This window comes from Rosa chinensis, chromosome 7, assembly GCF_002994745.2.
Source record: "Rosa chinensis cultivar Old Blush chromosome 7, RchiOBHm-V2, whole genome shotgun sequence".
Classification (NCBI taxonomy): Eukaryota; Viridiplantae; Streptophyta; class Magnoliopsida; order Rosales; family Rosaceae; genus Rosa; species Rosa chinensis.
In genome coordinates, this window is record NC_037094.1 from 8127818 (window position 1) to 8197843 (window position 70026).

The 70026-nt window shown below is 38.0% G+C and overlaps 8 protein-coding genes and 1 pseudogene across 11 annotated transcripts in view; 5 read left to right on the top strand and 4 right to left on the bottom strand.

Annotated features, from left to right (window-relative positions):
• LOC112175329 (protein MEI2-like 1) overlaps nt 1–1105 on the bottom strand; it is an 8540-nt gene extending 7435 nt beyond the window's left edge. The window contains 1 exon segment of the mRNA XM_024313001.2: nt 584–1105. The gene's annotated coding sequence lies outside the window, so the exon portion shown is untranslated.
• An 8374-nt stretch (nt 1106–9479) lies between these two features.
• On the bottom strand, nt 9480–11459 carry LOC112180462 (protein MHF1 homolog). Of its 2 annotated transcripts, XM_024319027.2 has the most exons (4): nt 11161–11396; nt 10987–11058; nt 9996–10076; nt 9480–9847 (listed from the first exon to the last, which is right to left on the bottom strand). In XM_024319027.2, the coding sequence occupies exons 1-4, from the start codon at nt 11243–11245 to the stop codon at nt 9699–9701; spliced, it is 387 nt and encodes a 128-aa protein (XP_024174795.1). In that variant the 5' UTR covers nt 11246–11396; the 3' UTR covers nt 9480–9698. The 2 variants fall into 2 exon arrangements, with proteins under 2 accessions (XP_024174795.1, XP_040367828.1); XM_040511894.1 differs by lacking the exon at nt 10987–11058 and having other exon boundaries at nt 11161–11459.
• A 1461-nt stretch (nt 11460–12920) lies between these two features.
• Nucleotides 12921–14092, top strand: LOC112180343 (trihelix transcription factor ASR3). Its single transcript, XM_040511303.1, has 2 exons — nt 12921–13686; nt 13800–14092. The coding sequence occupies exons 1-2, from the start codon at nt 12921–12923 to the stop codon at nt 14090–14092; spliced, it is 1059 nt and encodes a 352-aa protein (XP_040367237.1).
• A 304-nt stretch (nt 14093–14396) lies between these two features.
• On the bottom strand, nt 14397–15711 carry LOC112180342 (magnesium protoporphyrin IX methyltransferase, chloroplastic). Its single transcript, XM_024318875.2, has 2 exons — nt 15100–15711; nt 14397–14990 (listed from the first exon to the last, which is right to left on the bottom strand). The coding sequence occupies exons 1-2, from the start codon at nt 15649–15651 to the stop codon at nt 14595–14597; spliced, it is 948 nt and encodes a 315-aa protein (XP_024174643.1). The 5' UTR covers nt 15652–15711; the 3' UTR covers nt 14397–14594.
• Nucleotides 15712–19446: 3735 nt separating this feature from the next.
• Nucleotides 19447–26513, top strand: LOC112177197 (probable alpha-mannosidase At5g13980). Its single transcript, XM_024315436.2, has 29 exons — nt 19447–20048; nt 20136–20219; nt 20325–20413; nt 20581–20755; nt 20847–20966; nt 21113–21199; nt 21301–21372; nt 21528–21641; nt 21746–21846; nt 21935–22028; nt 22138–22305; nt 22393–22479; nt 22595–22660; nt 22758–22814; nt 22902–23121; nt 23216–23358; nt 23530–23607; nt 23745–23804; nt 23891–23962; nt 24126–24173; nt 24278–24397; nt 24545–24610; nt 24715–24827; nt 24975–25059; nt 25150–25260; nt 25338–25433; nt 25657–25704; nt 25814–25882; nt 25967–26513. Exons 1-29 carry the CDS (start codon nt 19845–19847, stop codon nt 26159–26161), a joined length of 3042 nt encoding a protein of 1013 aa, XP_024171204.1. The 5' UTR covers nt 19447–19844; the 3' UTR covers nt 26162–26513.
• Nucleotides 26514–32991: 6478 nt separating this feature from the next.
• Nucleotides 32992–39976, top strand: LOC112177196 (annotated as a pseudogene).
• Nucleotides 39977–40346: 370 nt separating this feature from the next.
• On the top strand, nt 40347–45754 carry LOC112179769 (signal recognition particle subunit SRP68). Of its 3 annotated transcripts, none has more exons than XM_024318249.2 (14): nt 40347–40501; nt 40608–40711; nt 40824–40890; nt 41056–41166; nt 41435–41630; nt 41775–41860; nt 42394–42589; nt 42700–42811; nt 43373–43500; nt 43612–43818; nt 43915–44024; nt 44223–44352; nt 44608–44760; nt 45251–45754. In XM_024318249.2, exons 2-14 carry the CDS (start codon nt 40618–40620, stop codon nt 45467–45469), a joined length of 1809 nt encoding a protein of 602 aa, XP_024174017.1. In that variant the 5' UTR covers nt 40347–40501; nt 40608–40617; the 3' UTR covers nt 45470–45754. The 3 variants fall into 3 exon arrangements, with proteins under 3 accessions (XP_024174017.1, XP_024174016.1, XP_024174018.1); XM_024318248.2 differs by having other exon boundaries at nt 40348–40505; XM_024318250.2 differs by having other exon boundaries at nt 40378–40711; nt 44611–44760.
• Nucleotides 45755–59724: 13970 nt separating this feature from the next.
• LOC112180562 (ADP-ribosylation factor GTPase-activating protein AGD1-like) lies at nt 59725–68687 on the top strand. Its single transcript, XM_024319118.2, is given in 20 exon segments — nt 59725–59953; nt 60458–60534; nt 60659–60759; nt 61333–61403; nt 61898–61960; nt 62642–62686; nt 63387–63452; nt 63548–63595; nt 63689–63784; nt 63956–63997; nt 64214–64429; nt 64569–64700; nt 64822–65034; nt 65141–65227; nt 65313–65648; nt 66295–66440; nt 66525–66624; nt 67268–67494; nt 67496–67759; nt 68278–68687. Coding segments are annotated over 20 exon segments (2490 nt in total). The 5' UTR covers nt 59725–59908; the 3' UTR covers nt 68393–68687.
• A 354-nt stretch (nt 68688–69041) lies between these two features.
• LOC112176944 (pentatricopeptide repeat-containing protein At5g61990, mitochondrial) overlaps nt 69042–70026 on the bottom strand; it is a 3911-nt gene continuing 2926 nt past the window's right edge. The window contains exons 1-2 of the mRNA XM_024315087.2: nt 69575–70026; nt 69042–69438 (exon numbers count right to left, since the gene is read on the bottom strand). The exon at nt 69575–70026 is cut by the window's right edge and continues 2926 nt beyond it. Coding sequence (XP_024170855.1) covers nt 69772–70026 — 255 coding nt within the window. The 3' untranslated portion in view covers nt 69042–69438; nt 69575–69771. The remainder of the gene's footprint in view (nt 69439–69574) is intronic.

Below are 70026 nucleotides of genomic sequence, written 5' to 3' on the forward strand. Positions count from 1 at the left end.
ACAAAACTAAATTAATGAACGAAGACGATACACCTCAGATGCCACAACCATAACATTCCAAATCAAAGCAGGGAGAACTGCATTTTGTAAAATTCCAAAACCGAAAACCCAAATCAAGTAATTCAAACTCATCAGGCAGTTCTACCAACTCGAAAAGGTTGAAGATTCTTTTCCTCTTTCGGGGGTCTCTGTGTGAGAGAGAGAGCCCGAGAATTAGAAGAAAAAAAATGGGATGATAGTAAAACAAAATGTTAAGTAAGAAGCGCTGAAAATGTTTGCTTACCTACCAAAAACCAAACCATACTTAACCCCGTTTGGTTGCTCAGAAAAACAAAAAATTATAAAAAAAAATAAAAAAAAGGTAGGAAAGCAAAATCAAAACTTAAATCCTTTTTAAGCTTTCCTTAATTCCTGAGCAACCTAAAACGAACCAAATTGCCGCAGAAAATCTCTAAATTAAGTGAAAAACCAGCAAAGATCGAGAATTCAACCGTTGAAAATTTTCACCCTTCAAAATTCACACAGCTTAAAAACCCCCCAAAAAAATTCAGAAGCAAACAAAAAGAGTGAAACAGAGTCTGACCTAGTCCAGAAGAAGCCGCATCAGCAGAATTGATCTCCATGACCAAAATTCAGCTCAAAAAAATGGAAAAACTCGCAAAAATCCAAAAAGAATAAATCAAAAGCTATAATACAGCAATGGATCTCATCTCATCTCATCCACCACTCGCAGCATTGCAGCTCTCTCACTCACTTTTCCACAACAAACTAAGCTCGCTTCTGCTCCTACACAGGCATACTCTGCTTCCAACAAAAACCGGTCAAAATTAACCGAATCGGAGCTCGGAGCCGGAACACATCTCGATTCCGGTGAGATAAAACCGCCGGTGGCCGAGGAAGGGGAGAGAAAAGGAATAAATACACAGGGAGCTGGGTTTCTGATTTGTTTAATCCCCAAGAGCGTCAGAGAAAGACAGAGAGAGAGAAGAGAAAAAGGGTGGTTGGGTTTTGAAATATAAAAAGAGTAAACAAGGAAAAAATGAGGAGGAGGAGGAAGAAGAAGAAGACAAAGGAGGAGAGAGAGAGAGAGAGAGAGAGAGATGGGCGCGGGGTTTTCTTTGGGTGTGAGAGAGTGGATAGAATCAGAGAACAGAAAATGGAAACTATTAAAAAAAAAAAAAAAAAGGAAGAAGGAGGGGGGGCTTTATACACGGCGGACAAAACCAGTCAGTCAGTCACGCTCTTTCTTCTTCTTTTTCTTTCTTCTTCTTCCTTGGGAATCTTGGTTTTTTTTAACCTTTCAGTTCATGACCCGACCCCCTTTTGGCGGTTTTTACTTTTCTTCCTTTTTCTGTTGTTTTTTTATTCTTTGTTTGTAATTATGGGAAGAGCGACCAAATATTTCTTCTGATGGAAAATTGCCTAATTAGATGGATAAGATTTGTTCATGTCATGACTTAGCTAGCTAATAAATTTTGTTCCCCAATATATTCTTATCCGTACACTTCGTATATATATATGATGAGATTCTCGATATTTAACGTAAAATGTGCGATCAATTCTTAATACGTTATGTCTTGCAGAGACACTTATTTCTTTTAGTAGCTACCGCACGGGTGTCAGATGACAGTGTTCAGACTCACGTACGTGGCATCTGTTCAAACTCTGTGAGGTCTAAAACTTTGAATGAATTCGGTTAATACTGTTATACCTCCTTCTACTATTGACATGTCGTTTAATTCAGTTAGTTTGAACATTTATTAGACCTCGTTTGTCAAGCATGCATAGTTTTAAAAACTTTTGTCTCGTACATAACCAAAGGTTCGTGCGTTTGTGCTTAACTACATAAGGTAATAACACCAATAATTATGAGATTTTGTCAAAAGACTTAAAAACCAACTTTAGTGAGAAATAATAAGCAAATATTAAACCTCACCGATTTAGCATATATGCAAAATTACCTTACCAATAATATAAAGCGGAGTCATTTTTGCAAACTTACACATTCGATACTTGTTTGGTAATTAATTTAAATTTTTTTCGTTGTCTTACATACCTAGCCATTTTCTCTTTCTTTAATATGTTTTATTTTCTTATCTTTTTTATTTTTCTTAATAAAAATCTTATTAGTTCATGATTTATTAATCTTTCACGCACACCCTTAAGAAAAACAAGAGGGTAGAGCTTAAAACTGGTATAACTTTAATCCAAAACTTGTCGACAACGACCTCTATCGATCACCTATATACTAAATTTTTATAGACACGCATGGACAGACAAAAAAAAAAAAAAAATAGGTTGTTTGCAAGGTCGTTAAACTGCATGAGAAGATTGGATCGATTGGTTTGTTCATATAGTTGGGAATAATTCATTTTACAAGAAATGCATTCCGGATAAGTCGAGGTGAGTGTCGTATACGAAATGTTTTGGATTTGAGAATAAATTAACTAAAACGGAAGCTCCCCTAATAAGACTGTCATCCTGCAATTTTCATGCAACAAATATAGGAGAAGATCCTACCTCTTGTCTTCGCCAAGAACAATAAGTTTAGGACTCGATCCCCTTTTTTAGTAAATTTGTTGAAGCTTCTTTGCCCTTTATGGATTATGGCCTTGTCTACAAGTACTGATTAGCTGCCAAATTAGTGTTAGATCAATTCTATTCGACATATGCCAAATCACATGACCAACCATTTATTCCGTGGTGATATGTTGCTCTTCTTTTATGATCATCTTATTTGAGCGTGGCAAGAGAGCTAGCTAGTGATTTAGGGTTTGGCAGTGCTGGGAAAGGATTGTACTGCGTGGAAGTAGTTATAGTTGTCATTTGATCGATCTACGTCAACAAATCTCGTTCGATCACAAATTAGTGCTTACGGCTAGTTTCAGTTATGTACTTGATAACGATGATTGTATACATGCGCAAATTAATGTTTGCAAGTGATTTAAATCTATTTCTTTTTAGTAACCTAGTTGTTGGAAACAAGCATGGAGTTTTCTACTTCAAGGCCCTAATGTGATTTTCACTCCTGGTATCCAATTGATTTTCTTTGAAAGGATAATCACCAGATCAGAACTTTTAATCATAATCAACACTGGAATTATGCCCTCATCCACCCAGCTAATAAAATACATTATCTGCTACTACAATTGTTTTAAAATAATGACAGGGTGTCCAATAATAATGTCATTTAATAATTTCAATACTTATATATATATATGAGAGAGAGAGAGATCTATTCCATCATCTTATATAATTAAGTCAATTTTTGAATGAATTGTTAAATTTTTGAACTATCATATATACCCTCACATAATATAGATATTAATAAATAAATTATTTTTATATGAGGATAAGATAGTCAATTGACTACATCATATTTCAAAATATTACAATACTTCTCATGAAAAAATGAGAAATTTCCTCAAAATGAGGAGAGAAACTGTTGTAACTTTTTTTAATTTAAAAAAATTAAAATAAAAACCAATTCGCACATGTTAAGGGGCTAGTATTACATAATGCAAAAATTTATGAGGAACAAATTAAAGAGTATTGTTTAAAAATGAGCAGACCACCTGAAGAATTATCCTAAGAATCAACAATTTACTCTATTTTTACAAAATATGTATTAGGAGGATAATATTCCGCCTATAGTTATTTGGTCTAGCGAGAGTGAAATGTCACGAATGCAACTCCAAAAAATAAATACTTTCTGTTCACGAACCTCTAACCAAAATTTTGGTTTGGAAGACGGACATTAATACAGCCCATATTAGTTATTAGAAACTAAAACCTGTAAAGTCTTATCTCATTATTCTTACTTTCATTAGGTAGTATACAGCTAGATTGAAGAACGTGGACAAGTCCTGCATAAAATATATAAGACCATAAATAACAATTAAAAGGTGTCTGTGTGGTACAAGAAAACGAATCAAAGTCGTATTCCATTGACGATACTGGTGTTTGAAAAGCTTTTTAGAATATCAAGGTGTCACGTCTTCAACCATAGTTTGGAAAAGTACCATCATCCATATATTGGCCTACCTTGCCTGTGCGTTACAAACGATTTTCGATAAGATGTATGCGTTACAAACGTTACATAATGGCCTCCATATTAGGATAATTACTAAACACGAGTTTAGTACGTACGTGCTTGTATAATTCTTCATTTCATACCATGAGAGTCACCATACTTGAACTATAACGAGTCTGGTTATTAGCGTAATTATGGTTCAAATGTGTATTTATTTAAGTATGAATAAGCTCAAATTTGTTGAATAATTTTCATTTCATATTTAGAGAGGTGATAACAGATTTAGTTTAAACATGTTAGTTAACATATCCATAACACAAATGTTTATATTTGTTTGAATGTAATATACCTAAATTTTTTGTTATTATAAAATTAACCTGAACATCGTAGCGTAGATTAAATTTCTTACGATTACAACAGATCATTACATCTCATGCCCTTACTTTTTTTTTTTTTTTTTTCCCGCCTAGGCGATGGCTCTTAATAGGTTTTATTTTTATTTTTTGTGGCGTGATTAATTTTTGCTATATTTATCGACTTGAAAGAGAAGCTTTTACAGACACGTGGATAACGTCTAAACGAATAGCCACAAATGCTGGGGGCGGGTCCCACAGGGAGAGCACATGCATAATCATAATGTACACGACAAGCCATATCTGGATAAAGTGACAAATTGAACCAATCAAGGACAGGATCACTTGTTCTTTATCTCATACTATGTCTCAGCAGGATATATTACTCTGTAATAAGTCACAAAAAAAGAGAGAGAGGTAAATCCTCTAGTCACTTTGCGAACGTCGCACGGTAAAAAAAAAAAAAAAAAAAAAGTGTTATCACACAATGTCTACAATCTGTCTTCTCAAAATAAAATAGGTTGAGTAGAGGTGTTAAATTACTCCCATTTCCAATGCATGCATGATCGGGAGAAAAATCTACGGTAACCCGCCATTAGAGTTTGGTATTTCGATCATGTCAAATTTAACCGTTACATTTGCTGTACCATAACGCAAATTACATTTTCATTCGTAGATAACCACCAACATGTATTCACATTTTTCTGTCAACAATTAATTGATCCGCACATATGTGTAATGAGTCTAATGCACCTCCCAAGAGGCAATCCCTTGTTCCTGGGTAACTGTTTGTGACCTTGTGCTTCAGTTTTAGACATTAATTAATGTCCAACTTGAACATGCACAAAATGTTCGGCAGAATTTAAGGGGCGGTTGAAGTCCAAACCCTTAGTTTGAGAATCCAATTGACTTTCATTAATCAATTTTACCACCCAGCCCCCCCCCCCCCCCCCCCCCCCCCCCCCCCATTTCCCCATTGGTCCTACATCTCGGTCCATAGTGAATTATTTACAGCTTTGCCATTCGGCCGTTACAAGCCAGAGGAAGAAGGTCTGACGCAGCTTCCTCCCAGCAAGCTTCCGGCAAATCGGACGGTTGTTACGAAAGCGAAAGCGAAAACGGTTAGAAGCCAACACGGTTCACGTGGGTTCGCGGCCGTTGGATCTCAACGCCACCCTGTCCGGACGCCACGTGGAGGATCAAAGGTGTTGCTTGTACGTACGTTGCTTTTTTGGGAGGGAGTTATGATTAAGCATGGGGTTCCATCATCACTCAGAAGAAGCCGAGCTGCTTTCACATTTTGTGCGTGCGAACTGCGCCCGAAGGAAGCAGAAGAAGCGGGAAGAAGCAGAAGAAGCGGGAGTAGAAGAAAAGGAGAGGGAAGTGCTTAGGACCACAGCACGAGAAGGGCTGTGGCTGTGGCTGTGGCGGAAAATACCAAGTGCTTTTAATTTCCGCTGGCTTTTTGTGTATATAGGAGTGTGTTTGGAGTTAGTAATTTGTTAGTGTGGTTGGGAAAAGGAGTCCGGAGTCGTGGTAATTGCTCCCTGCAAATGCTGCGTCTCTCTTTTCTCATACTAAATGCATGAACAGCCGATGACTCGTTGGTTATGTCACATTGCCAGGACGATGGGATCAAAATAATTTATGTGTGCAAGTTTTTTCAAAATGAAATTGCCACTTTGTCATGTTGGTCTAAGCATGTAATAACAACACACCGGGCTAAGGTTGTACTCGGTGTTCTTCTCAAAAAAAAAAAAAAAAAAGTTGTATTCGGTGCATTCAATTAAGTTTTTTTTTTGCTAAAATTAGCCGTCAAGTTGGTTACTAGTTCCGATAATATTTGGTATTGTCATTTTTACTAGGTTTTTTGAGGTTTTTTTTTTCTTTCTTTCAATAATGCCAATGGAGCAGGTTGCAATGAATATTCAAAATATTAAGTTGCAAAGGTCTGATACATTAAGTTTTTTTTAAGTAGTCTAAGAATATCTTTAGCAATGCTAGCTCTTTTTTAGTCAAATTTTAGCCAAAGTATCTAAAAAGTCATTTTGGCTAGCCACTTTAGAAATACTTCTGCATTAGTGCTCTCTATTATAGTGAGTTTTGAATTTATATTATTTTTTAAAGGAAGGATAAATAGTTTAAATGTATTTTAAAATTATATAAAATAACTCAAAAGGAATGTTATAAATTATAGAGAGCCTCATCCTACTCTCTATATTTAGGAGTGAGATAGCTAAAATTTATAATAGAGAGCCACTTAGGAGTTTGGTGCAGCTGCTAAAATATATAAAAAGCTAAACATGCTCTCTAAAATAGCTAAGGAGCCAAAATAGAGAGTTTGTTAAAGATGCTCTAAACGTTTTTTGAAAAAAGAAGAAGTCCAAACGTTGATCGAACTACATCAAAATTAACACTGCAATTCATAGCAGTTTGGGGCCATCGAGTGCGACTTCAATTTTTTAGTGCTAAAAGTCCACTCTTAAGTTGAAATATAAACTTTGATAAATGCACTTTACGATTTAACTAATCTCATCAGTCGATTATAGTGAGTTTTGAATTTATATTATTTTTTAAAGGAAGAATAAATAGTTTAAATGTATTTTAAAATTACATAAAATAACTAAAAAGGAATGTTATAAATTATAGAGAGCCTCGTCATGCTCTCTAATGGCTCTCTATATTTAGGAGTGAGATAACTAAAAGTGATAATGAAGAGCCACTTAGGAGTTTGGTGCAGTTGCTAAAATATATAAAAAGCTAAACATGCTCTCTAAAATAGTTAAGAAGCCAAAGTAGAGAGTTTGCTAAAGATGCTCTAAACGTCTTTTGAAAAAAGAAGAAGTCTAAACGTTGATCGAACTACATCAAAATTAACACTGCAATTCATAGCAGTTTGGGGCCATCGAGTGCGACTTCAATTTTTTAGTGCTAAAAGTCCACTCTTAAGTTGAAATATAAACTTTGATAAATGCACTTTACGATTTAACTAATCTTATCAGTCGAGTCTAATACTAATTAGGCAGATGTGATAAAAGTTCTCATAATAGTATGTTACATCTCCATCCTTTCAAAAATAAATTATAATAAATGCACTAAATAATATAATCAATCTTATCAAAATAATGAAATATCACAATTGAGAATAATACTAACGAGACAGACGTGAAAAAGGTTCTCATGTTTAGTGTGTTACATCCCCATCCTTTATAACACATTTACACCGAAAAAGAAAATGAAAAAAACTCCCTAGTCTCTGTCGTTGCACTAAACTCATTACAGGTTAGGCTTTCATGAGGATAGAGCTTGTCTTGTTATGCACAATAGAGTGGCCATAACATCTTTTCACAGCTGAAAGCACTTCCGAACAAGAAACACAGAAATGGTTCACCTGCACGATTGATTGTCACCCAAAGTCGAATACATTGGGGAGGAGGAAGAAGAAAGGTCCCAAAAAATCCACAAAAATAAAAAGAAGCTGCTGGATGCAGTTGATATGGTCCATCAGGGGGCCATGTGAATTGTAAGTGGTTAGTGGCGATGTTACAATGGCCTAAGAGGAGGACGATAAGATTGGAAATTCCCCACCTGGGACCCTCGACGTAAACAAGACAAATACAAAACTAATTATAGTAATCAAACCTGCTCACACACGCATTATAGATTAGCCCACTGGTCATTTAGGTACTGGATGCTCTCATTACTAAAAAGCCTGCTGAGGTTTTGTCATTATGATTATTATTACTGCTCTGACAACTAATCCTAAATAATTCTACCATTTTATTATCAAAATTGAGTTGAGAAAATCGTTATATTATAAATTATGTTATATCTAATGAGCTAATCTAATAATTTTAAAATTTGAAATTTCAATATACTCTAGAACACTAAAAACACTGTAAACAATCAGCTAAAGCTCTTAGTCAGACTTTTGGTTAATGTGGGTAGAGAGAAAAAAGATTAAAAGAGGTAAGTTTTATCAAGGTGTGTGTTGGCTTGTGCAGGAAGAGAAAGGAATCGGACAAAGGCTTTTAAGGGAACTGAAACTGAAACTGAATCCTCCCCCTTTTTCTTTCATCACTCTCACTTTATTATTTCCAGGTTGACTGGACCTGACTTGTTCTCCTTTGGCTTTAAGCTCAAGAAAAATATCTCTCTGACAAAAGGTAAAATCAATTTCGTCATCCCTTCCTCCACACCACAACGCATGACCAAACAAAACCAAGGAATCTAAGCTATCTCTCTCTAATAATTTTTCTGGGTCTCAATCTTCACGGCCAAAAAAAAGAAAAATAATAATAATAATTTCTAGGGTTTGGACTTGAACCAAGTCGCACACAAAATTGAACAGGCTCCCGGCTTTCCTATTTTTGTTCAATTTACATTTTCCATGCCTAACTAGGCTGACGGCATTGCTTGCTACTTGCAGCAACTAAATTGAAAACTGGTTCAATTTTCAATGGACTATCCTATAATTGAGATCTTGGACATGTACTATGATTACCAGTAGATAAGTAGAAACATAAAGTCCACTTCCCTCATGAAAAGAAAGATAAAAGTCACTAGGTGTGGGTAAGTAGGCTCCAGCGAGACAGTAAAAAAGTACCTAAAATTCAGATTGGCTGGCCCACGATCAAACATACTTGGGCCAAAGGGGCCTAGTATGGGGTCACAACTTATACCAAGGATCCCAAAACTGATACTCTTCCTACTTTCCTAGTATCAATAATTCAAAGATTTACCTGTTTAGTTGTTTTTAACCTTTAGACAAACTTGTTCCTGTAGGGCAGGCAAGTGGAGATTGTTTCCACTGTTAGAATTGGTATATATGCCATACGGATTAGTATGAGATTACTATAATAAAAGGGCTCTACATGCATATAATCAGTCTCGTTCTTCTTCAAAGAGAAGCAGAAACACGAGTAATGTGATCTGATGCTAATGATGAACCAATTAAGGGAGACCACTCAATAGTCGATATTCATGATTTCTGTACTGTAATTACCAGGCTGATATGGTTATTATTCTGCTATTTGCCAACCTAATGGTACAGACTACAGAGTTAAACAAGAGAAAATATGAGAGACGAATAGTTTCAGTACTGTAATCTGAACTGGATTTGATCTTTCACATGCATGTACTCGAACTTTATCAGCAAGTCAATACAATGCAGACTATTTACTAAAAGATCAGAAAGGTGCAGCTTGCTTACACAACATGAATTGCAAGACCTCGACTAATGTGTAATGTCCCATGTGAGTCCTTTAGCCTTTAGTCATCAAATTACGACAGAGTCACATAGACATATTGAGCTAGATATCTGGAACATGGACTATATCTTCAGGTGCTCTGTCATCCTTCTTTGATGCTTTCTTCCTCTTCCTGTCAGACTGAGGTTCTTTAGCTTTCAGATCATCACGGTAGGACCTCAACAAGGCAGCCAGATGTTCATTTCTATGTGCTGAAACCATTGTTTCCAAAGAAGCATATATATTTAAATAAAAGTGGAACAGAAGAACTAGGTTCATACGAACTTGTGGCAAATTTACTATAACATTCAATTTTTATGAAGCCAGTACTTTTGAATCTATAAGGCTTGAAAAACTCACCACAAAGTATGACATCTTCCATATTTGCAGATTTACGACCAGCGTGTTGAGTAAATAACTCCAGGTCCTTTGCCAATTGTTCTGGTTTCAAGACAGGAAGTTTCTTTCAGTTTTAGAACAGTTTTTCTTAATGATGATTAGAGTCGATGAATCACATATATCATGCCCAATATAGTACGACTTTAGAATGTTGGACTGAACAACTAAATGTAAGTTATGACATAAAACTTGTTCGGGTAAATAATATTTAAGCAACACCACAATTCTTATTTCCATGAGCCTCACTTCTGAATTAGACTTGGTGCCTAAACAAGACAAGTATTTGTCACAATTCTTAGCAACATTCATACACCGCAAATTATTCAAGACCAACTAAACTCCAAAAGTATTCTCTGTCAACTTGTGGAGTTAATTACCTTATGAAATCATTAAACAAAGTCTACAGAACCCCTCTAGTGGAAAGAATCTGATCCAGCACCACACCAAGTCTCAACAACCGTTGATAAGCAATATTCTCAGTCTCACTTCTAAACTAGCACCATTTGACTTGGTGCTTTAAATTAGATGTTCAGATACATGTTCATAGATCACAAGTATACAAGGACCAGCTAAATCCCCTAAAAATACTATCTCTATCAATTCATGAAATCATCCAACAAAGTCTCAACAACCCTCCAATTAACAACAATCTGCTTCATTTCACTCGATCGAGATGAGTTTTATCCACTAATTGGATCCAATTCCTAACCAGTAATCACACAGTTATTTTAGCATCAAACAACAACCAAAAAAAAACAAAAAGTACTCAAAGAAAAAACCCCAATCAAAAGAGGCATTCCATTTCCAGTTGGAGTCTTAATCACACAAACACAATAACCTAATCATTCAGTAAATTCCAGTGCTATGCGCCGTAAGAATCGTAAAAATTTATCACAAAATTACTTGCGATTCTCAATTTCAAACCAAACCAGCAAAGCTTCAAGTAAAATACCAGTAAATTTGAAGGCCAAGTCGGAAATGCAAGCCACCACGGGTTCCGATATCTCCATGCCGCTTCTCTTCGCTGCTCGGAGAACGACAATTGAAAAACACTGAGAAAAAAAAAAAAAAACCAGAAACGAAATCGAAAGCCGTCGAATTGGTGAGAGTGTGAAGATTTTAGTACCTTCGGCTTCGGCGATAGAGATGGTGGAGAGTCTGAATCGATCTCTGAGAACCTCGCTCACCGAGTCGTCTTCTTCTCTCTCCATTTTCCTCTCTTTCTTCTTGAGAAAACTAGGGTTCCGTCGCTACTGGTAACAATTAAGCGCGGGAAAGCGGAGTGAGCTCGGCGCTAGCTTCGTGTAATTGAAATGATAAAAAGAAAAGCCTCGTGTTTAAACGCATCGTTTATACCGTTGACTTATTGGGTCTTCAGTCAGTGCACTCAATTGTGACGTATGCAGGGACTCGGTTTCATCGATTCAGTTTTTCGTTATTAACCAAAATGATTTTGGCAAAATCGCGCACCGTAAATTCGGTTAATCGATTATATCAGTTCGATTCGGTTTCGGTTAAGTTTTGTCGGTTCGGTATGGTTTGTCGGTTTTCGGTTCCGAAAAACTCACCCCTTTATATAATATTCACAAGTAATTCAATCTACGGTTTCTATGGAGCTCAATTTCGAGTGGGGTATTTAAAATTCAACCAAGTAGTGTGCAATGCTTATCCTTTCAGGGCTAGGATAGGGAGACATGGACCTTAGGGAGCCCTAGGTTTCGGTACTATGTCCTAACCACCACGAGGTTTGTGTGATTTACGCTTGGGAGATCCACCTTTTGCAGCTTCCGGCCGATGTACCATTCAAAAAATGAGGAAAAGAAGTCTAGGGACAAGTTGGAGCCCTAGCCTTGAGAATCTAAAGCGAGGGGTGACTCCACTGACAAGTTTAAGCCGTTGGCTCATCCATAGTGTTTTTAAACAATTGGCGTCAATCTTGAAGCACTAGCGGAATGAGCAATCACAATTCAGGCAAGGTCCTCATCATGGCAACCTTCAACCCTAGCTGGTACATTGGAGACCAGCTCTCCATAGTCGTTGCCTCCTCACACACTAACACCATTAACTCAATTCCCCAACTGCCTCTTGTACATTATGGCCGTAACGAACAAATGAAACCGACGGCACAATTGTATCGATGGAGAGACATCTAGTGACACATACAATACCACTTCACTAGAGTTCTTTTGAATGACACCTATAAAGAAATGACCTGAAAAAGTCGATAGAACTTGCATTCGCCATTACATTGACGTTGTAGGTTTAGATCAATTCAACTTTCTTTTACTTTCACGCACAGTAGATAACCTCCTTTGTTTCTGACAACTATTTTCAAGAAGATTACTTGTTTCAAGCAAGATTTGCAAATTAAGATGAAGATCTCATGACAGCTGCTCACAGTTTCATGATTAATTGTTAACTTTTATTACAGTTAAGAAATAATGGTGGCAGATATTATCATCATTTCTGTCTTCTCCAAACAATGAATTGTGAATTCCATATTGGAACAAGGAAATTAAAATACGTTACATTCACCAAAACCTTTACTTTCATTAACTAATAAACGATCAGCAAATCTCAACTTGCAAGGCATTTCCTTAAGACCAAGGAAAATGATAAGGTAACGCCAAATCCCACAGTATGAGTTACAGACTTTCCAGCACTGCTTGTAAAGGAAATGCACGCCTATGGAGGGTTGGTGCCCCTATATGGTAGAAAATAAATTCACATTGACCTCAGGAAAGAGCAAAAGGAAGATTAGCCTCTAATTTTGCTTTAAGAGTCGGATAAGATCGTCCCAGATGCGTCATATTGCTCATCTATGGTTGGAGTAGTCCTCCGATCTAATCAAAACTTTGTCGAACAAGAGCACTCTTTCAGTCCTCGATGGCATCAGACTCGAGCAAACACGAAGACGGTGGTTCTCCGTCCGACCAAGTTGAGAAATTGCAAGTGCCAAGTGGGAGCAGCCAAGAGAGAATGAAAACAATTAGGCACCCTCGATGGACCAGAAAAGAGACCTTAACCCTTATAGAGGGCAAGAAGGTTATAGAAAATGGGATTCAATTTCAAAAGGGTCGAAGATCAACTGCAGCCTTGGGGCCGGACCCTGTTGAACCCAAGTGGGATTTGGTATCATCGTTTTGCAAACAGCGTGGCGTAAGCAGAGGACCGGTACAGTGCAGGAAGAGATGGAGCAATCTTCTTGTTGATTTCAAGAAAATCAGGAACTGGGAGTCACAGATTAAGGGAGAGGCGGAGTCTTTTTGGGTGATGAGGAATGATTTGAGGAGAGACAAGAAACTTCCAGGTTTCTTCGATAGGGATGTTTACAATGTCTTGGATGGAAAAGATGCGACTGCAAAACCAGCATCTCCACTGGCAGTCCTATGCCCAATGCCGCTAAATTCAATACCTATGGAAGATGTGTGTCATGTGACTGAGGAGGCAGCTGCAGAAGAAGAGGAAGAAGAAGTGGAGGAGGAGGAACCTGAGAAATTTTTCAATAGCATTCGAAATGATTCAACAGAAAATGATCTGTTTTCAGATTTTGAGGAATCTGGGCAAGAGGAGACAACCATAAACTCCAAAAAGGAACAAAAGGTGACAGGGAGTCCAACAAAAATATTCACAACTCCTGTGCCTACTCCAGGTGACTAATTCTCATTGAAATTTTATTTCTAATTTCTAGGCATTGATATTATTCCTTTACAAAAAATGTACTTGGAACAAATTTAGAACTCGTCTTTTGATTCCATGTTACAGGTCCGGTAAAGGGGAAACGAGGGCTAGGGTCAGATACCGGGAGAGAGGAGAAACAGAAGCAGAGGCGGTTGTCAAGAGATGGATGTGAAGACAACTGCAGTGACCAGCTGATCAGAGTTCTTGAGAAAAATAGCAAAATGATGAATGCCCAACTTGAAGCTCATAACAAAAACTACCAATTGGATAGGGAGAAAAACAAGGAGCAAAACAACAACTTACTCGCTGCTATCAAAAATGTCACAGATGCTCTGGTAAGAATTGCAGACAAGTTGACTAGTCATTCTGGTGATTAATCTCTTCCTATCTAGCTATTTGTCCTTATTGCTGGCATCCAGTGTACCATGGATGATAGGTCTGCTTAAGAGTTAGTTATTAGTCATTTCTACCTTGTTCTTGTATCAGTTATTGACATGAAGCTAGCAAATTTCGCCTTTTTTTAAGTCTTCACAACAATGTTTAGACTGTTCTTCATAGTTTACTCAGGTGCTAAATCTCTTCCTATCTAGCTAGCTATTGATACAAAAACCTAGGAATTAAAGTTCAGAAGAGTTTCTAGCCATCCAGCTTACCAGAGTGAAACTCAGACAGGAAGACATATATAGCATCATAGGCAATCAATGAATTGAAGTTTCATATAAACAACACAAAACTGTCATCATACATCGACATTTTGATACGTGAATATCTAGTATACAAAAGAACAATCCATACATACACTTAGAGAGAGAGAACGTACATGCAGGTGAGCTTTACAAACTGTTAGTCGAATGCTCAGATATGGACCTCCCTCCCCTCTTAAATAGGAACAGCCTCAACGAGCCTCGAAAAATAGAACTGTGTTGTTGTTAGTCCTCTCTTCCTTATCCTCCACCCAACCTTGTTCAAAGCCCTCTCCACATCGGCCTCAGAGTGCAGATACGCCCTCGTGGCCTTGGAAGGCCCGGGGAAGAACTCTCCTATCCTCTTGAGGATATCGTAATACAATGTCTTGGGTGCAAAGCTCAGAAGCAACCGATTCTCGGCCAGTGATGCAAGGTGGGCAATCATCCCATCCGCCTTGCTCTGTGGGTAATGAATCAACACATCCAGACACACCACCGTGTCATACTTCCCTTCCAAGCTCTCTAAATCACCCACTTCGAATTTCGGCAATACGACTCCCTCTTTGCCCAAATCAAGCTGCCCTCTTGCCTGTGCAGAGTTCAAAATTCCAAAAGCTCAGAATCAAAGCATTTCAATCATCGGGATTAACGACGTCGTTTTGAGTGAATTAGAGGAATTGGAGAGGGAATTCTCTCACCTGCTTCTCTGCCTCGGCGACCATGGCGGCGGAAATGTCGGTGGCGGTGACGAGGGCGCCTTCATTAGCGAGCGGGATAGCGAGGCAGCCGGTGCCGCAGCCGGCGTCGCAGACGGTGACGCCACCAAGCGGACCTTCATCCGTCAACATCTTCATCACATTCTCCACGGTCTTCGAATGGCCGAGCCTGATATCCCTCTGAACTGTGTTGACGTCATCCGTCTCGCCGTAAATCTTCTTCCAGCGCTCGAACCCCGACTTGTTGAAGTAGTCCTTGACGACCTCCTTGTCGCCGCCGCCGACCTCCTCGGCCTGGAGCTTCCGCCGGCGCTCGGGGTCCGCGAGGGAGAGGGCGGCGGCGAGTGCGGCCACGGAGCCGCCCCCGATAGCGGCGATGGTGGCGCTGTCGACGTCGGCGGCGACGGAGGGCGGGAGGGCGAGGAGGGGCTTGAGGGTGGCGGGTCTTGTTGCGGGTTTAGTGGGCTTGGGAGAGAATATAGGGTTGGGGTTGCGGAAGTGGAGCGGGGAAGAGAGAGAGGCGGAGAATGCCATTGAGATTGGGTGTCTCCGGTCCGGAGAGTGAAGGGGGAGTGTAACTAACTGTTGCACAGTATGGGTGGTTGATCAGCTTATCTGGATAGGAGCATTTGGATAAGAGAATTCGTGTTTCCTCGATTCCCGTGGGGCCCTTTTTTATATTTTATTTTTTTAGAGGCTTTGTTTGGTGTCCTTTAAACTCTAGTTTTGAAGGTGTTTGTAGTGGAGTTGGAAATTTGTTAGATTGTAAATTGGTTGCGGTGACTCCCGGCTAAGCTGGGTTCCAAATCCTTGATAAAAAAAAAAAATTAAAAAAAATTGGTTGCGATGATATGTAATAATGTGTTGCATTTTACGAGTTAGTTTAATGGTTTTGAGTTTAATACTCTTGACTCTTGAGCACTATATACAATCTCGTTGTAAACTACGGTAGGGATGTCAATAGAGTGATTTAGATATGAGGATTTCAGTATGATTTTAAGTTTGTTTCTTACTTTTGACTCTACCTCACCTTAAAAAAAAAAATAAGAAAAGGGAAAAAAAAAACAACTACGAAGAGAAGCTTATAACAATATCATTACTAAACTGATCTAAATTAAAGGCAAGGAGAGGCAGATTATTCCTCCATATTCAGGGATTCTGATCTGCATGGCCAAGGGAGGTAACCGCATCAGCTACAAAGTTTGTTTCCGGGAATATATGCTTGAAAAGAAATATTGTCAAAGTTTTGAGCAAAAGCTTAAATATCTTTGACCAAAGCTTTATAAGGGGGGATCACATTTCTTGTTGATGGAGTCAATGATAAGCTTTTAATCCCCCTCAACAAGGACTTAAGAACACTTGTTCTCCGGCGCTTGAAGTAAGTTGTCCGTAACAGCACTGCATTCCATAGTAATTACATTAGAGTGACAAAATTTTCGGGAACAACCAATAATAAGGGCCAATTAGAAACTCTAATGACAAAGCTAGCAACAACCTCTTTCTTATTGATGACAGAACCATCAACCTCTTTCTTATTGATGACAGAACCATCAAAATTTAATTTAGCGGAGAGTTTTCAGTACACGGCCCATGTGCAGCAAAGATGATTGGATTGGTCCATAAATTGATAGCCGCGCCCACGTATCGGATGGCTAAGACAGGATGTGTATTTCCATTGTACAGCTCAGATTGCTGTGCACTTGCACCCGCCATGCATCGAAGAATTTTTGTTAATTTAGAGAAATGTTGTTTTTTTTTTTTTTGGGGGGGGGGGACCAGTGAATAAGAGACTCTTCAAGTTGACATGGTTATGAGATCTATAGTTGGCACCAATAGCAGCTATAGAGTGAACAATAAAAATTGGGAAAGGAGAGAAACACAGTTGAAGATGAGGTTGTTCCTGGCTTTCCAAATTTTCCAGCAAAGAAGTAAACGATTTTTAGCATTAGACTTGAGGCAGTCTTTCTTGAACCAAGAGGAAAACCAATTTTCAAAAATTTGGATTGTGTATCCACACCAGTAAGGTTCCAAACATTTGAGGCAAAAGGGCAGAAGGAAATATATGGTTTAAATGTTCCACCCCAGAACCACAAAAAGGATAAAAAGAATCAAAATTATTAGTATAACAAGTCATTCTTGCCCTAGTTTTCAATCCCCCTCTAGTAAGAGCAAGTTCACCAGGGTGTGTGTGTTTGGTGGGGTGGTAAGGCTTTGGTCTCATATATAAGAGGTCAAGAGTTCGAGCCCCATCAAGGGTGGGAATGGGGTGGGGTTTTTTTTAAAAAAAAAAAAAAAAAAAAAGTTCACCAGGTCACCCACTATTCACTGCTTTTTAGTATTAATTTTCACACTCTGGGTCACGGGCACAGTTTTCATGATCACCTGGGTCACCATGTCACTTTACAAGTCACGATGGTGACCTAGAAAGTGACTCCGGTTACCCAGGGTACAAAATACACTCTACTCGTGATTTATAGGGTGAAATTAATACTAAAAAATAGTAAATAGTGGGTAACCTAGTAACCTAACAAATGAACTTGCTCTAAGGAGGCAAAAGAAGATCATGACTTTAGGAGCGACATTAAGACGCAAGATACCATTCAGAATATTGACATTAAAAAAAAAGAAGAAGCTTGACCACATTGAAGCCAACTTTTTCCATCAACAGCTGGGCCCCAAATAAATTCATCTTTGTCTAACTTGGCTTTTGTTTAACTTAGCAGCCAGGTTGCCTGTATCTTAGCTTTTGTTCAACTTTTGAAGACTTCTCATCCTTATTTCCGGATTTATTTCCCATCAACTTGCCAGCCAGGTTGCCTCGATCTTAGCTTTTGTTTAACTTTCGAAGACTTCTCATCCTTATTTCCCATCGACAACGCCACACATTTCACATGTGAACTGTGAATTTCCATTACATATTTGATATCTATAAACATAACCTCATGCAAATTTGAATGTATGGATGGTTTCACAATAAATTAAGCAAGTTCCTTCACTATTCGAGAATTAGATTGGCAAAAATTGTGCTCATCCTCAATTTCTTATTCATTCAGGATCTTATACATATTTGACCTTATCTTTATTTAAATCCCTAGACATATCCTAATTATCATAAGTTTGAGAAATGCAAATGAGCATTCATAAGTGTTTTTGACACAGTGATCTTTTATGTATACTTACACAAAAAATGTCTCGAAAATTATAATGCGCGCGCACACACATAATATATATATATATATATATGTTCTAGGATCCTTGACTAAAAGCTCAAAAATGAGCTAAAATTATCCCACTTACTTCAGCAAGAGATTTTTATTTCCACTAACCTAATTTAAAACAAAATAACTATTTTGCCTTCAATGTAATTAATGAATTAAATGTCATGCCACTCTCTCTCTCTTCTATTCTCTCCCCTCTCCTCTGTCTCTCTTTCCAGACCAATCTCTCTCTACATATCAAAGCCGGTGGCCTGCTGCATCTCTTCCCTTTGCTTGAATCTACGTCCCCACCTTCTCCGGCAAGCTGCTTCAGAGCTCTGACGACAGAGATGAGCTCTAATTTCATATCATTGTCGGTGCAATCTCTCTCTCGCAAAGCCGCCTTCTCCTCCGGCGAGGATTTCCAGATAACCTCAACTTATTCTTCGAATTCGCCCTCATTTTCCGACCACACTATCCGATCGAGGTCTGAATTTTGCAGAAACTGTTTTGTTGAAGATTTGCGAAGTGGAACCGTGGAAGGGTTACTATCACTCCGACCCAGGCCCAACTCAAATCCATAGTCGTCGAGGAGAAGCTGACCGCCCCCTTCGACTTCAAATGCTTCTTGGAGCTTATAGGGATGCACAGGAAGCCTGAGCCCATCAATAGCCAGCTCCGCGACGCCTTCAAGGTCCTCGACAAGGACGCCACTGACTTCGTCTCCGTCTCGGAGCTCCGGCACATCCTCCCAGCATCGGCGAGAAATTGGAGGTCTTCCCTAATAACTTTGGGGCCGGCGTCGTTGTTGGATGGCTTCTTGGGTGTCCAACTATGAGTTCTCTCTCTCTTCCATTTTCTCTCTCTCCCTCTCTCTGTCTCTAAATAACAAAGGGGTGAGAGGTAAAATGATATTAAAAAAAAATAAAAACAAAAAAAAAATCTTAATGGGGTATTAGAGAAGACTTCCTTAGAGTGTTTTGGGTAAGAGGGAATTAAAAAAACTTAATGAGGTTAGTGAGAAAGAAATCCCTAGAAATGGAGTAAATGAACAAAAACCCTATCTTCTATTAACATTATGAAAGAGACGAGATTAAACATATAAATCAATCGGTATAGAACTACTCTTAACTAGTAGAGCTACAAATCCGTACACTTAATATTGTCGGTCAAGAACTCAAGAAACAGTTTTTATGACCCCAAACATCCCCTAAGAAATGGCGCGCAGACTTGGCCATTAATCCAGTAACATCACTCCGATCCCGACGCGCCACCGAAACGACCTTTCAAAAACAGCAACCATTTTTACCAAAAGCCACTCAACTTACAGTGTCGACTTACACACCCACAAAGAGCCAAACACCAAGACCAAGGCACCTAGCTACTACCGAGTCACTGACAACGCAACACTCTACTACAAGCCAAGGAATAGTATCGCCGCTTTGATCCTCATCGAAACTCCCGCTTCATCACACATGTTTTACTATATGTAAAACACATACCTTTCTGGGAAACCATTCTCGCATTTCAATGGCAGTCGTGGCTTGCTTTAGGCTCTTACTAGTATTCACTGTGTTTCTATATGCGGCGGAGTCGAAGTACATTCAGTACAATACGACGTCGGTCCTTGTTCCCGGGAAGCTGAACGTTCATTTGGTCGCTCACAGCCACGACGACGTCGGATGGCTGAAGACCATTGACCAGTACTATGTTGGCTCCAATAATTCCATCCAGGTTTGCTTCCTCTCCTCTGTTGATTGAATCTTTTTTGTTTTTGTTATTTGAACTGTTTTTGCTGAATCAGGATTTGAATGATCGCAGGGAGCTTGTGTTCAGAACGTGCTGGATTCTTTGGTTCCGGCACTGTTAGCCGATAAGAACCGCAAGTTCATATACGTTGAGCAGGTGATTATTACTGATTTCAACTTTTTTGTCTTTTCTGTTTAGTGGAATAGTTGTGATGGAATTAGAATTTTGAATGTGAACGTGAATTTGGGGTGGATTTTGTAGGCATTTTTCCAAAGATGGTGGAGAGATCAGAGCGAGGAGGTGCAAGACATAGTGAAGGAGCTGGTCAGCTCTGGTCAACTGGAGCTCATGTACTGAAATAAATGCAATGGCTTTAATATTACTTTCGATTTTTAGATGAAAATAGCTGAGTTATTGGATATTAGGAATTTAGGAGTACTAAAGGTTTGAAATTTAGATCAAACTTTCAAAGTTTTGCCTATAAATAGTGTTGTTCTTGTTGTTTTTTGGGTTGCAGAAATGGGGGGATGTGTATGCACGATGAGGCGGCTCCCCATTACATTGATATGATTGATCAGACAACTCTGGGGCATCGATTTATTAAGCAGGAATTCAATCTGACTCCTAGAATCGGTTGGCAAATTGATCCATTTGGACATTCTGCTGTGCAGGCTTACCTTTTGGGGGCTGAGGTCTATATGCTTTCTTCAACTTGTTTGTGAAAATGCTAACTATTAGAAACCGTCTCTTGGAAGTTGACTCACAGCTCTTTTGTTGGCCTAGGTTGGATTTGACTCTCTTTTCTTTGCGCGAATTGATTACCAAGACAGAGCTAAACGAAAAGTTGACAAAAGCCTTGAGGTTGTGTGGCGGGGTTCTAAGAGTCTAGGTTCATCTGCGCAGGTGAGTGATGCAAAGTTATGCTGTTCTGATCTTTCTGTTCAGATGAATTTTATATATAAATAATTCATATATAAATGGTGGATAGATTGCTATGCTCTTTCTATGTAGTCTTGATTGCTTACTAAACGAGCTACTTGTGCGTGTAGATTTTTACTGGTGCATTTCCTGCAAATTATGAACCTCCAAGTGATAATTTCTACTTTGAAGTTAATGATGCTGCCCCTATTGTACAAGTGAGTCCACAGTCAAGCAATGCTCACAGGATGTTGCAAACTTGACATCTATATATTCACTTCTGTTTGTAGACTTATCTGTTTTGCTTCCTTGTTTGAAGGATAATATGGATTTGTTTGACTACAATGTGCCGGACCGCGTTAATGATTTCGTATCTGCTGCTTTGTCACAAGTAAGACACAGGGCATTTTATTTGGATGTATATGAATTTTTATCACTTCCTCAACAGTTTGAGTGGTCTCCCAGTCATTCATTTGTTCCAATATCTTATTTAAAGAGAGTCCAAATCTGTCAAGGATTATGTATATACTTGTTTCTCTTTTTCAGGCGAACATTACTCGGACAAATCATATCATGTGGACCATGGGAACTGATTTTAAGTATCAATATGCTCATACATGGTTTCGTCAGATGGATAAATTCATTAATTATGTGAATCAAGTTAGTTCACGTACTACTGCATTTTTTGTCATTTCAATAGCATCATATTTAAAGACTTGCTTCATTTTCTGTGCTAATGGACTTATTGAATTGCATGGTTGTAGGATGGGCGTGTCAATGCCTTGTACTCAACCCCATCAATATATACTGATGCCAAATACGCAGCAGATGAGTCATGGCCGATCAAGAGTGACGACTTCTTTCCGTGAGTTTAAATTTTTCAGATTTAAAGTCACTAACAGGTATCCACTCCTTTTCCTGTTTGTTGACCAATAATCATGTGTATTTATCAGATATGCTGACAATGTAAATGCTTACTGGACTGGTTACTTTACAAGCAGACCAGCCCTCAAAGGCTATGTAAGAGTGATGAGTGGCTACTATTTGGTATACCTTCGTGAACACTTTAGCTTGTATCAGTGAGAATTATGTTTTAGGCTCTTAGAATGATAACAAGACCATGGTTTATGTAAATTGTGCTTTAATTTATGAACAGGCAGCAAGACAATTGGAATTTTTTAAGGGACGGAGTAAATCAGGGCCCAACACAGAGTATTTGGCTGATGCTTTAGCAATTGCTCAACATCATGATGCAATTAGTGGCACATCTAAGCAGCACGTGGCTAATGATTATGCAAAACGGCTTTCAATAGGTTATGTGGAGGTAAAACTGTCTTGCTACTGCTATTCTTAGTAGTTAATATACTTTTTTCTTATAATCCAATGCTTTCCACTGAACTGTCTTTTGCAGGCGGAGAAAGTTGTCGCAGAATCACTTTCTTGCATGACAGAGTCATCACAAGCTGGTTGCAAGAGTGTTGTAACCAAGTTTCAACAGGCAAAATATAGTTACCCCCTTTCCTTTACTTTTGGGCTGTTTCACTCCACACCTAGTACATACTGACACTTCGTCTTTCTTTTGGTCTCATTCTTTCAATTATATTCTGTCTCAGTGTCCCCTTCTGAATATTAGCTATTGTCCATCGTCAGAAGTTGATCTTTCAAAGGGGAAAGACCTGGTGAGCGATAGTTCTATGATTAAAGAAAAAATCTGTCATGTTTTGTTGTTAATCAAGAAGTAAATATTATTAATTTCATGACCTACTCGCTTTGTAGGTTATTGTTGTCTATAATTCTCTGGGATGGAAAAGAAAGGATGTGATAAAGATTCCTGTAAGTAATTATTTTCTGTTATATTTTGTTTTGAACACTTGGTTTGATCTTTTGACCAGATGATCTCATCTTACTGACCTTGTACAGGTTGTCAGTAAAAATGTCATTGTAAAGGACTCTACTGGAAAAGAAATTGAATCACAGATTCTACCCCTGCTTAATGCATCCCTAAGCATAAGAAACAGCCTTGTTAAGGCATATCTGGGTTTATCTCCGAGTGTGACCCCAAGTTATTGGCTTGCGTTTTCAGCAACTGTACCACCTCTTGGCTTTAGCACTTACATTGTCTCAAGTGCCAAAAAGACAGGTTAACCATCTGAATTCCAATTTGTTTGATACTCATGCAAGATAGACTGCATAATTTCTTAGATTTTGTTTCATTGGCCACCTGGCAATTGCAGCTACTACTTCAGAGCGACTTATTACAGAGTACAAGACAGAACAAAGTCAAAATAATGAAATCGAAGTGGGGCCAGGGAACTTGAAACTCATTTATTCTGGAAATGATGGAAAACTAATTGAATACAAAAACAGCAGAAGCTCGGTACGTGTTTTGGCTGACATGCTCAGTTTCAATTCAAGAATATTTTTTCTAACAGCTTTTTTCTCTGATGCCTGTTTCCCTGAAAATCATTGCTAAAATTCTGTTCATTTTCCTTTATAATTGTATATATTGCGTGCATCTGAACTTCTGAATTGATGTTTATAATTGAAGGTCAAAGAGTCGGTAGATCAATCATTTAGCTACTACCCTGGAGATGATGGAAAGCATGCAAATAAATCTGATTTACAGGTAACGAAGAGCATTGGTTGTTTCCCAAATGTCCTTTAGTCATGATTGTATTGCGGTTGAGAGATATCTTAAAAGTATATGCGTGCGTGTGTGTGTGTCTAGCAAAGCCTAACATTCTGTAAATTTTGTTTTTGAAGGCCTCTGGAGCTTATATCTTCCGTCCTAATGGTACATATCCCATTAACTCTGAAGGGAAGGTATGACATGATATCTTTTAAAAGACTGTCGGATATTGTTATGAAACCACAATGAGAAACAGAGGAGTTACCATTATAATTTTCAGGGTTCTCTTACTGTTTTGAGGGGTCCATTGTTAGATGAAGTACACCAGAGGATCAACTCTTGGATATACCAGGTGGTTATCCTGTACTTATCACTCAATTGAACGCTGTATCTGGCATTGTGTCAAACCTTCTTTCTCTGTTAATGCTCAAATTATAAACAGGGAGAATATGATTTAAGGCTATTGGCACGAAGATTTCTTTATTGATGTTAGTATTTGTTTCATACTTGAACAGGTCACTAGAGTGTACAAGGAAAAAGAGCATGCTGAGATTGAATTTACTGTGAGTTAACTGCGCTGCATAATGTATTATCTATTTCATCTGCATGTGATTATCATATAACTAAAATTAGAGTTTCTCTTTGTAAAATAACATTCTCTTTTCAGGTTGGGCCTATCCCAATTGATGATGGAATTGGCAAAGAGATTGTAACAAAGATTACAACCAGCATGAAGACTAACAAACAATTCTACACAGATTCTAATGGGCGTGATTTTATTGAAAGAGTAGGTTTTGTGCTTGCTTTCATTTGTAGGATAAAATCATAATATATAGAAGCTGTTTGCAAGCTATGAATACCTTTGTTCAATGTCTGCAAGGTTCTAGAAACAACTCACGTAGTACTACATCTTAGATAATTTATTGTTTTGCAGATTCGTGACTATAGAAAAGACTGGGACCTGGAAGTGAATCAACCTGTTGCTGGAAATTATTATCCGGTATGATCCACCTATCATTTTGTACTTACAGTATAAGAAGTTTAATTCATAATTAGAACTACAAATCTGATTTGATTAATTTCCTTTACCATCTGTCCTTTCAGATTAATCTGGGAATGTACACGAAAGATAACAGCAAAGAGCTGTCAGTATTAGTAGATAGATCTGTGGGTGGATCCAGCATTGTGGATGGACAATTGGAACTTATGATTCATAGGTTTGTTCTGCAACTTCTGTCCCTCTCTTGGAGTCCAGTGTGTTACTTATGTTCTTGATTTCACTTCATACGTGGTCTGTGAAAAGTTATTTTTCTCTATATGAAGTACTTCAGAAGAAAATGAACATGGAGTTTCCCCCTTTTCAGGAGGTTGGTCTATGATGATGCTCGAGGTGTTGGAGAAGCACTAAATGAAACTGTGTGCATTCAAGATGATTGCAAAGGACTAACAGTAAGATCATAAAAACCTATTTATGGTCCGAAGTGTCAACAAAGACCAAAATTTTAGCATCTGATTTGTTACATTAAAATGCTTTGACAGGTCACAGGAAAGTACTATCTCAGACTTGATCCTATAGGAGAGGGTGCTAAATGGCGTCGATCACTTGGTCAGGAGATATACTCTCCATTTCTTTTAGCCTTCACAGAACAGGTAAAAGAAGGAAGTTGATGTGCTCTTTTTGATAGCGTAGGTCATCTGTAGTTAAAATGAATTTATTTTTCTTGTAGGATGGAGATCAGTGGACAAAATCTCATGTCACAACCTTTTCAGGAATGGATCCTTCCTACAGTTTACCAGATAATGTTGCAATACTAACCATCCAGGTTTGTATTTCTCATCAAGAAGTTGATCAAAGATAAGCAAACCACCTCGTTTTTATTTGGTGGAATGTGGGGTAATCAATATCTATATATCACTGATAAATGTTTCATGGAACTAAACTCTGCACTCCTAATGGAGTACAACGTACCTATCATGAATTCCATGGCAGCCCCCTCTGAAATATACCGGAATTACATTATTGATATCGTTTCTTGAACGCTGCAGGAGCTGGAAGATGGAAAAGTTCTCTTTCGCCTGGCACATTTATACGAGGTTTAATTAGTTTCTTTATTATATACTCTTAGATTTCAGTTTACAAATTAATCAATGCATTCTAATAAGAATTTGATTACTCGATCTTATGAATTGCATGAAATGATAGATTGAAGAGGACAACGATCTTGCGGTTATGGCAAGTGTAGAACTAAAAAAAGTGTTTGCAGACAAGAAGGTAGATACATATTGATCCTTTATTACTGGTGAATACTAGCCATCCGAGTTCTCTTTGTAATGTCTACCTTTTGATCAAATCCAGATAAAGCAAATAACAGAAATGAGCTTATCTGCTAATCAAGGAAGAGCTGAAATGGAGAAGAAGAGATTGGTCTGGAAAGTAGAAGGCTCCTCTGAAGAAGAACCAAAAGTGTCGAGGGGAGGACCTGTTGATCCAACAAAGCTGGTGGTGGATCTTGCTCCAATGGAAATTCGAACATTTACGATCAACTTCTAGTCTTGACTGCTGAAAAGTCAAGGTGGTTACAGATGCTCTCTCTTGTATCAGTTGTATGTAGGTTGATAATCAAGGGAAAGACAAAATAATTACTTTCCTCTCCGTCAACCAAACAAGGCCTAAAGTCTCGTTTGTTTTGCGGAATTGAGGGCTTTGAGAAAGGAAAGAACAACTTTTCTTTAAGAAGGGAAAATATGAGGGAAATTGAATCATCTCATCCTCCAAATGAATTATTTTTCCTTCCACTTTTCCTGCATTAATTGTGTATTACTTACATAGTATAAGTACATTTATATCCTTGTTGAAAATTATTATTGACAATTTTATTTAAAAAGTTTATGAGATTTGTTTCCTTTCCTCACACAAACCAAACACTAGGGCCTCGTTTGGTTCGCGGAAAGGAAAGTAGTTCCTTTGTCTTTCCCATGGGAAGGGAAATGAACTTTCCGAAGAACTTTCCATTCCGATGTTTGGTAATGTATGGAAAGTTATCTGGAAAGTTGTTAAAAAGTATGTAATTAATGGAATAAAATAATATGTTGTGAGTAATAAATGCAAGGAAATAAGGGGGGAAAGTGATTCATTTGGAGTATGGAAGGAACCATTTTCCCCCTATTTTCCTTTGCTTCAGGAAAGTATTTCCTTTCCTTTTGCATCCCAAACACAGGAAAGGAACAACTTTCCTTTCCTGATGCTTACTTTCCGTGAACCAAACAAGGGAAGGAAACAAACATATGTTTTCTTCTTACTTCCCAACGTTTTCAAATGGTGGAAAGAAAAGTTAGTTGGAAGTTTGTTTTCCGTTCCCATAGGATTTCCTAAGGAATTGATTTTCTTTCCGCGAATCAAACGAGCCTTAAGATTAAAGAGATGGAAGAATCGATTTCTCTCTCGGTAGCAGTGTTGAACCGAGCTTCTGCTGTTTATTTGGATGATTGTGAGGTAGTAGAATTTTTTTTCTTTCAAAATTGATAAAATAAGTGTTATATGAGGTGCAATTCTAGGGGCCAAAGAACAAGACTACATCCAAATTTTGATTCAACAAAAATAAAAAACCACTTGGGGTCATTGCCCCCACTCATCTCTATGTATGTTCACCACTGCTACCCACTATGCTGTCCAACAAGTTTGCTTGGCTTGGGGTGCCCAACAGGAGCTGAAAAGCTCCATGAGACCTTGTCAGCCATCGAACTTGTGCTTGTGATGCAGAGAGGAAGCAAATGCAGAATTCCTTCATCACGCATTGGTTATGAAACCTAAAAGATGTTTGCAAGGATGCTGAGGATATAGTCAACAAATTTCAATTCATAAAGCTCTGACTCAAAGTGCTGATGAATGACCATGGGAGCTACGAAGCAAAGGTACACAAATTCTTCTCCTGCTGGAATACAGTCATATTTCACTTCAAAATGGGTCGTAAAATCAAAAAGATTAGAGAAAGACTAGTTGAGATTGGTGATGAAAAGACAAAGTTTTCTCTCTTTAAAAATTGATGAATTAGCTAACAATTGTGGTGTGCCCTAAACAGTGAATGATAATAGAAAGGAGATGGATTCATTATTGGAGGCCAATGTTGTTGGAAGAGATGAGGACAGAAACCAGATTATTAACCATTTCTTGAAGGAGCGTAATGAGAATATTTCGGTTATCTATATCATTGGGTTAGGTGGGTTAGGAAAAACCACACGAGCTCTCTTCTCTCCAAAACTCTCTCCAAAATTTAGAAAAAGCCTCTTGCAGTGAAGAGCTTTAGGTCCTCCCCAAGGCTGCTCGTGTTCTTGAAGGCCTAGCTGTGTGTTCTCTTAACGTTCTCCAAACTTCCTTAAAGATCAAAAAGTATAATCTATGGTTATGTTTTTTTGTTAAGAACGAGTTTATGTTAGTAATTTTTAGATTTGTTTCTTTATGTTCTTGAGTTGTTTATGATATCTTTACAACCTGATTTCTTGTCATCCTTTTATATCTTTAAGCATATGATTTTGGTTGAACAATGATATTAATCTGCAGGTTAATAAAGGAAAATTTGTGTTCTAATTCACCTAATCGTTTTAGGGCAGAAATTAAAGTAGTAAAGACTATGAACAAAGGTGGAGATTATATGCTACATGTTTTGTGTGTTTGTAACTTTTTATGGATGCATACATGTTTGAATTCAGAATTCTAATTGCAATTAATTATTCATGTTTAACTTTGATGGATGCTCTTTAATATTAACTTAATGTTTTATATGAAATATTTTTAGTTATGAACTTTTCCTAACTTAGGATATTAAAAAGAAGAATTAAAAAGTAGTACTCGATCTCTTTAGACTTGTACGTACTTTGAATTCATTTATGATATTTAGTGTTGGCATAATTTTAGATTCTATAGATTGAAATAACTCGTTGCATGTTAATATGGGTTGAAATTCTGATTTGAGTGTGAAGAAGTCGATCATATATATATAATTATCTCTTTGTTAGATGTTGGAGCCAAAGGAAGTAAAATCATCGTAACAACACGTGATAAATCAATTGCTTCACTTGTGCACCCTATGCATATGCATTCTTTAGAAAGTCTTTCTCTTGAGGATTCCATTCCTTTGTTTGGAAAAAGTGTATTTAATGAATGAGAGCAGCAACGTTATGACTTGATGAAATTTGGGAAGAAAATTGTGAATAAGTGTGGACGCTGTTCCCTTAGAACTACCTTTTCTAGCTAGTTTGCTTCGCTTGAAAAGAAAGCAATACCACTAGTTATAAGTAAAAGATGATAAAATATGGAGTTTGTCAGGGAAAGACAACAAGCTGCACTAAAATTGAGTTACAATGCATTGCCACCTCACTTGAAACCCTGTTTTGCCTTTTATGCACTTTACCCTAAGGATTATGAATTTCATAGTAAAGAAATAGTCTCATTATGGATGACATAAGACTTCCTCATATCCTGTTATATCATAATTCATATACATATTTGTGCCCTAAAACATAGAAATTCCTCGTTCTAAAGTTCAATTTAATGTTGACTAATCCAATTCCGTGTTTTGTAGAAAATCTTGACAAGAGGAGAAAAAAGTGAAATTTTGGCAAATTTTCCGTGCACCACCACTTTTGGCGGCGCACCACCACTCATGATGGTGCCATGTATTTTCCGGCCATATTCATGGAGGAGTAAGGAGGATGAGTACCATACCATCTATTCCATTAAACCATTCACCATCGAAATTGAGATATTCCTATTGTGGATGCCTATGGTTGAATCAAGTTATATAATCCTTATTAAGTTCAAATGTTGTTCATGTTTACACTAGCTAGTAGCATGATTGCATTGTTTTAATTCAATCTGCTATCCATAATATAACTAATAGTTTAGACATATGATTGCATAGTTTTATGAATTTTCCTTTCAAACTGTTTGATTGAATCAACTGAGATGAACAAACGTTTTGCCGCACAAATGGAGGAGTTTAAGAAGCAGCAAGAGGCAGCTATGGAAGAGAATGCAAGGAAGGTGAATGAACTCACAAGACTTCAAATTGGTAGATGGATGAAAGAAGCTGGTTTTTCAGGGACTGAAACAGCACCACAAGTAGATAACGACCCAATGACACAGCTTGCAGCAGTCCAACCACAATGCAATAGACCTGCGATTCCAACCCCACCTATCAAGGATGTCTATTGACCCGAAATGCCTCAAACTTTGCCAGAATCGTAGCTGAATTGAAAGAGTTAGTTTCACCTACTATTATCTAGTTTGATGGTTATGTTTTTGCCTACTCTGAGTTAGTTCTCAAAGTATTTTGATGAAAATTATTCTTGGACAAGGATTATGTTGTTAAAGGGGAAAAATCTTAGTGATATTCCACCTTAAACAATAATGTATTCTAGAAAACTGCCTTGTTTTTTGTAATCCAAGAATTTACCTTCATATGAAATGTATTTTGCTAGAAATGTAAAGGACATCTTGCTATGAATGTAAAGTTTTAATATTTTCGATTCAATTGTGGATTTGTTCATTTTATTGTAAATATTTGAAGTATATTTATTAATGTTGAAAAATAAAAGTATTATTATGTTCAGGTGCAGATTAATTAATAATTTTTTTAAAAATGTTGTCACTTTTACACACTGAAATCAGTGCGAGTTAGATTATATAGATTTCACACGAAAATCTGTGTCAATAATGTTATAGGTTTTGACACAGAAATCAGTGTGAAATAGAGTTTATATATTTGGCACAGAAATCCGTGCAAAATATAGTTGTTTACAGAAATCCGTATGAAATACAGTTTACACATTTGACACAGAAATCCGTGTGAAATAGAGTTGTTCACACGGATTGCGTTCCATTACGGTAATTTATATTTATTGGAAGATATTGGAGCCCACGTCTAATATTCACAAAATAATCTGTGTGAGATGAGCATTACCCCCCCTCCAAACCATACGGTAACTCCATCTGTGCGTGTACGTTAGGTAAAAGCCATCACACACTGAAATCCGTGTGAGAAAGTCTTATAACACACAGATTTTAATCTGTGGGTAATTGTTATTTTGCTAGTAGTGCAATTTGGCCAGAAACTCAATAAGAATCTGTGTATGGAATTGTAAGTTTAGATTTCTGAAGTGCGGAGCCAATATCAAATGCAGAAGATTGCACTGTTGTGGTCATATACGGAGACATGACATGGATTAGGTTTAAATCTAAGAACATAAATGGAGTGGAATTATTGACATTGTTCATGTCGATGGAGAAAAAAAGGTTTATGCTTTTTATATTTATAATGATGAAGTTTTAACCTTTGATACAAATACTCATACCACAAACTCATCAAATACGAAAGTGGTCGAACACAGCATTGGATCAAGTGATTATTATTCCGTAGTCAAGAGAGATTTCATGTATACGTACAGTAGAGAAAGAAATATTGTTGATGGTTGAAAGGTATAAGAGCTACTGGAAAGAAGGGATTTCAAATGAAATAGTGAGATATATACAAGATTTTCAAATTGAGTTCCGATAAGTGTGAGTGGATTTGAGAAAGATACTGTAGGTGATCTTGCTCTCTTTGCTGGTTTTCATTCATCTACTTAAGGAGTAACCCGCTTCATGGATGGTTTCTGCATGGCCATTGTATTTGTCCGAGTCCTTTTGCCTTGTAAATTAAGTTGATCTCCCTTGTAAAGTTGCCTTCTCGGGTTGGACGAAATCGCTTATGCATTTTCTAGGTTCGATTTTGAAAAGATTAGTGCTGCTATTAGACTCTTGCATTTCATCGTGGTCGCATCAGAGCCGGCCATGCGCTAAGATGTTAGATCATCAACATCCATTGCTTCTGATTCCCAGTGAGTAGAAATTTACATGGAATTCATAAAACGTCTTTGATAATACATTGATCAAATAAGTCTACGGAATAAGCGATTTTGTGGATATTCAAAAGGATGGTTAGTAGTTGTGGAAAGAGATTTAGGAGTGACACTAGTAAATGTAAATCCATCCCGTAGGCTTGAAGGGTCTGACAAGAAAAAACTCAATCATTCGTCTTCCTCCTCTGCATGTTCCATATTACCAAAGGGAGCATTGGCCACCTATATTGTGTCACTGTTATGTCCAAAAGGCTATAATTTGATTAATCTCAAACACAGAAAAATCCCCTGTTGTGGTCATATACGGGAAACGTTCTAAGTTTGATGAATATCAAACACAGAAAGATGCACTTTTATGTCCACAAGGCTATAATTTGATTAATATCAAACACAGAAAAATGCACCGTTGTCGTGTCTTTACCAAGTTTGATGAGTGGCTTTTATGAGTTTTATCAAACATGGTAAAGACACGACATGCATGGACTTACGTTGAATCTGATAACATAGAATGGTTCGGAATTGAGGAGCTTGTTCATGTTGGTGGAGACAAATTCTATGCTTTTCCTGAGCGAAATAATGATGTTTTATCTTTTGATATAAATACTCATACCGCAAACTCATCAAATCCAAAACGGGGTTGAACAAAACATATATTTTATCACTGATCTTTATTTATTTTCTATTAAAGACTGATTTCATGTATACTGTGGAGAAAGAATTATTCATGGTTAGAAGGTATACGAGCCTAGTTCTCAAATATTGAAACAGTGAGATACAAGATTTTCAAATTGCGTTGCCATAAGCGTGAGTGGATTGAGAAAGACACCGTAAGTGAAGTTGCTTTCTTTGTGGGTTATAGATCATCAGTCTTAGTATTGGCTGGCTTCAAATTTTCCAGGATTCATGAATCTTTTGGTGTCTATTACATGGAAGTCAAACATATTCACTGGTTTAATTACAAGACAGATTTTAAGGAAGTAAGCTAGGAACGCTCCACTTTGTCCATGCAGAGCTTTGACTGCTTCAGCTACGTACTCAATGCTGCAGCCTGCAAGTGCAGAGAACTGGTCAAAATAGTCAAAGTAATTATTACAATATATAATATATCACAGAGAGCACAAAACAACTTGCATTATGAGACTGCTCGCACATCCAACCTAGTTTTAGGCGATGGTAATTTTCCACGAAGAATCCAAATTGGTCTGCAAAATCAATTAAAGGAGGACAAATGAATTGATTTTCATACCAACAGAAAGTTCCATTAAGACGTGGCTTGTACACTGATGTGAAATTACGTTCAAAATTGTTGTCAAAGTAAAAGTGGAAGACTAATGGACTCGTAACTAGAACAGAAACAGCCAAAGACCAAGACTTAGACTTGGTATGAAGTGCTTGGTTGGCAACGAAATGCTTGAGTACTAGGGGCGAAACAGATTAATATATAGACACAGCTTAATTCTGAGCTGATCGATCAGTTCTCAGCATACAAGTTTTGTTATATCAATGGCGGTTGAAGCTTGTTGCTTACGGCTTCTCGTGGTACTAATTGTGTTTCTAAATGTAGAATCCAAGTTCATGGCCTACAATACAACGTCGCAGATTGTCCCCGGAAAGCTTAACGTTCATTTAGTTCCTCACACCCATGACGATGTCGGATGGCGGAAAACCGTTGACCAGTACTACACCGGTGCCAATAATTCTCTCCTGGTAATTCATTCATGATCACTGCCCTGCAATCTCCATCATATGCTTATAATAGTTGCTGCTTGTGCGTGTAGTTTATTACTGTTTGTCCTCCCTCCACTTTTTTAGTACATTTTGTTTTTCTTTAGATCTTTGTTAGTGTTTCACTTGAGTCTTTACTGTTCATTTTCATTAAATTTTCTATGGTTATATGTAAAATGTCACCCCAATAATAGTCTTCAATCCCTTAAATTCTTTGTTAAATAAGAATGACCGTCACTCTTAATTTACTACCGCACTGATATTGTCCCAATTTAACTACTAACAAACTATATTTTCTTTTGTGCCGTAAGTCCTGATGTGGATCCTCACTCTCCAGCATTCTCATGTTTAGTTTTCCCTACAATTGCTGAGCTCTACTCATCGTGGACTTATTAAGATAAAAAAAATAAAAATAAAAAACTGACAGTGATAAAGTTACAGGACGCTCCCGCTTGTGTTCGAAACGTGTTGGATTCTTTAGTTCCCGCATTGTTGGCCGATAAGAACCGCAAGTTCATATATGCTGAGCAGGTAATGATCAACACTGCGAAAATGATCGTCTCATTTTCAGCTCAAGAATTGGACTATGGAGATGGCCGGTTATCATAATTATCATTATTTGTACAGGCATTTTTTCAACTATGGTGGAGAGAACAGAGCGAGGTGATCCAAGACACAGTCAAGAAGCTAGTCGGCTCTGGCCAACTGGAATTCATGTAAGCCAATAATGCAATGTTCTTCCTAAAGGCATCAATTCAAGTTGACCTATTCTGATGCATGTTGTCCTTGTTTTTCATTTGCGATTTGTATTTCTGGGTTGCAGAAATGGGGGATGTGCATGCAAGATGAGGCTGCTACGCATTACATTGATATGATTGATCAGACGACTCTAGGGCATCGATTTATTAAGCAAGAGTTCAATGTGACTCCAAGAGTTGGCTGGCAAATCGATTCGTTTGGACATTCTTCTGTGCAGGCTTACCTTTTGGCGGCTGAGGTATGCTTTTTCGTTGAATGTCTTGTTCTTGAAAATATCAAACATATATGTGAAATTTAGGTACCATCCTGCCCCTTTTACGAGTTTTTCTCCGAAAATTAAGAAGCCTTATGTCAATTGACTAATAAGTAATAACTATGTAATCCTGAATTAAATGGCGATCGGAAGAATGGTAGTTTGGTTAAGAGGAATGCATAGTAAGTTAACAGTTGCTAACATTAGCCCTCTTGTTGGCATAGGTTGGCTTTGATTCCCTATTTTTTGGACGAATCGACTACCAAGATATAGCTACGAGGAAAAATGAGAAAAGCCTTGAGGTTGTGTGGCGGGGTTCTAAGAGTCTCGGTTCATCTGCACAGGTGGGTGTGCCACAGTGTTATGTTTGTTCTGATAATGTCGGATGGATTTCTACTATTTCTGCTTTGCAACTATGCTGTTTTGATTATGTATTTTACTATTTTTTGAATTTTGCAGTTGTATTAAGAATCAAATTATTTGCCTCTGCAGATTTTTGCTGGTGCATTCCCTACGCTATATGTTCCTCCTTCTCATAATTTCTACTTTGACACTGATGACGTCCCCCCTCTTGTACAAGTGAGTCCACTGTCAATGATTGATCTGACAGAAAGTTAACATATAGCTTTCAGCTCTGTATTTATAGAACTTTTCATTTACTTTGCTTTTCCTGTTTGAAGGATAATATGAATCTTGGTGACTACAATGTGGCAGATCGCATTAATGATTTTGTATCTGAAGCAATATCACAAGTAAGATGCAGGATGCATGATGTCAATATTGGCACTCAACATACAGTCTGTCAAGGCATATATTTTATTCTCAAGAAATAGTCCAATTTCCAAATCTGTCAAGGCTTCACATATTGCTTGCTTCTCTTTTCCAGGCAAACATTACTCGTACAAATCATATCATGTGGACCATGGGAAAGGATTTCGCGTATCAATATGCTAATTCATGGTTCAGTCAGATGGACAAATTCATTCATCATGTGAATCAAGTTAGTTCATCGGTGCATGCTGTAATTTCTGTTTTTATACAGTGTTTCTATCCTTTTAGTAGCATGTATCTCAATTCTTAATGAATTTTCTGTCTTGATGAAATCACCGGTATAAATGGTTGTAGGATGGGCGTGTCAATGCCCTATACTCAACCCCATCAATATACACCGATGCCAAACATGCAACAAATGAGTCCTGGCCAATCAAGAGTGATGACTTCTTTCCGTGAGTTGAAGTATTTGAAATTCAAAGTCACTTCCAGACTTCCAGTACCGCATTCTGTTTCTTGATTTTCCTGACCTATAGTTGTGTTCATTTTTCAGATATGCTAGTGAAGTGAATGCATACTGGACTGGATATTTTACAAGCAGGCCAGCCCTCAAACGTTATGTTAGAATGATGAGTAGCTACTATTTGGTATACTCTTTTGAATAACTTGGTTTGTGTTGATAATAATTATGTTTCAGTTCTTTTATTGAAACATTTAAGACTCGTATGGTAAGTTTTGAGACAATGTATGTGCAGGCAGCAAGGCAATTGGAATTTTTTACGGGAATAAGTAAATCAGGGCCTAACACAGATTCTCTGGCTGATGCTTTAGCGATTGCTCAACATCATGATGCAGTTAGTGGCACATCTAGGCAGCACGTAGCTGATGATTATACAAAACGACTTTCAATAGGTTACAAGGAGGTAAAATATGATATCTCCTGATATTCTTAGGAGTTTCTGTGCTTTTTATTTAAACTTAAATTGGCTCTTGCAGGCTGAGAAGGTTGTTGCAGAATCACTTTCTTGCTTGATAAGTTCAAGATTAAGCACTGGTTGCAAGAGTGTAGTAACAAAGTTTCAACAGGCAAAGATACTCATTATCCTACATATTTTAGGCTCTTTCACTTAAAATTTTGATAACATGTGAAAATTATGTTCTTATTTCAGTGTCCACTTCTGAATATTAGCTATTGCCCCCCGTCAGAAGTTGATCTTTCAAAGGGAAAACACCTGGTGAGGATAGTTCAATGATGAGGTTTGATCATTGCCATGATTCTATTTTGATTATGAGGTAAAAATTATTAATTCCATGACGTATTCGCTTTTGTAGGTTATTGTTGTCTATAACCCTCTGGGATGGAAAAGAGAGGATGTGATAAAGATTCCTGTGAGTTATAATTTTTGTTACATATTCTCATCCTTGCTGTAAGTGTTTTTAGATGGAATCAAAACAGGTTATTCAATTATTTATTGTCTTCTATGCCTGAAGTATTATTAATTAGCTTCTAGATGTGCTTCAGAAATCAACAATAAGCAATCGTTTTGTCCTTTAGATAAAATATGAGCAATACATTTGCGGTGTGCATATAATTTTTGCATGCATGGTTTATGTACAAGTAAAAAGATTAGTAATTTAACCTGTGTGGGTAAGTATATGTTTTTGTTTTCAATACTTTTTTTTATTGTTTTGAGGCAATGATCGTTTTGATCTGGCACAGGTTGTCAGTGAAAAAGTCACTGTAAAGGACTCCACCGGAAAGGAAATTGAATCACAGATTCTACCGCTGCTTAATGCATCTGTCAGCATAAGAAATGACCATGTTAAGGCATATTTGGGTATAGCACCGAGTGTGACCACAAGTTATTGGCTTGCATTTTCAGCAACTGTACCACCTCTTGGTTTTAGCACTTACATGGTCTCAAGTGCTGCCACACAGACAGGTTAAGCATCTGAATTTTCATCTGTTTGAGGAAAGATAAGTCGACCTGCATAATATGTCTTAGATTTTGATTGATAGGCCACCTTAAAATTGCAGCTACTACTTCAGAGAGACATACAGTGTACAAGACAGAAACAAGTCAAAATGAAACAATAAAAGTTGGGCCTGGAAACTTGAAACTCATTTATTCTGGAAACGATGGAAAACTGATTCAGTACACAAACAGCAGAAGCTCGGTATGTAAATTTGGCTCACATGCATGTAGATTTAGCTCTGTTTCATTCCTTTTCTTTCTCTACAAGTTTTTTCACCTCCATCAGCACTGCTTTAGTTTAGTATATATACTGCGTTACTGCATGATCTGATTTCACATCTTTCTTACAATGAAGGTCAAAGAGTCGGTAACACAATCATTTAGCTACTACCCTGGAGATGATGGAAGTGTGGTGGATTACGGTGAGGATGGAAATCCTCATTTTCAGGTAGTAAAGATGTATCATATATGGAAATCTTCAGCTGTTGATCTGTTGCATATATTTATTGGTTTTCAGCATTGTACTGTAGTTGACTTATATTTTAAAGGTTTATACATACTATAGAGAATTAAAAGGAGATTGATATTTCAATTTTTTGAAGGCCTCAGGAGCATATGTCTTCCGTCCTAATGGTACATATCCCATTAAATCCGAAGGGCAGGTACTTACATGATACCTTTTGACGTACTACTGTAGAACTTTATCCTGGGATGAGTGGGATCACAGTAGAAAAATAGAGGATTTACCATTCAGATTTGCAGGTTGCTTTGACTATTTTAAGGGGACCATTGTTGGATGAAATACATGAAAGGATCAACTCTTGGATATATCAGGTAAATAGCCCCACAACTTGGACAACTGATGTATCCATCACATTGTCAATCTTCCTTTCTCTTGTTAAAAATCAATAGTTATCTGTTTGAAAATTTCATTGTCAGCATTAGTAATAGTTATTTGTTGCATGCCATAACAGGTCACTAGAGTGTACAGGGAAAAAGAGCATGCTGAGATTGAATTTACTGTGAGTTAACTGCACTCTATTTCTCATCTCCATTTCATGTGCATACGAATATCAGAAGACGTACTATTACAGTTTGGAGAATTAGTTTTTACAACAATCTTTTCATTTTCAGATAGGGCCTATACCAGTTGATGATAGAATAGGCAAAGAGATTGTAACTAAGATTACAACCAGCATGAGAACCAACAAACAATTCTACACAGATTCTAACGGGCGCGATTTTATTCAAAGAGTATGTTGAGTGCTTTCTTTCATTTATAGTACCAATCAAAACCATCATATACAACACGTTTGCTAGTTGATTTTCATATACCCTAATTCAGTGGGTGCAACTTCTTGTTGTAATCATTTCTATTTGAAGATTCGAGACTACAGAAAAGACTGGGACCTGGAAGTAAACCAACCTGTCGCAGGAAACTATTATCCGGTATCAACTTTCATTATGTACCAGTACTATTGCAGTAGAAGTTTATTTTGATCACTAGAACTTTTGTGGGACTATGAATTGATTAATTTTTTAGCCCTCATATGTCAAACTCCAATTTATATTGTCCTTTCAGATTAATCTGGGAATCTATACTAAAGATAACAACACAGAGCTGTCAGTATTAGTGGATAGATCTGTAGGGGGATCCAGCATTGTGGACGGGCAATTGGAACTGATGCTTCATAGGTTTATTCTAGTGAAAAATGAATAGCATTGTCTTTTTTTTTTTGTTTTGAATATTGTAATGTCTTGAACTAACCAGTTTGATTGATCCTACATGGTTGTTTAAGCCTCAGCATGAATTTACTAATAAGCGAATTTACCTTTTATTAGGAGATTGCTTGCAGATGATGACAAAGGTATTGCAGAACAACTAGATGAAATAGTGTGCATTGAACATGATTGCAAAGGACTAACAGTAAGACCACACAACCAACCATATGGTTCTTAATTTTCACAAAGACCATAATATTTCACATCAGAGTTGATTGTTTTGATGTTTCGACAGATTACAGGAAAGTACCACCTGAGAATTGATCCTTTAGGAGAGGGTGCTAAGTGGCGTCGATCATTTGGTCAGGAGATATATTCTCCACTTCTATTAGCCTTCACAGAACAAGTAAACTAATGAAGTAGATGTGCTTCTTTTGATAGTGTGTGATCCGTCTGCTGTTACTCAAACGATTGGTTATCTTCTTGTAGAATGGAGATGACTGGACAAACTCTCATGTCACAACCTTTTCGGGAATGGATCCTTCCTACACTTTACCTGATAATGTTGCAATTATAACTCTCCAGGTTTGCTATACTAATTTATCTTCATCATGTAGTCAAACTCAATCTCTGCATCCTATGAAAGATGTTACTTCATTAACATTGTTCCATAACTCTGCAGGAGCTGGAAGATGGGAAAGTTCTCTTTCGCCTGGCGCATTTATACGAGGTTTTGGTTTCTTTCTTAGTCACGCTTGCTAAATTTAGTTGCCATCTATAACGGATATCATATTTTGTCTGAAATGCTAGATTGGAGAGGACAAGCATCTTTCAGTTATGGCAAGTGTGGAACTGAAAAAGGTGTTTGCAAACAAGAAGGTAGAGAGATATTGATTTTCTTTTTAGAAGGCCATATATACTGTTTTGGTAATGTTGTACATTTTCATGAAATTCAGATAAAGCATATAACAGAAATGAGCTTATCTGCTAACCAAGAAAGAAGGGAAATGGAAAGGAAGAGACTGGTTTGGAATGTGCAAGGCTCTTCTGAGGAAGGACCGAAAGGCTTGAGGGGAGGACCTGTTGATCCAACAAAGCTAGTGGTGAATCTTGCTCCAATGGAAATTCGAACATTTACCATCGACTTCTAGTAGATATGCGTGTTAATCAAGTTTTACACTCCAAAGCAAATGGTGTTAGTTGATGTATAATGCTTGTCCCAAAACATTCACATGTCTTAGACTTAATGTGTTCTATCAATAAAATCAACTTTCTTGCTTTGCGATCATGACCGTGAAATCAAAGCTTGATCACTTCTTCGAAAAAGAGGGAAGAAAAAGAAAAAAAAACCGTTACACCAATACTTAGAGCTAGTTTGGGATTGCTTCGTGACTATTTATTTTTATTCCAATCGGGGTTACGTTACTTAATGATTAGTAACATATTCGGACCAATGTCATGAGGGTAGCACAGCAAAGCCAGACATCCTCGTCGCAGATGCACGAATCTGAAAGCCTTCTCAAACCTGCTGGCTGCTGCCATTAAATTAGTAGGGAGTTAGGACTTAAATTTAAACAGCGTAGGCCCAAGTATAAGAATAGGCCCAGATGCCAAAGCTCACTTCCAAATTCCCAGACTCGGAACTTCTGAGAGAGTAGGAGACCCTACAGCCTATAGGTATAGGTAAGTAGGTAACGTCGAATTTAGATAGAAATAACGGACCAAGGTCCAAAGCCAAAACAAAGAAACTGCAGAGGTCACTGCGAAACCGCCGCCGGAGCAATCTCAGGTAGGTAGGTATTCCGTCCACCTCAATCTCTTGCATTTTCCCGGCAGCCAAAACGACGCAGTTTTGGTGCCCCTATAATCAGTGCTGGTGTGATTTGTCAATGAAGGATATTTGAGATGGGGAAAGAGAACCAGACGACGTCGGCTATGGAGATCGACAATCAAAAGGCGAACTCCTCCGATCAGATCGGTCCTAAATTCTCAATCAACGGTTCGTTTTCCGATCCGTTGTTGCTCTCTGATATCGTTATCTTCGTTGTTTGATAGATATTTTTTTATCGAATTTCTGTACGATTTGGTAATGTTCAGTGCGGTTTTTACAGTTTTACAGCTGTTGAAATCTGCTCAGATGCAGCATGGATTGCGCCATGGGGATTACACTCGTTATCGGTATGTTCACGTTGCGTTTGGTTCAGTTTTTTTACTTGATGAAGCTCTAGTTTTGGTTATGGTGTGTGTTTGTGTGCATTGTGGAATTGAAATTCTTATGATTGTTTTAGTAGAATTGTGTTTAGGGTTTAGTGTTGTTGAAATTTGTTATGTATCTTTATGCAGGAGGTATTGCACTGCAAGGTTGAGGAGGCTGTATAAGTCATTGAAGTTCACACACGGCCGTGGCAAGTACAACCGCCGAGCAATAACCGAATCAACTGTTACTGAAGTGAGGTGGGTGGGTCAATACCTTATGTTTGTCGAATTGAATGACAGGTTTAACACACTTGCATTATCGTGTACATGAACCAATCTTGTGATGAAAAGTAGTGCTATACCATGGGTCTGTTGCTTTTATAATGTTGAGGCATTTAAATAGGATCCGGAGATGTATGTCACTTGTAGAAGTCTTCTGGTTTTGTTGCTTAACTAGCATAACAGTAAAGAACAACCTTTTTTTTTTTTTTTTGTTCTGAATAGCTTCAATCTTGAGTTTTGATAGGTTTCTCCATGTGGTTCTATATACGGCAGAGAGGGCTTGGAGCCATGCCATGGAAAAAAGGCAAGTTCTGGATGGTCCAAATGCTCGTCAACGAATCTATCTGATTGGTAGGCTGAGGAAGGCAGTAAAATGGGCTACTCTTTTTGCACAGTTGTCTGCAATCAAGGGAGATTCTAGAACTTCCTTAGAAGCTGAGGTATGTCAACGTTGTTTTGAGTTTTACATGGTCATCATGTCGTGTCCTACATTTAACCTGTGATTTAAATTGACTTCAGATAAATTGTTTCCAAATGACAGACTTTTTCTTCTTACCTTGCTAACTTCTAAATTCAATATGCAGGCTTATGCCTCTTTTATGAAAGGGAACCTGTTGTTTGAACAAGATCGAAATTGGGACACAGCATTACTGAACTTCAAAAGTGCCAGGTGCATTTTTGTCTCAAGTTATATACACTGATATTGATGAATTCTTCTTGCTGCTTTTATTAGAAGCATTGCAATGTCTCTTTGATAAGTAAGTCACACTTAAACAGTATGAAAAAAAAAAAAAAAATACATCTGTGTCTCAAACAATGCAATGTCTTCACTACTTGCCTGTCATCTCCATTATTAGCAATGAAAAGCTCTAATCTTCTAATTCAAAATTACTCCAGAAAGTCTCCAAATTTTTCCTTTGTAGAAAGTCTGACCCATTTTTGAAATTTGTCTCCCCATAGTTGAACTAGGGTTATATATCAAAAACATTTTAACATCTGAGATATTCACCAGAAAGAAAGAAATAACATCTGAGACATTAGTTCTCTAATTCATTTTGTTTATACATTGAGCCTTCCGTACTACAGTTATGTTAAAGCAGAAGCAGGATTTTGGCATTAGTTGAATTTTGGATATGTATGTACAGAGTCGAGTATTCTTTTGGTTAGTGAATATAGTTGGTTAACTTTGTAGTTATGTTATAGGGCGGTTTATGAGGAGCTTGCGAAATATGGAGACCTGGAGAATCAAGTTTTATGCCGTGAGCGTGTTGAGGAATTAGAACCTAGTATCCGGTACTGTCTACACAAGATTGGAGAGTCAAATCTACAAGGCTCTGAACTTCTACATATTGGCGAGATGGAAGGACCTGCTTTGGACCTCTTCAAGGCTAAATTGGAGGTAAGTTGATCATTTGTCAATTGTGAACTATAGATGTGATGCTTTTTCATTCTTTGATCTGTCTTAGACTTCTTGTTTTTTACTAATGATTTTCCCAAACTTGGTTGTAGGCTGTTATGGATGAGGCAAGATCTCAACAGGCTGCCTCCATGACAGAATTTCATTGGCTAGGCCATAGATTTCCAATTTCGAATGCAAAAACTCGGGTTTCTATTTTAAAAGGTTAGTAACTTGTTTAGTATAACTCCAATATGACAGCTTTTATCTTATCCTCATAAATGATCTTTCTTCAGTTCTTAGATGACTTTAAGGAATTGATATTTCTTGATCTTCATACAATCTGTCTGTATACATGTGAGTTCTTGTTTTTGTCAGAAGAAAGTTACTGAAAAGAGTGTTAGATTTTACTGACACAATAGTAGTATAAATAGATCTGAGAACAACAAAAATGAACAGCTCTTCATCAAAATAGTGAACTGTCATGTTGTCTAGAAAATGTTTTGATGCATATTTTTGTTGATTTGCTATCCTGAAAAGCTTGTTATGTTTTGACCTAAATTAGAAGTAATATTTTATAGTGCAAACGTATAGCCGGAATTGGATACTGGTTAAAACTTCATTTGAAGAATACATAATTTCACTAGAGTAATTTTATACATTTTCAGTATGCAACGTATAAAGTCTTACATTTTGATGAAAACTTGGTTAATGATTCATCATGTGAAGCTTCTTTCTTTTTGCACAGTATAATTCAAGTTTTGTTTGGATGACAAACTTTTTCAGCTCAAGACTTGGAGAAAGATGTACTTGGTTCATCAGCTAATTCACTCCCTACAGAGAAAAGGCTAGCCATTTTTGACAAAATTTTCACTGCATACCATGAGGCAAGGAGCTGCATTCGCAGTGATTTGGTATGTAAGCTACACTGTTAAAGTGTATTATACTCTCTGTTTCTTTTCTCCATTTGATATTTGTATTTTTTTTTTTTTTGGCCATGTGGCTCATCATTATTTTGTATGTAGGTCAGTGCAGGTAGTTCTGAAAATGTTAAAGATGACTTGAATGGCCTCGATAAAGCTGTTAGTGCTGTATTAGGACAACGGACCATTGAGCGTAACCTACTTTTGGTTAGCATTGCAAAGAGCAAACTCACTAAGCGACGAGATGACAAAAATGAGAGAACTACGAAGCCAGAAGAGCTTGTCCGCTTGTATGATCTCCTATTACAGGTTGATTGTCTCTTTTTTATATTGCTAAGTTTTCTAGATGCTGATATCTCATGTTAACAATACATAATCTTCTATAATTTTTGCTACTGTTGGCAGAATACAGCTGACCTTTCAGATTTAGTCAGTTCGGGACGAGAAAAAACATCAGAGGAAGTCACATTTTCTGCAGAATGTGAGCTTAAAAGTTTGGCTTTCCGAGCAGAAAGGTTTTTTCTCCTTTTATTTATTATTTTTTTTTTTATAGACCCTTTAAGAGCTAAGAATGGCGAGAGTTCTCACTGATTCATTTACAATATCATGGTTGTCTCTGATTCTTAACCATTAACCAAGGGTCTGCCTTTTATTTTGCGTCAAGGAATGTCATTTTGTTTTGTCAATTTATAGGCTTCCTACTTTTTTGGCAGGTGTTTCTTTTTGGGTAGATCATACAGTTTGGCTGGTAAGAGGGTGGAAGCATATTCATTGTATTGCCGTGCTCGCACACTTGCTGAGGATGCCCTGCAAAAATTTAAAGCTGTTGATAATGCTGATCAGGTGTGTATTAGTGTAGGCTTTTTATTTTTTTGGCAGTATGTTTGCAGGAACATTTGGTAAATATGTCTGGCCTTTCTTTAAATTATATTTTTTCATTTGTCTCTTGTATTAGTCAGCATTAGTTCTATGTTTATTTTTATGGGACTTTGAGAAAGGTCCTTTCAAGTTAGAATGGTTCATTTGGTGACATTATTAAAACCATATTCCATTTTTTTATTGATTAACCTCTAAGATGAACTTCCCTTCTCATATTAGCAGGTGGTGATCAAAGAGTTGAAGCTATTGTGCGATGAATGCAGATCTAACAGTTGTATAGAGCATGCAACAGGAATCATGGAGGAGCTGAAGGCTCCTGAAAATCTCTCACAACAGATTTCTAACATCCATATATCTGGAGTTGACACGAAGGTATGCATTATGCTTTTCCTCTTCATCAGGAAATATTTGAATGATGTCATGAACCTCCATAGTTTAGTAGCACTGGCCAAGGAGATTTTGTGTCCTGGTAATCATTCTTCAATTTAGTGCAATGTTTGGGCCATGTGACATGGGTTTGTGTAGTGGGTCTAGTTGAATTTGGATTCTGGTACTATAAAAGGTCTTGTCCCTCATTCTAGGTAGCCCTGTCCAGGCCATTTTCTCTTTGTTACACTAAGGCATCTGTAGATATTCAAGCAATTGTGTCTTGTCTAGGTTGTCAGACTCCCAAGCATTGATACTCTGCTAAAGTACCATCTAGCATTGATACTCTGCTAAAGTACCTTAAATCTAGATAAGTTTGCGCGATGAGCATTGATGTAATCATACCCAAAGATGTAGCAAAGTTTGCCTGGGTCTAATATTCATACATTTATCTTACATGCTTCTTCTTTTGGGTCATCGTTGACCTGATATGCAGGAGAAATTCCTCCTTGAGAAACTTGAGGTCTATGAATCTTCAGTTGGCGATTCAAATGTGAGAAGTGCTGCGCGAATTGAAGCTTTCCCTCCTCCCTGCCAAACAATTCCTCGCAATCCAATTGTTCTAGACCTTGCCTATGATCATATTGAGTTCCCATCTCTTCTAAATAGGATGAAGAAAGAAACAAAGGGCTTCATTAGTAGGTTTTGGAGATGAGTTTTTTAGATATATGAGTTTCATTTCGTACTCCAAATTTGAGGATTCTGTGAATTAGGCTGTCCTTGACCTTTGATCAAACCCCAGATTTTATGGTGGTGGGATAGACACAGTTTTGAAACTAGTGAGAACATGGAAAAGAGATATGACCTTTATTGTCTGTTGAGGAATTTGACAGATGAAAGTGCTGGTGTTCAAAGTCTAACTGCAGTTATTTTATTCGATCATGTTGGATTCACGTTGAATCACACTCTTATTAAACCTGTCAACTCATATTGTAATGGACATGAATGTGAAACAATCTCAAGTATAAATCTAAATTAAAGTTCAAATTAAGCTAAAGATGGAAGTCGAACTTGTTTACTCCCTCACAGCTTTCGATCCTTGAAATTGTCGATGCTCAAAGGGAGTGACAGTTTTTTTTATTTTTTAAATATTTTTGTAATCAAAATCAAATAACCGCAAATGCACAGCATACTCAGGGTCATATTCATTTGAATAACCACAATAAACATTTCATCACACTCGTGTAGTTAGTTGTGCAATGAATGTAATGGGTGATTTTCGGATCCCTTAGATTGACCATATACGGTTGTTATGATCTTTTCGATTAGGAAAATGCTTGAGACACCAAATATTTATACCAAAATTGAGTACCAAATGATGTGGCATACAACACTTCATCAATATCATTCCATAAATTTCAATGACACGGATTTATTTATTTTCAATTTAAAAACAGAATGTTTTTGAGAAAATATTTTGTATATTATCAAAACCCTAATGTTTTACAAAAATCAAAGCAATTACAAATATAATTACACTTCTTCTCGTGAAGAGCAGCCAATGTTATTCGTTAATTGACTTCATCTTGCTTAAATGGGGAAAGGATGAAGAATAAAATAGATAGAGAGACCAATATTGATTCTTATCCAATTCTTTATTTGAAGTCTATTATCCATCAGCATTCTCAATTTATGGACAAGCTAGTTGATCTCATCCCTGCTCAGTTCTATTTATCCAATGACGACCGGAATAAGCCATGGTTTCAAGGCCTCATTAACCTGCAAAAGCTTTAGGTAAGAAAGAAATAAAAAAAGACATTAAGAAAACTCGCAGAGATTGATTCAAAACTCAAACATCAAAGACCCAGTTATAATCTTTCATATGGGAATTGCTTTTTTTTTTTTTCTAATATATATTTTGATCTGGGTATCAAGGTTGCAGAGAGCCAGATTGCTATAACAACTCCATCTATTCATTTTCTAAATTAATTTGGTATTTTGTTTAATTGTGACTTTTATTTAATATATGTTTTCTTAATTCTTAAAAAAAAACATGAAATTTATTTTATATCCAACAAGGAAATCCATGTCAACATTTAAATTGATGATATGGCATGTGCCATGTCATTTGGTAAGTAATTTTGGTACAAAGTTTTGGGATCCCTAGCACTACTCTTTCAATTATTGGAATATATTCCATTTTCCTCAAAAAAAAAAAAAAAAAAAACATTTCATCACACTCCATTCTCATAAACACTGGTAGCGTCTGAAGAACAATGGACGACCAAAATCGTTAAATACCTCTCCAAAGTTGCAATACAAAGAAAATAAACGACCAACTCTTCGTAATTTGAAACACTAGAGCTGCTTCTGTCAACTACAGATGTCCTTTCCCATCTTCCCATCCTGGACCATGATGCATTGCCCTTCCATTCACCATAGTAATCAAATTCTTTCCAGTAAGGTATGTCCACCTTAACATTACCATTCCATGCTTCTTCAAAACCGACAAGCTCATCTTCATTCAGATTGTGTAAAGATTGCAACATATTCACCTTTCCATATGGGTTGAGCTTCCTAATAGCAGAATGAACCCACCAGAGTGGCGACAAACTACGCAATACTACAAAACATCAAGGTGGTAGAAAGGCCACAACTGTTAATACTATTATTACAAAATGCTATGGGAAAAACAATGAGATCATGTCACATCAGACTTGAATAAGGATAGTAGTAAAATCCTCAACTAGTATTTAGGGTATAAATATTGCTCGATGGTGAAATGTCATTCATCCTTAATACTTGCTACTAAAGAATTCATCAAAAATGTCTCTCTGAGTATTGGCACAGGTCACCTGTTGAAAACATCAAATTTTTATCTTATCAACTCATGTTGCTTAACCAGTTGTCCTATCTGCTTCTTTGGTCTCCTCAATCATAAGGCCATCTCCAATAAGGAGGGCTATAGGTAACTTTAAGCCCTTTTTGCTAAAAAATGGACTCCAACAAGGGAAGGTACAAAGGGCTAGAGGTGGAGAGGTTGGTGGAGAGAGCTACATTTAGCCCTATGGGTGGCCCTTTAGCCCTTGGTGGGGCCCACGGAAAATCAGCCCAATATTGCTATTTGTGATGCAATACCTTAATCCAATGGCTTACAATTAATGAGTTTAATTATACACATGAGAGCAACTAGCCGTTGGCTGCATAATTTTTTTTTTAGTATATATGTAATCCAAATAAAACGGTAACATTTGTGTTACCAAGAAAAAAAACGGTAACATTTATGTTACCAAAAAAAAAACGGTAACAAAACGGTAACTTTTTTCCCACTTTACCTATATATACATATATTCACTTGTTCATAATTTCTCACACTTTCTACCCTCTCCAACACCACTTCTACTTATTTGAAGCATGTCCACTCATTCTCTCAAAGGTGTGAATTGGACAAGAAAAGAAGATAAAGTTCTTTGTGTTGCATATATGAAAGTATCCGAAAATTCTACGAAAGGTAATGGTCAAAAGGGAGACGGCATTTGGAAACAAGTGAAGAGAAAATTAATTGATGGCTTCAATGGCAATCCTCCAAATGCAAGATCGGATGAAAGTTGTAAGTCTCGATGGCAAAAATTTCTCTTTCCATACACGAAGAAGTGGCATTCTTGTGTCACACGTTCCTAGAGAAGGCTTCATAGTGGAGCAAATCACATAGATCAAGTAAGATTCATATCATATATATTTTTTATGTATTGTACTTTAATATCATTTCATGAATTATTATTCTTATTTATTGTTGTTAAAAATATTGTTATAGCAACACCTCGCCGATGATATGTTTAGGCAAGACATGAAAGGGAAATCGTTCAATTTTCATAGTTGCTACGATTTGTGCAAAGATTGGGTGACATTTGACACACCCTCGCAAGAACATTTTGGTCCACCCCTGGTGCAAAGAAACCACCCGGTGTCCTTGGAAGATGATGATGATCCTGTCGATAGTAGTTCAACACCAACTTCATCTAGGGATCCGATTCCTAGGCCGATGGGAAGAAATGCCGCAAGAAGAAAGCAAATCAAGGACCAAGAAAAGGAGAAGAAAGCCTTTGAAGATAAGTTATTAGCTTGCATGGATCGATTGGCGGAAGATAATGCGAAGGCGGAAGAGGCAAAAGCAATAAGGGAGAACATGAAGGAAGATCGATGGAGAGTGATAGAGAAGAAGCTATTTTAATGATGCAAACCGTTAATTTTACTCCAAAGAGCAAGGCTTATTTTGATGGGAAAAAGAGAGAAGCACTTGAAAAGCTAAGCACACGGGAATTGTTTCCGAATACCGGCTCAACATCGAATGACTATCATCCACAAATGCCATTTGATGAAGACGAATACCGTTGATATAAACTAGTTTCTTTCGAGTGCATTTCTTTTTTAATTTATTCATTTTGTATCATGTTAATGAAGTTTATGTAATATTTTATTTATGAAATAAATGCTGAAATTAAAGTAGAATTAAAGTACACTTTTATTCATTACAATTGAAACCAAAAAGCCACACAATAAAAGTTAAAGCAAATAAAAACAAGTCACCCATTAATTAAAAATAGATAAAAAAACTAAGACCCGAGCATTATAAGATGACAATGAATTGTCAATTATTATTAGGATGACAATGTAATTGTCATACCCCTAGCTCTCCCTTACTGGAGATGGCCTAACACCATCGTTGCCTGCCTTTGTGGTTCTTGACTTCTTGTGGAACTGTAATATGAGCTATCTGGACCACCATATGTAACTGTAACTCTGAACAGAGACACTACGAGTCTACGACCCTGGGGCTGCGTGCCTTGCACCTTGTTGAAATCACCTTTTATTACTCGCGTAGTCGCGTTCTTGCCTTTCTCTTCATCCACATCATCATCATCTGGATACGAAGCCCTAATTGATTGTCTTTTCTTTTCTTTTCTTTGGTTTCTTCATCATGAATATCAACAGTTCTTGATTCCAAGACATTATCTACAAGTTGGCTGCTCACTTCTTGATCATTCAAAAGCTCTTGATACTTCCCACTCAGACTTCATAATCTGTAATCTTATCCGGTGTGACATATTAACTTGTTTGAGGAGCCCAAGGTGTTGTCGGAGAAGAGGATCTTTTACATTTGTGTATAGAAAGATATTCCGTAGTTGGGGAAATTCTCTAAAAACAAGGTATCGGAGCTCCCAAAGCGCCAGCTCTCTTTCTTCTTCACCACCAGCCAATCCAAAAGCAATTACCCGTTGAGTTTCCTTCTGCAAATGATACAGCCCCAAAAGGTGGTGCGCTATCATCTTTGTGGTGAGGCCTTGGCGGCGGTCCTCCTCATCCATCAGCTTCAGCACGGCCTTTGGGGTAGTCTTGCTACTGCCAAGCCCACCGAGCTGTATCACCGCCTCCACGACCCGCCGGTGATGCTCCAGTGTCCATGACGATGACATCTTTTGAGGTGCCACGTATAGGCTTTCAAGGGTGACTTTGTTGGAGGAAAATAATGCTTCGGAGCTTTTCTGTAGTAGCCCAAGAAAGGAAATGTGGAAGTCAAGGTAAGAGATTCTACAACAACACCCTGTCAGGCTCAACAGCTCCGCCTTTAGGGCATTGTGTACTCCAACTTTTTCTTTATCACCGCCCAGAAAGATGAAGGTGTCAACACACTTCTTGTGATGCTCCAACGTCCACTCGAACGTTCTTGGTGAAGTTGTTGCTCGCCGATCTCCTTCGACCCCTAAACGAGACATGTTCATCAATTCTTGATAGCAAGTGTACGTACGTGGTTAATTGGTAATTTCTTTTTGTCTGGGACTGAGGTCCTTATATAGTGATTGAATGTCTCAATCCTAACTGGATACCAACTCCACGTGGCATTTGGATTCATTTCTAATGAGTGTTAGTGTGGTTTGCAAAATGGGTAAGGAAGTGGAGTCCTTACTCAACATGGATTCGCTTAAGATTAAGAAACGTGCATAATTAATTCTCAAAAATGAAAAAAAAAAAATTAATTGGAGAGATCTTAGGGTTTGATATATTATAAATTGATTGCAGAAGGCAAGTGATAAACCCTTCGATTCATCCTAATGGCGGTCGCAGAGGGAAAACAAGTTCTTGCATATGTTTCTGTTCGTGGGGCTCCGATACCTCGTCCCGAACCGCGAGGCCTCGAAGAAAGCCTTGGAGCACAAGAAGGAAATCGCTAAGCGGCTCGGATGTCATAGCTTGTGATGTTATAAACCCTAACCACATTGATGTAGAGTTCAACTCCATTGAAGGACTGGACTGCTGGAGGCTATAAATTAAAGGAAGCCTCATTTGAACTGGTGATTCTTCCACTAAAGAAGAGCTTCGGCACCAAGGCCATTAACACACAGAATGTTCTCGAAACTTCCAGGCATACAAAGCTAGGTTTGCTGCAAATGACTATTATATATACGGGCATCATCACCAGGGTTGTCAAGGAACAGGGAGTCTGCTGAGATTCCAGTTCAGGCTGCAATTAATAATGAGCTCTCTAAGCCTGTGGTTTCCCAAATATTGAATATACAATCCCCAAGCCACAGGTCCCCTATGGCCGACATGTTCCATTCAACATTGTAATCAGAGTACCGTGGCAGTAGTAACTTATATTCTTCAATCCTCTATAAGGTTTTGTATAAATCTTCTAATTAAGTGCTCACGGGGTTCCATATTCTTGAATGCCTAAGATCAGATTTTGATTTAGCAAGCCAAAAGCGACATGATACAATGATGAATATCATACTCTTTTGTATTGTTCAAAATTAGATGCTTGGAAATCCATTTGCTATTACAGATGTTTTGTCCAGTGGTTATTATAGCCTAAAAAAAAAAAAAATGGAGAGAGAGACATTCACAAAATCATTCATAAGCTTAATTTGTGGTGTCACCTATATATATATAAACCACATCAGGTCTCATTATTAAGTGCTTTTAATCACTGAAACCTGAAAGATAGAGATTTGATCCTTTGCAATTGTCCATGCTCAAACAAGTTTAAGAACATAGATTTTGAAAGGATCGATCTAATGGATCGCATGTTGCACACACTATTAGTTTTTTAATTATGTGGAGGGGGCAAGGAGACTTTGGAATACCATATCCAAGGGTCGCCTTTTGCCAATTGGGAGCAAACAGCTATGGGACCAAAAATCATCACGTTAGTAGTTAACCAAGCCAGTTTTGTCAATTTTCTGATTTGAAAATATAACGATAAAAAATCTAAGATTTCATGACAACTTACAAACAAAAATAAGATACAGCAAAATAGTAGTATTATCTTAAGCATTATTGATTTCATAAGAGAATAAATGGAAAGAAAATTCTGAATGAACGTATCTCATTTCCTCACGTACTCTTTACTAGTTTTTGCTGTCAAATTTTTTATTGTACTCTTAAACAACATAAAGTTCGGTGATTGAATACCAAACACGTACTATTTAGACATAGCATTTGGTTAATTGTTTAGCTCTGGAACACACTAAATTTGAGTTGGCTTTAGAGAATTCATAAAGTAAACACTGATAGCAAAACTAGAATTCTAATTTCAAGAGATACAACCAATTCACATAACTTTCGAGAACAAAAGTAATTTTCAAAACAATTTGTAGAAAAACAACGTAAGCAAAAGTACAAGAGACTTTGAGGCTTCATCTTCAAACGCCAAATTGTCATAAAACGCGCTTTAAAACCCTATAGCTTATCAAGCAGGGCTTGTAGATTTACAAACTCAAAGGTGATGAAGTCAACTTTTGAAGGCAGAAAGAGTTATGGAGTTTGTAAGTAACTTGGTGGAAATCATCTAAAATTGTGACCAAAATTCATACTCTGTTTAAGTATATTGGTATTGAGAGAGATTGATGAGAGAAGTGTGTTTCATTATAGAGAATAGGAGCCCTATATATAGGGATTACAAAGTGCATAATCTAATGTTACAAGGAATACCAATCCGTGTAGGATTGGGAAATCTAGAACCTTCTCTCCTATTCCTATTCCTAGTTTGATAAGGCACACTAAACTTGATTTTCCTTCAACACTCCCCCTTGTGCCGCTCAAACTTGGTGGTGACGCTTCATCCGTTGCCTCGTTAAAAACCTTGCCAGGTAACAAAAACCCTGTGGGACAAAAATAATCCTGGTTGAAGGACAAAAAGAGCACAACACGTCCTTCACTCTTCGAGATCGAACATGTAGACATCATAACTCCCCCTGATGTCGATATCTCCCCCTGATTGCTACAATCGTGGGAGTTCGGATAACTTTCTCAATCCGATGCTCTTCACATGTTTCTCGAAGGTGGATTTAGGTAACGACTTAGTGAATAAGTCCGCTACATTATCCTCTGATCGGATTTGATTCACTTCAATCTTTAGAAGTGATTGTTGTTGCTGATTATAAAAGAACTTAGGCGATATATGCTTGGTGTTGTCGCCCTTGATGAAACCTAACTTCATTTGTTCAATACAAGCTGCATTATCCTCATAAATGCATGTAGGTTCATCTGTGGTAGACTTCAAACCACAACTTCCTTGAATGTGTCGAATTACAGACCTTAACCATACACATTCACGTACAGCTTCATGTAGAGCAATAATCTCTGCATGATTTGAGGAAGTAGCAACAAGGGTCTGTTTCGTAGACCTCCAAGATATCGCAGTGCTTCCCATGGTAAAGACATAACCTGTTTGGGAGCGACCTTTGTGAGGGTCAGAGAGGTACCCTGCATCAGCAAAGCCCATCAAGACATCATTGTCGTTTTGATGGAGGGAGATAGGAGGACGCCGGCCACTATGAGCGGCGGCGGCGCCGGCGCCGACAACATGGACGGGGGCGTTTTGCCTTTTTGGGTCCGATCCCAATTTTCCGTCATTCCTTTTCTCTCTGTAGGGATAGAATAGGCCCATATCAATCGTACCTCTTAGGTATCGAAAGATGGTCTTTACACCAATCCAATGGCGGCGTGTTGGCGCAGAGCTGTGTCGAGCTAACAAGTTCACTGCGAATGAGATATCCGGTCTTGTGCATTGAGCTAAGTACAATAATGCGCCTATTGCACTTAAATAGGGCACTTCGGCCTCTAGGGGTTCTTCGTCCTCATCCCTTGGACGAAACGGATCTTTTCCGGGCTCAAGACTACGGCCGATCATGGGAGTACTCGCAGGCTTTGTATTATCTTCATTAAAGCGCCTTAGAATTTTCTGAGTATATGCAGACTGATGGATCAAAATCCCATCACTACGGTGCTCGAGTTCTAAACCGAGACAAAACCGTGTTTTCCCAAGATCTTTCATCTCAAATTCGGATTTCAAGTAATTAGCAGTTTCCTTTAACTCATCTAGAGTTCCAATTAGGTTCATGTCATCGACATAAACTGCTACGATTGCAAATCCGGAACTTGTTCTTTTAATGAACACGCATGGGCATATTTCATTGTTAATATATCACTTCCCAATCAAGTAGTCACTTAGACGGTTATACCACATCCGTCCAGATTGTTTTAATCCATATAGTGAGCGTTTTAATTTTATTGAAAACGCGCTCCGTGGTTTAGAGCCACTTGATTTGGGTAATTGAAGTCCATCTGGAACCTTCATATATATCTCTGAATCTAGATCCCCATAGAGATATGCTGTAACCACATCCATAAGCTGCATGTCAAGTTTTTCGGAAACTACCAAACTGACAAGGTAGCGGAACGTTATAACGTCCATTACCGGAGAATATGTCTCCTCGTAGTCGATTCCAGGGCGTTGTGAGAAACCTTGCGCCACAAGGCGGGCTTTATATCTTACCACCTCATTTTTCTCATTACGCTTTCTAACAAAGACCCATTTATGGCCAACAGGCTTTACACTTGGGGGTGTCTGCGTTACAGACCCAAATACCTGTCTTTTTGTTAGTGAATCCAATTCAACCTGGATCGCATCTTTCCATTTAGGCCAATCTGCTCTTCGTTGACATTCTTCAACAGAGCGAGGTTCGATATCATCATATTCTATAATCCCTTTCGCAATATGATATGCAAATGCATCATCAATTGCCATAGAATTTCTATCCATCATCTCATGTACACTAGTGTAATTTATGGAGATCTCTCTATTCTCTGGAGTTGGTTCTGACATTGGAGCATCCCCCAATGATGTCTCTTGGACATAACCATAATCCGAAATATTCTCATGAGATGGATTATTTATATCGATGATTAATGGATTATTCTGTGCCAAACTCGCTTTCTTTCTTGGGCGAGAATCCATCGAACCTATGGGCCTCCCGCGCTTCCTGGCAGGAGCCGTGGGCCTAGCCATAACGTCACCATCATTGAGAGATGGGACGTTGGCGCCATGCTCATGCACTCTTGAGTTGGCGTCATGTCCTCTACTTTTAGGGACATCAATCCTTGCAGGCACGTTTGCAGCAGGTATGTGTGATCTCGTCACTTTAGCGATATCAGAAAACGCATCAGGCATCGATTCTGCTACGTTCTGAAGATCGAGAATTCTCCGCACTTCAATTTCGGACTGTGCGGTTCGGGGATCAAGATGAGACAGAGTGGGAACAGACCACGACAATTCCTGTCGTTCCTGTTGAACATTTATGTTCTTATCTCCCCCTAACGATGGGAAGACTGTCTCATCGAAGTGACAATCCGCAAATCTTGCGGTAAAGAGATCGCCTGTCAAGGGTTCTATGTAGCGGATAATCGTTGGAGAATCATAACCAACGTAAACGCCTAATCGTCGTTGAGGACCCATTTTGGTGCGCTGTGGAGGCGCAATTGGCACATAAACTGCACACCCAAATATGCGTAAGTGTGAGACATTAGGCTCATACCCAGTCACCATCTGGGACGCAGAAAAGGGTTGAGTGGCAGTAGGCCTCAGACGAATAAGCACGGCTGCATGCAATATTGCATAGCCCCAAGCAGAAATAGGGAGATTGGTGCGCATTACCAATGCCCTAGCGACCATTTGTAGTCGTTTAATGGCGGCTTCTGCGAGACCATTTTGGGTGTGAACATGAGGAACAGGATGTTCAACAACAATCCCAATGGACATGCAATAATCATCAAAAGTCTTTGATGTAAACTCTCCAGCATTGTCTAATCTTATAGACTTAATAGGATGATCAGGGTGGTGAGCCCTTAACTTAATTATTTGTGCTAGGAGTTTAGCAAATGCAGCGTTCCTTGTGGACAATAACATGACATGTGACCAGCGTGTCGATGCATCAACCAATACCATAAAATATCGAAATGGTCCGCATGATGGTTGAATAGGTCCACAAATATCACCTTGGATTCTTTGCAAGAATGGTATATTTTCTTTGGTGTCCTTTGCATAGGATGGTCTCGATCCTAACTTTGCTAAAGAGCAGGCTTTGCAGAACGAATAATGGGCTTTAGAAATAACCAATGAGGATTTTGGTTGAGCCATGAAGTCACTTTTGACTTTAGAAGCAGAAATTGGAGTCAGGGGAGCAGGGGTGGCGTCAAAGCCACCCTGGAGCCGCAGGGGGATGGCGGCGCCGGCTAGTGGTGGCCGGACTTGAAGGGGGAAGGCGCCGTGGGGCGCAGGTGCTCTTCCTTGATCCAAATTTCGATTGTTACTTCCTTTCGTTCTGAAAAAGGGATGTCCGTGTGAAGTCTTTAATATACAGATCATCATGTCACGACCTGGGTGTCCCAAACGGTCGTGCCAAAGCCTATATGTGTCGGAATCCCATAAATCATCTCTCATGACATGGTTGGATTCAATGACTCGAATAGTGGTTGCATACAACCCACTAGAGCGACACATAAGTTTCTCTAAGACTCGTTTATGTCCGTAGTCATTAGAGGTGATGCAAAGGAACTCTTGTCCATTCTCACAATGTGTTTCCACATGAAAACCATTGGCTCTTATATCTTTGAAGCTCAATAGGGTTCTTCCTGCCCTAGGAGCATAAAGAGCTTCGGTGACATTCAAAGTAGTGCCATTAGGCAACATAAATTGAGCTGGTCCTCGACCATGAATCAATTGAGATGGTCCAGCCATCGTAGTCACAGAAGATCGAGTAGGCGCCATCCATAGGAATAGCTGCCTGTTTCGAAGGATGGTATGTGTAGTGGCACTATCCACGAGGCATTCGAGCTCTCCGGGAAACATACTGAAAAATAATAAAGTTCGAATTTAGAATATGTCCAAGACATTTGAATAAAATAAGTCGATACTTTATTAATGATAGCCAATGATTACATCAAAATTTCTTGACTAAAGTCTAATCCAATATAAAATCAAATAGTAGACGAATCGTAGTCACTTAATCCGTTCGGTAATTTCAATTTGGTTGTGACCAGGTAAGGTAAGGCGAGATTTTGGTGGAGCGTTGCTCACTTTTTAAAACCGTTCTCTCAGATCAAACCTTGCCTAGACATCACAAGTACTCTTGAGTACGCCTAGAGGGAAAAAGTTAATACAATAAGTCATTTTATTGATTTAGGGCATAATTGCCATTACATAATTCTTGGAAAAGTAAAGGACTATACTAATCAAAATCTGCAGCATCCTTGTGCAATTCTTTGTCAGATTTGAAGTCCGCTATGGTGAGATTGACGTCGGCATCATCACCATCTTCTTCTATATTTTCGGCAAAATTGGCTTCATGCTCTCTGAAGTCTCTAAATGCCTTGTAATGCGCAGCCAATTGTTTGCTTGCGTTGCATTGTTTGAACCAGTGCTCACTAGATCCACATCGATGACACATGTCATTGTGATTTCCTCCCTTTAATTGAGGTGCATTGTTTGCACTTGGGTGGCGTCCCCCATAGGAGTTGGCGCCATTCCCACGGCCCTGGGTGGTTCCTCCATGTCCTGGAGCCCCACGGCCTCCTCTCCCACGTTGCCATGTATTGCCACGTGATCGTCCTTCATTCTGACGAGTACCTTCCTTTGTAGGGCGGTTATATGGACCAGAACGTCCGTTGTGTCCCTTATTCTTAGGGTTCCGCTCCTTGCGCCCTCCTTTGGGTGCATTATTATAATTCGCTTCATGAACGCTCTTAGTTCCGATAGGCCTTGAATTATAATTCTTCACGAGGATATTATCATGCTTTTCAGCTACAGACATAATAGTAATGAGCTGATGAAATCTCGTGATCCGTCTAGTATCGAATTCCGTTCGATATTGCTTTGAGAGCAAAATTGCTGAGACGGGGAAGGTGGAGAGAGTTTTCTCAATTAGTTCTTGCTCTGTGACGGGTTGTCCACAGAACCCCAACATGGTTTTGAGGCGTAGAACTTCTGAATTATATTCAGCTACAGACTTGAAGTCGGCGAATCGTAGATTGCCCCATTGAACTTTCAAGTCAGGGAGGAGGGTATCCTTGATATTACCAAATCGCTCTTCTAGCGCGACCCATAATTCTCTAGCATCCTTGATTGCCATGTACTCCAGTCGAAGTGATTTATCCATGTGGCGCCTCATCAAGATGAGGGCGGTGGCATTGTTCGTAGCCGTACGCTCAAATATGAGAGTAGGATTAGGAGCTTGAATTAAGGGTAGGATCCCTTTTGAAGTGAGATGGTGCTCAACATCCGTGGCCCAACTATGATATTCCGAGCTAGTTGAGGTAAGTGCAGGAAAGTCAAGTTTCGACATCCTGAAATAAGAAGAAGAAATATATTAGTTTCGGAGTTAAAACTTCCACGACAACTAAATATTTAAGATTTCCGAGCTATGCTACCAAGAAATCGATTTCCAAGAAAATTGGATTAGACCGAAACAATGATGTTTATAAGGTCATAAATCGATGCTTGCGGACGCTCTTAGTCCGAAGTCTTACGAACGCTCTTAGTTCGTTAATTGCGTGAATCCCCACGATTCCGCTTTTCAATGATCGAACCCACGTTATAAGAAAGGTGGGATGAAGAAGAAGGGAGGTTTTTAAGTCCCCGAGAAAAAGAAAGAATTTCAATTTAGGAACTTTAAAACTTACTCTATTGGATACTTACTTTTTGGTTTTGGATCACGCGCGTGTCGATGCAGGCGTGATGGAAATAAGCGAGTCGAGTAAAGGTGTGCAGTGGTGCACGGCAGCAGGGGCTGCAGTGGCAGTGAGTTGCAGGTGTGCTGCAGGGGCAGCAGGGGGTGCAGGGGCTACGGGCGCGAAGTAGGCAGGCCGGTTGCGGGGCAGCAGTCGTTGCGGGAAAGGCAGCAGCGAACGCAGGTGTGCGTACGGGCTGCGGGGGCAGGTGTGCGCGGGGCAGCAGATGTGCGGCAGAGCTGCAGGAGCAGCAGGGCAGCGACGCGGGGCTGCAGACGCACGGGCGCGCAGGAAAGGCAGGCAGCAGGGCTGCAGGCGCACGGGCGCGCAGGCAGACGCGCGCAGGGGCGCGTAGCGCAGGGCAGACGCGGTGGGGGCTCGGCTAGCACGGGCTAGGGGCTGCTGGGTAGTCGGCACGCAGGTAGAGTGCTTGCGGCAGAATTTTGGCAAAGGAAGTTTTGTGGGTTTTTTTTTTCTTTTTGGCTAGAGTCGTGCTGATAACGTGTTTAAGTATATTGGTATTGAGAGAGATTGATGAGAGAAGTGTGTTTCATTATAGAGAATAGGAGCCCTATATATAGGGATTACAAAGTGCATAATCTAATGTTACAAGGAATACCAATCCGTGTAGGATTGGGAAATCTAGAACCTTCTCTCCTATTCCTATTCCTAGTTTGATAAGGCACACTAAACTTGATTTTCCTTCAACATACTCAATAAACTTAACTAATGGCTGATTTTGGGGCCTTGCATAGTGGGAAGTTAGTGGTCGTCATTAATACACAAAATAAAGAAAACCGGCATTAATGAATTAAATAGACAATTGAAATGAAAAGGCGGGTGACTTGTAATTTCTTTTTGTATAAAATTTTAATTTTAAATTTTAGTGACTGCCATGAAAAATCGCAGACACCTTCATCTTCCAACTGCACAAACCTCTCCTTGTCTAACAAAAACTTTTCCAAAAAAGCAAAGAAATTTCTGAAGCTCTGTTACCATTTTTGCATTGCCAACATTGAAGCTCTCTCTCTCTCTCTCTCTCTGAATTGAAAACCAAAGGAGAAGCAGAGCTCTGCATCAAAACTCAAACATGACTTTCGCAAAGCTCGATGATTCGCCAATGTTCCGCCAGCAGGTTCCTTTTTTCTTCAATTTTTTTTGCTTCTGTTTATCATAAAGTTTCAATCTTTCTCTGGTTTAATCCGCTGTAAATGCCATAGAACGAAAAAGCTCAAAACTTCACAGCTTTTGGTAAATTTATAGTTAAGAGGGTGTGGCATTTTAGAATGGTATCAGATAAATGCAGATGATGAACCATTTTCTGCGTAATGAATAACACAATGGCGTTTTTTTGGTGCCTAATTCAAAGTTATGTTTAAGAAGGAAGAGGCACCTAAAATTTGAGATATGGTAAAAAATCTGATACTTTATGGTAACAGTGTGAAACACGGAGATGATTTGGTAATGTGATCTTTAATGGAGTTGATGCGTTGGTGGTTCATTAGTACAAGATGAGGAAAGTTAGTAATTTACTCTACAAACAGTACGTAGTTATGTTTGAGTCTTAGACATATGCATTGCGGTGCTTGAACACTAGACACTTGAAGTAAGCTAATTGATGTGTTGTTTTCCGAAACAGTTGCAAGGCTTGGAAGAGGGGGCAGAGGCATTGAGGGGAAGGTGTTCTAAGTTTTACAAAGGATGTCGAAAGTACACGTAAGCTTGCACTATCACCTCACTAGCTCCTTATGTTTTCCATCGTCCTTTGGCCTTCACTATGACATTGATATACTAGATGCCCTTGAAATATCTTAGAATTTTAATCCACTTGAATTTTCAGAGAAGGGCTTGGAGAAGCATACGATGGGGAAATTGCTTTTGTAACTGCCCTTGAAACTTTTGGGGGAGGGCATGGTGATCCTATTTTTTCAGCAATGGGGGGTATGTTCTGGTATCTTTTTTATTCCCTTGAAATATGGTTATAGAAATAATAATATTTAACCTTATGGTACGCTTACTTGAAAATAGTAAACGGTTACATACATCCAATTTCTGCTCAGACTCAGACTCAGGCTTGTGCTTATTGTGTTTAGGAACTGTATAACCTTTGATCTCACTGAAATAACCAATAAAATCGTAAAGAACCAATCAATAACAAGTTAAATAGGGAGATGCGTGCAGGAGCAACCTCACTGCGTACCTTTGCAAATCAATAAAGGATGAAATGAGTATAGGAGATTTCAAACCAGGACCTTAGACCACAGAGATGCTACTTTTAAAAGCTGTTCGAGAAATGGTCATAAATATAAATCAAACTCGTTTGAATTTTTTAAGTGCATGTAATGCTTATCATATCAGTTTTGCTCTTTGTTGACTGATCCTGCCTTCCTGACTGTAGTTATGCATTTAGAGATCTGAAAATCATGGCTTTATACTTTTATGTGAGTGATTCTGTCTGATTGTTTGTCATTATATTTTTTGTTAATATTTAAAATTCCAAGTTAATATATGCAGGCCATATCATGACGAATTTCACAATTGCATTGAGAGAAATCGGAACATACAAGGAAGTTTTGCGGTCACAGGTAATAATTGTTTTGTGACGTCATGAACAAAAATGGAATGATATTTGGGAATATACCTTTTTGATGGAAGATTACCTTTGTCTTTTCCTCCTGATACTTATGTATTTGTAAAGTTTGTTGGACATTATTCATTACGAGCATCTTCTTTGCTGCGACTCTGTGAGGGCAGGTTTGTGAGAAGAAAAGTAAAAAACCTTGATTCTTAAAAAATAAATAAAAAAAATAAAAACCTTGATACAATATTTGTCCCTTCAGTTGCTAGCTTTCATTAAATGGATACTATTCTGGTGAACTTCATGTCCACATGTTGATTGCGAAGTGTGTATTCTTTACTTGAGAGACGTTGTGAGAGTTCAGTCATAGTTTCCCACTTTTGTCTATGTATAGGGTCAAGTTAGGTATGGAAATTTTCAACATGACACCATTACCGTATATTGAGTTTTAGTGAGTTGTTCTGATTGACCTTACTGTGCTGAAGTTTCCTATCTTCTCAGGTAGAGCACATGCTAAATGATAGGCTGCTGCAATTTGTAAATGTTGACCTCCAAGATCTCAAGGTACATTACTGTATTATATCAATGGGGTGCCCTGAATCTTGGCAGTTGTGTTTCTTTTTCAGCAGTCAGCTCTGCAATTCCCCTCTCAAGTCTCAGTTTCTAGGTTGTTTGAAAAATCTTCTATGACATCTTACATGTTGCTAGTTCAGGAATAACATTTCATCTATTAGTCTCCTTTTTCTGTTGGTCATTTTCCCACAATATATTAGAGACAGAGATAGAGGTGCTAGTAATCATCATGGTATTCTCAAGTTAACTTGCAATCTCATAGTGCTAACTACAATCCTCATCCTACAGTAAACAAAAAACACATAAAGCATAATAAGTTAATAACCTATAAAACATATCCACCACATCAATAAAGTGAACAAGTTCACCAAACTGCAAAAATGACTAAGGCACTGCAGCTTCCCAAGTCAACTTAGAGGAAAAGGAGAGGGCAGTTACTAAATGGAGAGGTTTAAACAAAATGCAGACACGAACCATAATGGTGCACTCTGGCTTTGTATAAAAAGTTTTTACTTGAGATAATTGGGGTAGGTACATTTGTTTGAACACAACACATACAAATGTTGCTTGGTATTCACATTGCATGGTGTTGGTTTAATATCAGCTGTGTTGCCTTCTTTCTCTCATTTTCTAACCAATTCCTTTTTTCGCTAAAGTATCTTATTGTTGCAGGAAGTCAGAAAGCGTTTCGACAAGGCTTCATTAATATATGATCAGGTAGTGTTAAGTTCCTAAAATTTTGTGCATCATGTGATGTTTGCACAAGATATCTTTTCTATTGCAGATAATTTTCTGCACAAATCTTTTCTATTTCTTCATTTAAACTATGGTATGGTGCAACTGCATGTAATTTTTTAGACCTTAATATCTTTATCCATTCATGATGCCTTGTTTTTGCAAGTAGCAAACTAGCAATATCTGCACCTTCTAATGCTACTGCCAACATAGGTGCTTAAGCTAAGGAGTGTGTGAGAGATTTACAGTGATGGACTTTAATTGAGAAGTAAAGAAGAATGACAGATTTAGAATGATTATGTTTGGTATTAAGCCTTCAGTATATTGATTATATATTTAAAATTTCAGTTAACTATCAATACATCTGTTCAGGTCCCCTATGAAAGTTGGTTTCCATTTTAGCAGATGTCTATTCATATGAGTAGGTCTTAATGACACTGGAGAGAGAGAGAGAAAAAAAAACAGAGAGGGGAAAATAGATGCCATTTTTGTGTCATAAATTCTGAAATTTCAATGGATTTGATAATGAGCATCCAGAAATGCTATTGAAGGGACCGTTTTAAGTTAAATAAGAGCTGACTTGTATAGACAAATAGACAATTGTCTGAACTGAACACAATTAAAGTCCCACCCATGTCTTCTGATTGTGACTGATGAGGTCAATGCCTATTGTGTGGGACAGGCACGTGAGAAGTTTCTGTCATTGAGGAAGAGCACTAGGCTGGATATAGCTGCTAGTATAGAGGAGGTATGTTCAGAATCTGTGAATCATTATGAGCTTAGATAGTTTGGCGTGGGTGACCATTATCCTTCTATATCTAATTTGGTAGAGAGACATTCCAGGAACTGAATAATGCAAGATCCTCATTTGAGCAAGCCCGCTTCAACCTGGTAAGATATGTTTCACAAAGATATTTTGGTTTAAATAAAGGCACAGTACAGAAGCAGTTAGGCTTTCAATGTATAGTTCACTTGTCTCTGCAGGTTACTGCTCTCTCTGATATTGAGGCGAAAAAGAAGTTTGAGTTTCAGGAAGCTGTTAGTGGGGTGATGGATGCTCATCTTCGTTACTTCAAACAGGTACTGACATAAACATGTGATGACTTGTGCTACTGTAGATTTTTTTCTCTTCTTTTCAAAGCAACAGATTTTAGTGATCAAAAGATAGATACAATAAAGAAAGTGGACACAATGCTCAGAATTTAGGAAAGCAACAGAATAATCACAAAGACATTGCCCCTCCTTTTGCAGGGATATGAGCTACTACACACAATGGAACCCTATATTCATCAGGTTTGTATGAAGTACTTCCATTCTTTCTTCTAAGTTACCTTTCTTAATGCTTGATAGTATGCTCTTCTTCTTCTGGGCAAATATAACAACCCTATTTCTCCTTTTTTTCCCTTGATATTTTTCCATCAGAGGCTGCGTACCTTCACATAGTTGGCACCGTCAAATTAATCTCTCTTAGTTGTCAAATTATAAGAGTTTACTTATTTTTTGTTACAGGTTTTGGAGTATGCACAACATACGAGAGAAAGTGCCAACCAGGAACAGATATCGCTTAATGAAAGAATAATAGAGTACAGAAGGCAGATTGATAGGGAAAGTAGGCAGTCCTTACGTGGTGTTCATGGTTGTTTTAGCGGAGATGGTATGCAGACTTTGGCTAGAAGATCAAATAAACTGATAGAGGAAGTGATGCAATCTGCTGCAAAGGGGAAGGTACTTGCAGTTGCAGATATGATATTCCCTCTTTCCCTTTGCATGACTTCCTACTGAAACCAAGCTGTATTTTTTGATATCTTTTAGTCTCCAACTTTTAGTTTTAACTTGCATGCTTATGTCTATTAATACATTTCAGATTCAAACCATTCGTCAAGGATATCTCTCAAAACGGTCCTCCAATTTGAGAGGCGACTGGAAAAGAAGGTATTTCATTCTTGATAGTCGAGGGATGCTGTATTACTATCGCAAACCATGGAACCGGTCATCTGTAAGTCAATATCTGGAGGATGTGTTGTAAAGCTTCTTCATATATATATATATATATATATATATATATATCTCCCACTCCATATTTGATGATAAATTATATTGTTCCTGTCTGGGGGCAGTCTTCTCCGCAGAAGAATAATTCCACCGACTATGGCTCTGGGATTTTGAGTCGATGGCTTTCTTCCCACTATCATGGTGGTGTACATGATGAAAAATCCGTTGCACGTCACACTGTGAACTTGCTGACATCAACAATTAAGGTTGATGCAGACCAGACAGACTTAAGATTCTGCTTCAGGATTATATCACCTTTAAAAATTTACACTTTGCAGGTATTTTTCCTGAACGCATAATGTGGGTTTAGTGTTGCTATTGATTGTAAGGTAAACCTTGATCACATCATATAGCAGTGGATTCTCAGTTTTGTCAGTGCTGCAGGCAGAGAATGCACTCGACCAAATGGATTGGATTGAGAAAATCACTGGAGTAATTTCTTCATTATTGAGTTTCCAGGCACCTGAGAGGGTAATTGTTAATAATGTGCACTCTTAAACACATGAAACCTTGGATTTGCATAGTGCTAAAATGGTTATTATCAATTATTTAGCAGCGTCTGTTAGCTAGCTCTATGGGTAGCGACGATCATTTCTCTGCAAGCGAGAGCAATTCATTAGAAAGTTATCGTGATGTTGATCAGACAGCTATTCAGGACCAGTCACCAAAAATCTTCACTAATAATTATTTGCGTACCTATAGAAGTTTGCAACCGCATAAGCCGAGTGTGAAAACTGAGAAGCCAATTGAGATATTGAGAAGAGTACGTGGTAATGACAAGTGTGCTGATTGTGGGGCACCTGACCCAGATTGGGCATCCTTAAACCTTGGTATTCTTATTTGCATTGAATGTTCTGGTGTTCATCGCAATCTTGGTGTACATGTATCAAAGGCAAGTTCCCTAATTCCAGATTTATATTTGTGAAAATTTTATGGCTGTCAGTTTGTTCAAATGAAAGGTCAAGGTAGGAAGCACCTATCTAATGTTTGATAGGGAAGCTGGAATACCAGCATTAAACTTTTGATTAATAAGCTTGTGAAAGATATAGTCAGCAAGAAATGATTCAGAGTGGATTTCATTTTGTAACAGGCCTTATTCAAGATCCAGCAGGTTTCTTTTGATAGTAATGAGCTTTAAGAGATGTTACTCATCAATTACATAGTTTGTTTAGAGCTGATCTGACCATTCTTAGATGACTTACCTGAGTGAGGCTCTGACAATGTACTCAAATGTGTGTCTGTGCCTTGACAAATGAAACTGGACAATTGAAAAGTAATAATGTATTCAGACTAGTTTCTATTCAAGTATTTTGTATGCTTATTCTAATAAAAGACAAGAAGGTGTAAATGCAATAGAGATGTATAGGTTTGCCAAGTCTTAACTAAAAGCATCCAGAGCAAGTATATCTAAAATGCTTGTCTTTCTATATAGTTGTCTGCGGATTGTGTATCATGTGTATATACAACTCTGCTAGTATGTCATTCTTCAATTTTCTCATTGAGGCAGTTCTTTAAAAAAAAAAAAACCTTTGGTGCAGGTTAGATCACTGACACTTGATGTGAAAGTATGGGAACCGTCTGTCTTAATCTTGTTTCAATCACTGGGGAATACTTATGCAAACTCGATTTGGGAGGAGATGTTGCCTTCAAAAAGTACTTCACAGGCTGATGATATTCTTACTGGGTAAGTAATTCATATTTTGTACTATTTTATATGATTGAAACTGATATTCATGCTGTGCTAATAACTTGTCAGTTTGTGATGTAGTTTTTTCAAGTCTGATAGAAATTCAAATGATCAATCTCTTATGACAAAGCCCTGTTATGATGATCTGATTTCAGTAAAGGAGAGATTTATTCAAGCAAAGGTATTCTTCAGAGCAATTTGCCTACTTCCTTAGGGTGTCCTGTTAAAATTTCCCTTTATAAATAGACTTGATGCAGATGATGATAGGAGAATATCTATTATATTTTTCTTACTTGATTAGAAATAATTGTACATGGAGATAGATTATCTTTAAAAATGTTAATTATATAAAAAATCCTTACTTTGCAAAATGTTTTCTGAGCTACTCTGATCCCCTCTGAAGGCTGCGAACCCCTTTTGATGTCTGTGTACAAGGTTGTGTATGTGTATATAATGACAAAACAGATATGATGGGACAGTGAATGCTCCTTTTGACAAGACAGCCCTACAAACCCCTTTTGATGCTACTTATAGTATCAGTAGCAGGGTTGTCTCGTCATTTTTTTGAGTTCCTCCTACTTGAAGTGATAATGCCTTACCTTATAGATCCATTATACTTGGAAATTTATTTTGGCATGCATATATATAATTTCATCTGTATGCCACTCTATAGGTTTGTTTTTTCTTATTAAAAGGGGGAGAGAGAGAGAGAGAGAGAGAGAGAGAGAGAGAGAGAGAGAGAGAGAGAGATTGTTTCATTGGTAATAAGTCTTATAAACTTGCTGTTTTTAGGACCTAGAACTGAGATTTTCCTCTAACTGCAGTATGCAGAAAAACGTTTTGTTCGCCCCGGAAAGATCAGTCAGAAACTCCACCCTGTGGAGCAACAGTTGTGGAAAAGTGTCTGTACTAATGACAAGCAAGCTGTTTACCGCAATATTGTCAGCTTTGAAGCTGATATTAATGCTGTATGTGGGAAAGCATTATGTGGTATGCCCTTAGAATCTCGAAATGTTACGAAGTGGATGAGTATAAAAGACTTGATATCAATTTGATTGGTTTGCAGATAATTCAATAGACAAGCCTTCCTCAAGTAATTCAAATTTATCAAGTAGAAGTGAAGATCGCCTCATAGAAAACATCCCTGAGGGTTGTTCCCTGCTTCACCTGGCCTGCCAAATTGCTGATATTGGCATGGTGGAGTTACTTTTACAGTATGGTGCAAATATAAATGCTTCTGATTCAAAAGGCCAAACTCCACTCCATTATTGTGTTATGAGAGGGAATCCTGCTATTACAAAGATGCTTCTCATGAGGTAATCCGTTGTTAGTGCATTTGTTGTATATAAGTTACAGACTACTTCCCCTCCCCAACACACACAACACGCACATAGTATGTCAGTAGTTAATTACATTACATATCCTGAAGAAATCTTCAGTGTAATCACAACCTTTTCGGAATTAGCTCATTTAACTTTCTGCATACGTTTGGCTTGTCCATGATTAATTATCATCTTCCCTGCTATTGACTTTTGAGTATGGAATATGCTTCCATCTTTAGACACCCTATTTATCTCTATGACCCGCCTCTCTCTTCTCACTATTAAATGATTTATACTGCTAGCCTGTTCCAAAGTACTATATTTTGATATTAGCTGTCAGGCAAAACCATGGCCTGGTAGGCATCATATTGTAAATCTGTGTATAACGTATTTTTGGGTATAAAAATCTTTTAGTTTTCTTGATAATTATTCACATTTCATTTATTTATGATGATTATGCTGTCCGATAATTGTTAAAGGCCTCTCAAGCTGTCTTACCTATTCAATTGCAGAGGAGCAGATCCTCAAGCCACTGACAGAGAAGGTAAAACACCATGTAAGCTTGTATCAGAGTCAGCCTTGAATGACAATGGGATGCTTTCTATGCTGACAAACTCAGGCAGATGATGGTTCAAATGAGAGGAGAAATTATATATAGCGTAAGGAACTTGAGTACAGATTAAAAATATGGGATTAATCCCTCTTCATAGATGTAGATTAGTTCAGTTTTGTGGCTTGAGGTAAACATAGGAAATTTGATTTGTTTTTACGTTTTCTTCATTTGCTTTCCTGTATAGAATTTTAGGAGGTTAGTAGCAAATTCTTCTGTTGGTGTATATACGATTTCAAATGCATTTCTGCCAGGGAAAAGAACCAGTGCGTGCAAAAAATATGTGAGGTTGAATTTGGGTTGTAAAGTTAAATTATGAATTTAGATCTGCTTCTTTAAGTTCTTGATACTTGATAGGTTATCTGTCTACTATGTATGCTGATTAACTTTTCCATGTTTTTAATATCAAATGAGAGGGAAGAGTTGAACTTCACATTTTGTTGGAGATTAATGTCTTTAGCATACTATTAGGCCACATGCTATTCAACACTTTAAAATAATTTCTGTTTTTTTTTTTTTTTTGAGAAGATTAAAATAATTTCTGTTGACTTCACTCAAAATTAATGTGTTAAAACCTTAAAATCTTAATATCTTATGCGATACAACTTAAAGCATGCTGAAATTGAACACGCTGCCAAGTGCCAACAAAAAGAAAATGAAGACAGATTTCTTTGTTTCGATGACTTTTTCATTTTATATTCATTGCTGAAATCACATTATTACATTCCATAAATTACAAGATGCTTGCTACTTTATGACTCTTAAATTCTGAATAAATTTTCTAAAAAAAAAAATCTGAATAAATGAACATTAAGAAGCAGGCTTTGTTAAGGCATGTAAATATCATCCCAACCAGACCAGGTGGTTTCTTTACAAGCAGAACTGCAAGTCTGCAATTGATTTGGCCACCTCTCTTACTGAGTATCAACATTGCCACCTGTTGCTGTCTTTCATGATCACCCATGGTAATCAACTAATCATCCTGAACAGAGTGTTCCAGTTGACTACCTCGCCAGCAGTCCTTACGTTTTTTATGCCCTCCCCATCCTCAGTACATGAATGTCTGTTTAAATTAAGAGGTAAAAAACTAAATGAAAAGAAAAGAAACTTTTCCAAGCCAATCTGCAGTGGCTTGACAAATATTGAACGAAAAAAAATGTCTTCTATTAACAAACCGAGTGGAACTGAGAAAATTTTACCTTTATAACCTGGGAGTTAACATGTTTGTTGAAGGGGTGCCCACAATCACCGTTTGACAATGAGGAAGCTGCACATTGCAAAAGCAGAGATTTTCCATCACCACAATTTGCTACCCTGCTTGGGCCAGCATTTGTATTTGGTTCATGGACCATGAATAGGACGAGAACCAGTAATTCTACTGTAATCAACTACACTCTTAAGAAATCCCAGAGCTTGCCTCATTTTGTTCTTCATTATTAATTAAGTCGCTTATACTTGTGGACTCCGAAACCCATCCAAACCTGAGCATGCTCTCGAGAATCCTTGCTGCCCTCTCTGCATTCCCTGATTTGTAGAAAAATCCGTGAACTAATGTTTTACATGTAGTGAGACTGAGCACAAATCCCTGCTCTCCCATTTCATCAAGTGACTTCATCACTTTTGAAAATTCTGCCTTTTGGAATAGGGCATT

Excerpts from the sequence above, each read along its gene's own strand:
- LOC112180343 (XM_040511303.1), top strand. The coding sequence starts at position 12,921 with ATGGCATCAGACTCGAGCAAACACGAAGACGGTGGTTCTCCGTCCGAC. Across the intron at positions 13,687-13,799 it reads AACTCCTGTGCCTACTCCAG|GTCCGGTAAAGGGGAAACGA; the intron begins GTGACTAATTCT and ends TCCATGTTACAG.
- LOC112179769 (XM_024318249.2), top strand. The coding sequence starts at position 40,618 with ATGGGGAAAGAGAACCAGACGACGTCGGCTATGGAGATCGACAATCAA. Across the intron at positions 41,861-42,393 it reads CTGAACTTCAAAAGTGCCAG|GGCGGTTTATGAGGAGCTTG; the intron begins GTGCATTTTTGT and ends GTTATGTTATAG. Across the intron at positions 44,761-45,250 it reads TATCTGGAGTTGACACGAAG|GAGAAATTCCTCCTTGAGAA; the intron begins GTATGCATTATG and ends CCTGATATGCAG.
- LOC112180342 (XM_024318875.2), bottom strand. The coding sequence starts at position 15,651 with ATGGCATTCTCCGCCTCTCTCTCTTCCCCGCTCCACTTCCGCAACCCC. Across the intron at positions 14,991-15,099 it reads TCGCCGAGGCAGAGAAGCAG|GCAAGAGGGCAGCTTGATTT; the intron begins GTGAGAGAATTC and ends AACTCTGCACAG.
- LOC112180462 (XM_024319027.2), bottom strand. The coding sequence starts at position 11,245 with ATGGAGAGAGAAGAAGACGACTCGGTGAGCGAGGTTCTCAGAGATCGA. Across the intron at positions 11,059-11,160 it reads CTCTATCGCCGAAGCCGAAG|CGAAGAGAAGCGGCATGGAG; the intron begins GTACTAAAATCT and ends TTCTCCGAGCAG. Across the intron at positions 9,848-9,995 it reads GGAAGATGTCATACTTTGTG|CACATAGAAATGAACATCTG; the intron begins GTGAGTTTTTCA and ends CAATGGTTTCAG.
- LOC112177197 (XM_024315436.2), top strand. The coding sequence starts at position 19,845 with ATGGCAGTCGTGGCTTGCTTTAGGCTCTTACTAGTATTCACTGTGTTT. Across the intron at positions 21,847-21,934 it reads AAGAGTGACGACTTCTTTCC|ATATGCTGACAATGTAAATG; the intron begins GTGAGTTTAAAT and ends TGTATTTATCAG. Across the intron at positions 22,815-22,901 it reads AGGATGTGATAAAGATTCCT|GTTGTCAGTAAAAATGTCAT; the intron begins GTAAGTAATTAT and ends GACCTTGTACAG.